The sequence below is a fragment of the Humulus lupulus genome, chromosome 8, assembly GCF_963169125.1.
Source record: "Humulus lupulus chromosome 8, drHumLupu1.1, whole genome shotgun sequence".
NCBI lineage: Eukaryota > Viridiplantae > Streptophyta > Magnoliopsida > Rosales > Cannabaceae > Humulus > Humulus lupulus.
The window spans coordinates 89,599,714-89,671,802 of NC_084800.1; the positions used below are offsets into that span (position 1 = coordinate 89,599,714).

Sequence of the window (72,089 nt, forward strand, 5' to 3'; positions counted from 1 at the left end):
ATTATCAATATACATAACATATTTTGACTACTCATGCATGAAATAATTATGGAAATTCTATACAGTTCTTGGTGTTATTCCAGAAATAGATAAACCCCTCGTTTTGTATTATGACAACAATGGGGCAATAGTCAATTCTAAAAAATATTGAAGCCATAAGAGAGGGAAACATATAGAGAGGAAGTACCACGTCATTAGAGAATATGTGGCAAGGAGAGATGTGAGGTCATGAAGATTACGTCTGGAGACAATCTTGCGGATCCCTTCACAAAGACACATGGGGAAACAACTTTTCTAAAGCATATAGATGGAATGGGTTTGAGAGAAATGTCGCATTTGTTAAAAGTGCAAGTAAGAGTTTGTTGGCTTTTATGCCCTTATAAAATTACATTTCTTATGTAATTTATTCATTATCAATAAAGTAGTAGAAATCATTTTGTTCAATCAAATTGTGTTGTTTACATGTTTTATTACATTATTAATACAAACGTTTATAATAATGAGTTCCTTATATCTTGGTTCAAGTGTTAAATGATAAAATCCTCCTTTTGTAATTAAATTTATGGAAATATCATTTACAAGGAATTTTCTGGGAGTTAAGGATAAAATACCAATGAGGGGTAAAACAATAATTTGCACCCATCTCATTAGTAGATCTTCTATAGAGGATTGAATGACGGTTATGGTTATAACAGTAGATAATGTAACGTCTCAATACTTCTAATAGAATTAAGTGCTTTGATTAGCGTGTTGGGAGGCACGCGGGGGTGATTATGTGTTAATTAATCGAATTATGTGATTATGTGATTATATGATTGAGTATGCATGATTATGTGTATTCAATGTGTTTAAAGACCTACTTTTGCTACAAAATGGGCATTTTCATAATTTCGACCCATTGAGGGTATAATTATAAATTTATATGCTATGTGCTTGAGACAACATTATTATGTGGATATATTTGTGATATTCTGCACGAGTTGATCCTTTTGAGAAATTTAGCGAAAAAGTCACAACAAGGATTTATACCCGGCTCGGGGGTGAGCCAAGGGGTATTTTGGTAATTTCATATGTCTTGGGAATTATTGGCTAATAAATTATTTTTTGGGAAAAATATTGGTGTTGGAAGATGTTGGAAAAACTTATACAAGATCTTAATTATTTTCATGTAAATCATATATTGAACGCATTAATATAAGACAACCTAGAACATGTTTCTATAATTGAATTTAAACATAGATAATGATAAGAACACTTACATTAAATACAGCGGAATGAATAAGTCATTCCTTCAGTTTCTCTAACTCTTGTATCCTTTTTGTGGCAGGGTATCACCAAGAAACTGAACCGATTATCAATTTTCTTCACAATCTTCCGAAGTATCCTTAGAATTACCTAGACTAGAGTGGGGCAATTCTCAACACATGAGATAGATACAAAGAGAAGAAAAATAGAAGAGAATATTGAGGCTTAGAAAATGACTTATGCTGTAGAGAGAATCTAAAACCTAGAGCATCAAGAATAAGTCTTATGATCTTCTGTCAGATTTTCTTTCTGTAATCTTTTTCAACTCTCACTTAGCATTCCTTCTATAGGCTCAATTAAGTCATTTATTTAATTAAAAAATCAATAAAAGAATAGATAATATCAGCCACTAGGTCGAAATTCTCATGCACTTTAGGCCCTTAAAATTTCTCATTTAATTATAAGCTCGTTGGACTTAAAATCAAGGCCCGTATTATTTTCTATTGATTAATTAATTAAATAATTATTTAAATCCTTCATCAAATTAATTATTTATAAATTGAACCTTGATTTAAACTTATTTATTAATTTAGACACCAATTTGTCTTAATTAATAAATCTGCCCTAAAATTTATTTTCTTCTCTAAATTGTATAACTCTGTGAAACTATCCAAAATTGACTTGATCAACTTTGATAATTCTAATTGATAATTAAATTAATTAATTGAGACTGTTATCAGGTAAATTAGCATTGGTGACGTGGCGAATAATTTCTTGATACGTGGCTGATACCTGGAAGCATCTGCTAGAGTATCGACCAGGAGACACACCAGAAGCATGACAAGCCTATCTTTGCCACGACCAGACTGGTCGGTGGTCCCACTGGCAAAGCAACATTTGTGAGAAGATCTTTGTGAATCCTGAATTTATCTCACGCAATCTTCTGAATATCCCACTATTCAGGGGATAATATCTGCAACAATATTCTGTAACCCTCCATGAGCCTATAAATAGCAAGATATAGCTCAAGGGGAGGGGACTTTTCTTTTGGCTAAAAAATCATAGAGAGAGATAGAATTTCTCCTAGAAAACTTGTATTGTTTTAAGTGAAGTGCTGAAACTCATTGAACCCAAGTTCTCTGATCACACTTCTGATTTCATATCAATATAATTCTAAGTGGACGTAGGTCATTACCAGATCCTGGGGCCGAACCACTATAGATTGCTGTGTTTTCTTTACTTTCGTCATTATATTATTCTCTTTATATTTGTCCATATCATTCATATTTTGACTCCGTGTCAGTTGGCCAAATCGTGGGTCAACATTCTGGTGCTTTCATTGAGAGGACAATTCATTGCTGTTAAGAAAACTGATGGCGAAAGCAGGAAAGAAAGCTGGCCAGACTGCTGCTGCTGCACCGTCGAATCCACCACCTCCTCCTCCACCCGCAAGCATGGCGGAAGATGAGCCGCAACTAGATTTTGAAGAGGAGGAAATGGACGATGCGACGCTGAAGAGCACCCTGGGCACGTTGCAAGAAGAATTGGCTAGTCTGAGGGCCAATCAAGAGACTGCCGCAGAAGCCATGGCAAGGCAGCAGCAGGAACTTGATCGTCAGCGGGCGGAGTTGAGCGAGAGACAAGCAGAGGTGGATCGCCGCCAGACTGAGGCCATGGCAGCCCTCGAAGCAGCCTTGCTGTTGACAAGAAATCAGGCCGCACCTGCCTCGCAGCCTAACCAACCTGAGAATGGGCCACCTCGGGAGGGTCCCAATCCTAGCCCACCAATCCATCCTTCAAGTCCGCAAAGGCCCGAGCAGCCTCAGATGCCCCATGACGACGTCCCACTGGACCCCAAGGCAAATCCACCATCCTAAGCTGCTCGAGGTAATCCCCCGCAGCAAAGGCAGAATAGGGCCGAGCGACAGCCTCGTAGTCCTAGACGTCGTGAGAATGATGGGCCACACCAAGCGAACAGAGGTCACTACCCTCCTGGTAACAGGAGGGACTCGGAGTTAGGCTCTGCGGTCCGTGGACCCCCACGGCATGATAATGCACGGGGACATCGCGACCAGCGCAGGCCACCCTCTAACGCTCGAGGCGTTTCTGCCAGAGACAGGAATAGAGGGAACAGCCAATCTAACCACAGCCAATCAAGGTTCAAAGATGGCCACGGATACAACGAGGCTGACTCAGGCAAGGGAAATGCTGATGGGAGGAACGGAAATAGAGGTAAAAGTAGGAGCCAAATACCTCAAGGTGACCAACCAAATAGACAAGACGCTGGGGGCAACCTAGGCAAAATAATGTCTTCAACCGGCTCGGAGGTAGCGAGCAACGGAGAAGGGAGGAAGACCTAAGGGACATACTCAATGATCGTCGAGAGAAGCATGGTGAGAACATCCCTACAGCAACAGAGACCGGAGCTATTCCTACTGCATTGCAAGCCCACATAGACGCACTGAATCAGGCTGTGCAACAGCTGGTCGGGGGAAGAACCTCTTACATCGACCACGATAGAAGAAAGGGCACTCCTTTTGTCCAAAGGATAGCCAACGCAGAGACTCCCAGCAAGTTCAAGATGCCTACGCTCCCGAACTTTGATGGATACGGGGATCCCGTCTCGCATGTGAATAAGTTTGAAATCCAAATGGACATTCAAAAAGTGTCCGAAGACACTCGGTGCAGGATCTTTCCTGCAACACTTTCTGAAGCCGCGCAGGAGTGGTTTTTTAAGTTCCCACCTGCAAGCATAGTTTCCTGGGAAATGTTCGTAAGGGATTTCTACGGACAGTTCTACGCGGGTCGTGTCCACCCAACCGAAGCAAACCAACTGGTCGAGATCCGCCAGCAGGACGGAGAGTCAGTGAAGGACTACGTCCAATGATTTATGAGGGCGGCGGCTGGAGCAAAAACAGTAGGAGACGAAGGCAAGATGATGGCCATTACCGCAGGGGTAAAGCGTTTCTCTCCCCTCTGGAAGAGTCTCTGAAAGGAAGGAGTTAAAACGACCCAAGAGTTCTTGGATCGAGCCGATCGTTACATAAAGCTCGAGGAAGCCATTGCTGACGATGGGAAACCCTCGAACAAGGGTAAAAAGGCCGCCGAACCTTCCAAAGCCGCCAATGGGTCCAAACCTGATAGCAATGGAAAAGGCCATAAAACGGCAACGGTAATGGCAAAAATGGTGGGAAACGGCCATATAACGAGCCTTCCACCTCCGACAATAAACGAGCAAAGGGTAATCGTTATGAACCTAGGTTCACTAACTACACTGCCCTCATCGAGTCTCGGGGAGAGGTTTACCAGGCCACAAGCTCTAGTGTGCCTTACAAGAAACCTGGGCCCATTCGAAAAGACATTTCGAAAAGAGACACCACCAAGTTCTGTCGTTACTATAACGACTACGGACATGACACTAATGAATGCAACCAGTTAAAAGACGAAATCGAGTTCCTTATAAGGCAAGGACACTTGAGAAGGTACGTACGGGCCTCGGGAACTTCCCAAAGAGAAGCTCTAGGTGGCAACGAGCAGACGTCCACACGCCAGCGCTCGCCACCATTACAGCCTGCCCCCGTAGCCGGAACGCTCTTAACCATCTGTGGAGGCCCGCACCTCGCGGGAAATAGCGGAAAGGCCAGAGAACGATATGCTCGAACTCTACGCCACGACCAGGACATCGAGATGATGACTGTGGAGGACCGCACGCCGAAAAAGGCTCGCTCAGAGGAGTACGGGATAACCTTCTCTGAGGGCGATGCCCAGCACGTCCGGTTCCCACATTCCGATCCGCTGGTCGTGGATATCCAGATGGCCAATATGATGGTAAAAAGAGTACTGGTCGATACAGGAAGTTCAGTAAACATCCTATATAAATCAACGCTGGAACGCATGAAGTTGTCCGTAAAGGACTTGGAGCCCTGCAATCAAACCATATACGGCTTCTCTGGAGAAGGACTCGCACTAGCCGGAATGATCAAACTCCCAATAACAACGGGTACATCGCCTGCCTCAAGGACACTACTCGCCACTTTTGTAGTGGTTGATTTTCCTTCAGCGTATAACGCCGTTATTGGAAGACCCATACTGGTTGAACTGAAGGCCATCATCTCCATGTGGCACCTAGCCATGAAGTTCCCAACGGACACAGGGGTAGGATGCGTTTTGGGAAACCAAAGGGAAGCCCGGGAGTGCTATAACGCCTCGATCACAAAGGCAAAAAGTGGAGCATCGAGGAGCGCTACCCCAGAACAATTGCAGATGACAGAAGACAGACAAACCCAATCAGGTGGTAAAGTCACCAAATAGGGTGTTGCCCAAAGTGAGGATATAGATTTGGATCCTCGCTTTGGGGATTTTGAAGAAAATATAGGACCCATCGAGGACCTGGAAGAGGTCCAACTCAATGAAAAAGACCTAACCAGAGTCGTAAGGGTTGGGAAGAATTTAGAACCCGCCACAAAACAAGCACTGGTGAGATTCTTGCAAGAGAACCAGGAAGTTTTCGCCTGGTCGCATAAAGACATGGTTGGGATAGACCCTACAGTAATCAGCCATGTCCTGAACATAAACAAAGCCTTTCCACTGGTGCAACAGAAAAGAAGGCTGCTCGATAAAGATAGATCAAAGGCCTTAAAAGAAGAAGTCGAAAGACTTAAAGAAAACGGGTTCATCAGAGTAGCGTTTTATCCGTCGTGGGTCTCAAATCCGGTGCTGGTCCCCAAGCCTAACGGCAAGTGGCGGACCTGTGTGGATTTTACAGACCTCAATAAAGCCTGCCCAAAAGATTGCTTCCCACTCCCGAGGATCGACCAGCTAGTCGATGCAACTGCAGGACATGAGATCCTCTCGTTCATGGATGCGTATTCGGGTTACAACCAAATCAGCATGCATCCCCCTGACGAGGATCACACCAGCTTTCGGACCGATACGGGATTGTATTGTTACAAAGTAATGCCCTTCGGACTGAAAAACGCAGGTGCGACTTACCAACGACTGGTCTACCACATGTTCAAAGAACTAATTGGGATAAGCATGGAGGTATATGTGGATGACATGCTCGTAAAGTCCAAAAGGGCAGAAGGACATGTGAGGGATTTGCATAAATGCTTTGACGTGTTGAACAAGTATCAGATGAAATTAAACCCCCTCAAATGTTCCTTTGGAGTCGGATCAGGGAAGTTTTTGGGGTTTATAGTAAATTCAAGAGGAATCGAGGCCAACCCCGACAAGATAAAAGCCCTGATCGACATGAAGTCGCCGAAGAAAATCAAGGATGTACAAAGCCTGACCGGAAGGATCGCTGCCCTGAGTAGATTCATCTCAAAATCAACTGACAAGTGCGTTCCATTCTTCAATCTACTCAGGGGAAATAAGAAGTTTGAATGGACGGAAGACTGCGAGCAAGCATTCCAGACCTTAAAGGCTCATATGTCGCAACCTCCCATCCTATCAAAACCAATTGAAGGAGAGACTTTGTATATTTATCTGGCGATTACCGAAGTTGCTGCTAGTGTGGTACTAATACGGGAGGAAGAAAGCGTACAGAAAGCTGTTTATTACGTCAGCAAAAGGCTCATCGGTGTAGAATTGAAATATCCACCGATCGAAAGATTAGCATACTGCCTGATTCTAGCCTCCAAAAAGTTGCGTCCATACTTCCAAGCCCATCCTATCACAGTTCTGACCGACCAGCCTCTTCGGCAAGTCCTCCAAAAACCTGAGGCGGCTGGACGACTGTTAAAATGGGCGGTCGAATTAGGACAGTTCGATGTAACTTATTCACCGCGAGCAGCAATAAAAGGGCAAGCCTTGGCCGATTTTATTGCGGAGTTCACCGAACTCCCCAACAGTGAGCTGCGCAAACAACCTGACGCGTCCATGCCTCAAGACGAGACTCCTTCGTGGAAGCTATTCACGGATGGATCATCCAATGAATCCCACGCTGGAGCGGGAGTGATATTGATAACGCCCGAAGGGCATCGATTTCACTGCGCAATCAGGTTTGACTTCGCAGCGTCAAGCAATGAAGCAGAGTACGAAGCGCTCCTCGCTGGACTGAGAATGGCCAGGGATATGAGTATAAAAGCGCTCGATATTTACAGCGACTCTCAGCTGGTCGTGAATCAGGTCCTGGGAGAATATCAAGCGCGAGGATTGAAGATGATGGCCTACCTTAACAAAACAAAAGATTTGCTAGCCCAGTTTACAAAGTACACCCTCCAGCAGATCCCGCGAGACCAAAATTCGAATGCAGACGCCTTGGCCAAACTTGCAAGTGCTAAAGATGCTGACACCTTGAACATAGTCCCAGTAGAAAGATTAAGTAAACCAAGCATTGATGTGGTCGAAGCCAACATGGAAATTCGTACAGAAGATACATGGATGGCTCCTTATCTAGAGTATCTGACAAATGGGACATTACCAGCAGATAGAAACAAGGCCAGAACTCTGCAAAGGCGGGCTGCTAGATACATAATGCTCGACGGTGTTATGTACCGAAGAGGATATTCAATGCCACTGCTCAGGTGCATTACATCAGAAAAAGCTAAAAAACTCATGAAAGAGGTGCATGAAGGCTTCTGCGGAGATCACGCTGGGGGGCAGAGCTTGGCGAAGAAAGTGCTTAGACAGGGCTATTTCTGGCCAACAATGAACGAGGATTCAATGGAGTACGTACGAAAATGTGATAAATGTCAAAGGTTCTCCAAAATCCCACGAGCAGCTCCAAACGAGCTAAAGCAGATGCAGAGCCCATGGCCTTTCGCAATATGGGGAATAGACTTGATTGGGTCACTTCCAACAGGAAAAGGAGGAGTAAAGTACGCAGTTGTAGCAGTCGATTACTTCACGAAATGGGTAGAAGCTGAACCACTCGCAACTATCACGACCAAGAAAGTTCTCGACTTTGTCATCAAGAACATTGTATGCCGGTATGGTTTGCCCAGAAAGATAGTATCAGACAACGGGACCCAATTTGACAGCGACCTGTTCATCGATTTCTGCGAGAGGCACGGAGTTATTAAGAGTTTTTCTTCAGTCGCGCACCCCCAAGCGAATGGGCAAGTCGAAGCTGTAAACAAAACCCTCAAGGACACCCTGAAGAAAAGGCTTGAAGAAGATAAGGGAGCGTGGCCAGAACAGCTACCTGAAGTCCTCTGGTCGTATAGAACATCTCATCGAACAGCGACGGGGCATACCCCATTTTCTCTAGCCTACGGATATGAGGCAATGTTACCTGTCGAGCTAGATCCCCCCTCACATCGGCGTTTGACTTACGACCAGGACGCGAACAGCCAGTTGATGATGGAGTCCTTAGACTCGATCGATGAGATAAGAGAAAAATCTCAACTCCGAGTTGCTGCTTACCAGCAAAAAGTCGTCCGGTACTTTAACTCCAAAGTTAAAGAAAGAAAATTCAACGTCAGAGATTTGGTGCTACGACGAGTTTTCTTAAATACCCGCGACCCCACTGCTGGCGTGCTCGGACCTAACTGGGAAGGACCGTACCAGATTGAAGAAGTCCTTCACCCAGGCACCTACAAACTTGCACGCTTAAACGGAGATCTCGTTCCGCGCTATTGGAATGGAGAACACCTGCGCAAGTATTATCAATAAACAGCCCTTCTTAAAGGACTAGCTTGTTTATATTTTTCTATTAATTTTTACAAGTTTTGCAAAGAGGGTTAGCCACGATGTATGGCTAACTGCTCGTATATGTAAGATTCTGTTTCAGAATCACTCGTAAAGACATGATAATCCATTTTTAATACGAGATTATAAGGGACTGTGCTCAGCCAGTCATTCTTGCCAACCTTTTGTGAATTTACATTTGCAAGTATTTGTTCATTACGTGTGTTGTTTTGCTGTATCACAAGTATCATTTTTTCCGCACGAACAGGAATGTTCGAACAGGCCATGGTCAAGGCAAGTGACCAAGGACCTAAAGCTCCTCGATCACTTGGGGGGCATGTAAGGCACATCGATAGCAAAGCATACTCTCAAGGTATGTAAACACATGAACAAAATGAGTGAAAGCATGCTACAGTACTTAGTGTATTTTTCAAAATTTGTGTTTGATAAATCATGGCAAAGTACTATGCTAAGTTCGGTCATACGAACAAATGTTATAATAAGTAAAAATATTATAGCACCAAGAGTTAAGCTTTTACACCGCAGGCATTGCTGCTTGGATGTAACTGTTCAAATAAAAAAGATTTACTGCCCGTGCAGCAAAGTTTAAAAAGAAACTAGTGTCTTTACATCACGACCCGTGGGTCGCATGTTCAAAAAGAAAGAAAAATAGTTAATAAAAGTTAAGAGGCCTGGGGGGCAGGAGGGTCTTGGGCAGCATCCTGGTCAGTCACTTCCTCGATGGTTTCTTCTTCCAAACCAACGACGCTTGGGGTTGCAGGAGTCGCAGCTCTTGCCTCCTCTTCAGCCAGTTGAGCAGCGCACCGGGCCAACTCCGCAGCTCTGACTTCCTCTAAAAGGTAGCTAAAGTCAGCACCCTGATTGTGTTTCCAGAAGTTATAGAAACATCGGAGTGTGGTCCTTTTGTACTTTTCCAGATTCTTGGAGTTGTCAAGCTCCAACTGCTGCACCTTGCCCTCAAGAGTGGCAATAGTATCATCCTTAGTCTTGACTACCCCCTCCAGATGCTTGATTTCGCGGAGATGAGCTTTGTTGTACGACCGGTACTCTTCCCTCAGCTTAACCGCTGCATATTTTGCAGCTTCGGCCGCAGACAGTTTGGTCACCGCTGCATCCCTCTCTCGGACCATCGCTTCCAACTCCGTAGCATGCCTGGCCTCAGCAGCCGAAAGCTCCTCGGCTGCCTTCACCTGATATTTCTCGATAGCTTTTGCCTCAACCTGCTCGACAAGAACCTGAGCTCGAGTACGAGCAGTAGTGGCAGAAAGCAGGGCCTGTGCACAAAGAAAAAGGAGTTAGGACTTATCACAAGGTTTAAAAACTACAAGACTTGAAGAATAAAGAAACACTTACGCTGGAGATCTCGTTCAGAGCCCTGTTCAGGATCTGGTCGACCGGTAACTCTTCAGCTTGGAGCATGGCGGTCCCAATTTGCTCGCCTTTGCCTAGGCGGTCAAGACGATCCTTGGCAGATCTGATGGCACGGCTCACGAGTCTAGCCCCATGGGCCTCTTCACGAGAAAGATGCTCCCTAGCAGGCGCAGCTGGAGGATTGAGCCGAACAGGAGTATTTTGCTGTTCAGAAGGAGCAGGAGGAGGAGTAGGAGTTCGCCCAGTTGGCGCAGGATTTTGCCCAGTTGGTGTGCCCTGAGGAGGGTCTTCTGGTCGACTCTTTTTGGCCGAAGGGCCCCGACTGGATTCACCAGCCCTCTTTCTCGATCTCCGAGAGAGTTGGGGGACTTCTTCTTCTTCCTCGGCCTGGTACATGTCGAAGATGTTGGGAGTCGACATATCTGCATGAAGGTAAACGCAAGGGGCAAATAAGGAAAGAGAAAGGTGAAAGTAAGTAATACAACAGAAAGAAGATAGCAAAGTAAATACCCGAGCTACAACTACTGGTCGTTACATTATTGACTCTATTAATCATAAACTCATTTTCTGGCATGAAGAAGTCTGGCCCTAAATTTGGAGCATATGTAAAGTTACCATCCCCGTCAAACATATGACAGGGAATTGGCAAACCATTTAAAAGCGAAATAAAGTTACCATTGTCATCAGAGGACTCTCCCAAGTCAACAACGGGCTCTGTGGCCTTTTCTTTCCCCTTGCCTTGGGGAGCAGAAGGCCTTTTGGCAGAAGGGCTACCCGTGGGTTCCCTGATCGAAACTCCTGTTGGCCTCCTCCTGGGAGAAGGCACAGGAGGTTGCTGCTCGGGAACCCCCTCGGCAGTGGCTTCGTCCACCACGGACCCTCTATTTTCATGGCGAGGAGCCAGGAGGCCAGACGACCTCAAGTTCTTTTCAATGATCAGGGCCTTGACGCTTTTCGCTGCGTCAGACATCCTGGCCAGAGCATTGGACCTCAACACCATGTCTGGTGTTGGAGTCGGACGTAACCAGGGGCCTGAAAAATAGGTCAAAGTTGAGAAAAAAATGAAAGAATATACTCTGGGGAAAAGTATCGACCAGCGAAAAGCAAGCTCTTACCTCCTCTCGCGAAGGCCAAGTTGTTACTGGCTATGTTCGGAGTAAAGAAATACTCCTTATTATAATGCCCCACGTTCGAGACATGAGTAGTACCACTCAGGAACGTCCGGCCGGTTTCCTGGTGACAAAAGTGAAAAAAGCCCGTCCCGTTGTGCTGAGGATTGGACTTGAGGTCGAAGAGGTATTTGACCTCATGAGGTGAAGGTTCTGGCCACTTGTTAAGTTTGTACAGGACATAGAGTGCAGCCAACATCCTATATCCGTTGGGGGTTATTTGGAAGGGGGCGACGCCGAAATAATTGGCCACCCCTACAAAGAAAGGATGAAGAGGGAGATAAGCCCCCGCTTCAATGTGATACCGGGACCAGGCGCTGTGCGCTCCTCCTGGACGGTTAGCCCTCTGGTCCGCAGTAGGACGTGTAATGGTTACCCCCGTAAGGGGGAATTTTCTGAAGCAGTTGGCGACCATCCGAGGGGTCATCGAACTGGCCGGGGGAGTGTACCACTCGACATCAGGCGGATTCCTATGATGAGGACGAGCCCTAGTTTGGATATTAGGGTCAGGAACAAAATTCTCTCGACCACTAGTCGAGGGAGCCCCCGCCTGCAAGCCAGGCTGGGCAGGAGAAGTAGGGTTACTCTCAGATTCGGGCCTTTTCTTGCCAGAAGACTTTGAACGGGCCATTGGAGGAGAAGGATGTGGTCTGGAAGAGGCTCATGAGAAAGGTATCTGGTGAATGCGATCGGTTGGTTGTTCTTCTCCCTCGAGCAGCTGGGCGAGAAGGTCGTCGTCGATGGGTCTCTCACCTCCCCATAAATCTGGCATTAAAATCTGCAAACAGAAGAATGGGGAGGTGAGGTCAGAAGAGTCTAGAAGGCTTTTAGAATAACGTTGGTCGAGTATAAAAGCTAAGCCTTTATACAACAGCATTCTAGCAAGAAACTAAGTCTTTCTGTGCAAACAGTTTAAAAAGCGGATCAGAGGGTGAAAGTGAAGGGTTTTCCTTAAAAGCTTTTTCGACTCCCCTTAGGGCAAGAAAAATTATTTTCAACTGGCTTAAAAATCAAAATGCTACTTCGATTTTACGTCCTAAAAAGCACTGATCTTGGGTTTTAAACCAACTCATAAGCCTACTCTGCCTACAAAAATATTCTATCTATGGGCGCTTAAAAAACCAGAGGCCAAGAGACTCAAACAGTACGCCATCAAAAAGCATGCACCACGAGAAATTAGAAGCATGAGTTTTCAAGAAACTTACCAGGGAAAATGGTCATGAAGGTGGAAGTGAGAGCTTCGGGAGTCAAGGAGCCCACCGTCTGAGCCTTGAAAGCGCAAGAGAACGTTCGCCGGAGAAGGTAAAGCTCTGGTTTTTAGGGTTTTCGGCAGAGTAGTGGCGTGCATGAAAAGGAAAGAAATGGCTCTGGTGATCTTATATAAGTTTGTCTCTGATATTCAAAAGGCGTGATCATTAATTTTCCCTTTTCGAAGTATGGGGAAATGTGATGGCCGTCAAAAGTGTTTCTGGGGAACTGAAAAGCCATGATTAGACAGGAGTGGTTTGCTTTTTTCAAGAACACACGAAGGGTCCTGACACGTCAGGAGGGGTTACCGAAGAGTCATACGTTCAAAGTTTATTCACTGTTCGTAGTAAATAAACTTTGGGGGGCAAATGTTATCAGGTAAATTAGCATTGGTGACGTGGCGAATAATTTCTTGATACGTGGCTGATACCTGGAAGCATCTGCTAGAGTATCGACCAGGAGACACACCAGAAGCATGACAAGCCTATCTTTGCCACGACCAGACTGGTCGGTGGTCCCACTGGCAAAGCAACATTTGTGAGAAGATCTTTGTGAATCCCGAATTTATCTCATGCAATCTTCTGAATATCCCACTATTCAGGGGATAATATCTGCAACAATATTCTGTAACCCTCCATGAGCCTATAAATAGCAAGATATAGCTCAAGGGGAGGGGACTTTTCTTTTGACTAAAAAATCATAGAGAGAGATAGAATTTCTCCTAGAAAACTTGTATTGTTTTAAGTGAAGTGCTGAAACTCATTGAACCCAAGTTCTCTGATCACACTTCTGATTTCATATCAATATAATTCTAAGTGGACGTAGGTCATTACCAGATCCTGGGGCCGAACCACTATAGATTGCTGTGTTTTCTTTACTTTTGTCATTATATTATTCTCTTTATATTTGTCCATATCATTCATATTTTGACTCCGTGTCAGTTGGCCAAATCGTGGGTCAACAGAGACTATCTAGATGATTTTATCCAAGGTATAGTGGGGACCTTGGGCTTATGAAATCAAGCTCTAATAAGTTATCATAAATTTACTAACTTATTAATTCATAGTGACTCCACTAAAGACTCAGAATTGCACTCTTGAATTCATAAAACACTCTATAACAAATATAGATACTTTATTAATTATACATTGTTACAATCATAATTTTCACTCAATCCTCTATAGACGATCTACAATGAGATGGGACTAAAATACCGTTTTACCCATCATTGTATTTTATTCATAAAACACTTAGTTCCTTGTAAATGATATTTTAGTAAACTAATATTAATTACTGAAATGAGATCTCTATCATTTAGCACCTTAAATCAAACTAAAAGGAACCCATCATTTTACTTCTTCATTAGAAGCTATAGATGTTCATATATATGATTAACATTCCCACTCAATTATACTACTGAGCTCCCAAGATGTATGTATGGCCTAGTCCGTAGGGTAAGCTGGTAATGAACAAGTCAAGGAACTCAAATAATACAATCAGTTAGAATACTAACCACTCAGAATTGATATTGAATTGACCTATGCTTAACTATATGATATGATTAGAATGGATAATAATGGTATGTTTACTTATCCTATCTACTTTCAATATCGGTCCAATCCAATGTAACAAATACATCTGATCTTATTTACTTTGTTAATGTTCTGGAAAGAACATAACACTACAATGTGTAAGTAGATCATATCGTAGATTGGCAAGTCAGGGTAAATCTTGTGCACTGACTAATCTTAGGACTAACTTATGTTTGCACATATAATCATATTCATATTCCACTGTGATTACGTCACTATAAATATGATTAGCTACATGGTTGAGATTTAATAGAAGTTTATATTAAACAAATAATCATGAAAATAAAACATGTGAGCAAACTGATTGACCAAGTCAAAAATTGATTTCTATTCTTTTATTGATAATAAAATGAGATTACAAAGAAATTGAGTTTTGATTAAAGCATAAAACCCCAACAAACTCCCACTTACACTAATTGAAACTAATGCCTTAATTCTACTAATCTTATTTCCTTGATATGCTTATCAAATGTAGTTTCTAGTAGTGTCTTTGTAAACGAATCTGCAAGATTGTCTTCAGATGCAATCTTCATAACCTTCACATCTCCCTTGGCCACATATTCTCGAATTATGTGATACTTCCTTTCTATATACTTACTACTCTTGTGACTTCGAGGTTCTTTCGAGTTGGCTATCGCTCTTATATTGTCACAAAACAACACAAGAGGTTTATCCATATCTGGAATAACACCAACATCTAAATAGAACTTCTTTAGCCAAACTATTTCCTTAGCTGCTTCAGACGTAGCAATGTACTCAGCCTCCATGGTGGAATCTAATATCGCAGACTGCTTTACGCTTCTCCATATCACAGCTCCACCCCCAAGAGTAAACACCATTCCAGAAGTAGACTTCCTGTCATCGACATCAGTCTGAAAATCTGAATCGGCGTAGCATACAGGGTTCAGAACACCACCCTTGTAGACTAACATATAATCCTTAGTCTGCCTTGAATACTTCGGAATATGATTAACTGCTATCCAATATTCCGGTCCTAGGTTTGACTGATACCTGCTCATTACTCCCACTGCATAGAAGATATCTGGTCTAGTACACAACATATCATACATTAGACTTCCAACTGCAAATGTGTAAGGAACTTTTCTCATTGCATCTTCCTCTTCAGGAGTCTGAGGAGACTGCTTCTTTGAAAGATGAATTCCATGGTAGGACGGTAGATGTCCTTTCTTGGAATTTTTCATTGAGAAACGTTAAAGCACTTTACCAATGTAAGCTGCTTGAGATAGAGCTAAGAGTCTATTCTTTCTATCCCTGATGATCTAGATACCTAGAACATAACTTGCTTCACCCAAATCCTTCATTTGGAATTGAGTGTTCAGCCAATTCTTCACATCTGACAATTTCTTAACATTGTTTCTAATGAGTAAGATATCATCTACATAAAGAACCAAGAATACCATTGTTTGATTTGCCTTTAGTTGGGAAACACAAGACTCATTAATATATTGTTCAAAGCCATAGGTTTTGATTATTTCATCAAACCTAATGTTCTAGGAACGAGAAGCTTGCTTAAGTCCATAAATGGACCCATTCAACTTGCAAACTTTTCCTTCTTGCCCAACTACTTTAAATCCTTCTGGCTGATCTATATAAATGACTTCGTCAAGCTTCCCATTAAGAAAAGTTGTCTTGATGTCCATTTGTCAGATCTCATAGTCGAGAGCGGCTGCTATGGATAGGAGGATGCGAATGGACTTGAGCATGGCTGTAATGCCCCAAATTTCCTAATAAGGTTTAGGACCTTGATTAGGAGGCCGGGAGGGCCATAATTGATTTAATATGTTATATAATGATTATATGCATGTTTACGTGAATTATATTATTATATGATGGTGAATGCATGCATATGGGTGTATTTATTATTATAAGGGAATTTTGGTAATTTGGCCTATTGGGTGCATATTGTAATATGTGAATGAGATTTCATTATTATGGAGATATATTCGAGCTATTCGACATGAGACGGTCATATATAATGGATTAGCGGTTTTTTCATAACGGGGTCAATTTTGGGGTAATAGAAATGTTTATTTGGTGATAGATTGGGAATATTTGAGATCAGGGTGAGATTCTGGAAGTTTTGACTATAGTGTCCCCGGAGGTGTTTTCGGGACCCCGAGCACTAGGTTTTATTTGAGGTTACTTAAGCTTGAAGTAGCCTGACAGATAAGAACGTACGTTAGAAACCTCTCGTTCTCTCTCAAAGACGGTCCGTTTTACCGTTTGAGCGTTTTCGAAGATGTCTTGAGTTCTAGGAGTTGGAATCAAGCGAGGGTCGAGGCATAGCGATCCTAGGAAAGAATAGAAGCTTCTTAGCCGAAGGATTTGACGGAAAACAACCCAATCAAAGGTAATTGAAGTTTAAGTTTTGAGTTATTTCGAGTTTCTAAGCTTTGAATTGATTTTGGTGAATCGTTGAGTTTTCGGTTTGTTTGAACCTTGGGTTTTGAGGGTTTTGAGGTATTGGGAAGCTTGGGAACTTTGTTTTGATGATTGGGGAATGTTTGGGTGTGTTTTTGGGGACTTTGAAGTGTTGGAAACACGTTGGAGAATGGTTCTGGGTTGGGCGCCGCGGCCCTGTTCTTGGGCGCCGCGGCCCTAGCTCGAGTTAGCAGGTGGCCCTTCTGTTTCGCTGGGCGCCGCGGCCCTTGTGTGGGGCGCCGCGGCGCTTGCCTCTGGAAATTCTGGGGCCCGCGGCCCAAGGTGCTAGGGCCGCAGCCCTTGCCCTGTTTTCACCCCGTTTGCTCGTTTTGACCCCGGGAACTTAGCTATGGGCCTCGGGAGTGTCCCTACTACTTGGATTAGTTTGGATTGATCTCTTGGGGGCTAGTTATTGGTGTGGAACCTTTGATTATCATGTTATTGATGGTGTTACATATTTGGTTATGATTAGGTGACCGCTAAGGGCTTAAAGGTTGATCGTTCTCAAGGGTCGTTCTTTTAATCGTTCTAGCTCGACATTGAGGTAAGAAAACTGCACCCGGTGTATATGAGACATGCGTGGTTATTATGATGCGTGTTGGTTGATTAATGAGTATGGCATGCATGGCTATTCTTGATGCATGTAGGCTGACTATTAAACGTGACATGCATGGCTGTTATTGGTGCATGTTGGATTGTTGAATATATTGCATATGATGCATAAGAAACATGTGATTAGGTTATGCTTGTATACTGGGTGTGATATCGTTAAGAGCTTGAGCCTCTGTGTTAATGCATAGTCCTAATTGTACTAATATCTGTTAAGTAAGCATGTTGAATACCTTGTTTATGGATATTGGACATGTGATATATGTTTGGTGGCATGGCTTACCTGTGTATGGCGCTGACTTATTAGTCAGAATCGACAATGGTGTCAGATCCGTCTGTGAAGCTGTGACTTATTAGTTAAGTTCACCACGGGCTGAGCACTGGTCGTGTTTTATCGACCTAAGGGTCAGAGGTGGCAGTGCGTTGTGAACGCCGGGCCAAATAAAGATTAGATCTAATCGAGGTCGGCATTGAATGACTCATATGGGGTATTAGTGCTGGACCGACCGGAAGGTCAATAAGAACTTATAAGCGCTTGCCTGGTCTACGACCAGATGACTATAGCCAAGGTATTGACCCCGGTGACCGTTTGTCACATGGCTAAGGGACGTTGTCCATAGTTTCGACTCCAGAGTCGTGAGGAAGGTTATGTTGGTGACTAATCACCTTGCACCTGTCCTAAACAAGCTTAAGTCGAGAATTACGCATTGAATGACTCATATGGGGTATTAATGCTAGACCGACCCAAAGGGTCGAAGAACTTATAAGCGCTTGCCTGGTCTACGACCAGATGACTATAGCCAAGGTATTGACCCCGGTGACCGTTTGTCACATGGCTAAGGGACGTTGTCCATAGCTTCGACTCTAGAGTCGTGAGGAAGGTTATGTTGGTGACTAATCACCTTGCACCTGTCCTAATCAAACTTATGAAAGGATCATGTGTCGGTTAAGCCCTGGTGACCCTATCGTCACATGGCTTGAAGGAGCGATGCTCATTATTGTGACTTTTGGCTATTGTCACCTATTTGCTTGGACTGATAGTCCTGAATGGTTATTATGATCGTTGTTGATATTATATCATGCTTTATTGTGTTTTCTTGCTGGGCTTCGGCTCACGGGTGCTACGTGGTGCAGGTAAAAGCAAGAGGAAGCTGGACCATCCTTGAGTTGGAGAGCTTAGGTGATGATGTGTACATATGCAGCTGCTCGTCCGCCACGGCCGAGGTTTAAAGTGGAACTAGGGTTGAACCCTGTTTTGCCGCTTAGAACGGCCTGTTGTAAATATTTTCTGTAATAGACTCTGAAATTATATTTTCGGGATCCCAATGTATATATTAAACGTTCTAGTGAAACGTTACATCTTAACCAAAAATGTTTAGACCCTAAACCGCTAATCATACTTAGTTACACGTTTTGGCCAAGTGACTCGATTAGCGAGTTTAGCACTGTTTACAAGGCACACCGTAACGGTCCCTGGAGTTTGGAGCGTTACAATGGCTACCGAACTAAAAGTTTCCTCATAGTCCACGCCTTCTCTTTGGGTATAACACTTTACCACTAATCAAGCTTTATAAGTTTCAACATTTCCATCAACGCCTCGTTTCTTCTTGTAGATCCACTTGCACCCAATGGCCCTAAAGTCACTAGGTGCTTCCACAAGATCCTAGACGAAATTTGAGTACATGGACTTCATTTCCTGTTTCTTGGCTTTGAGCCATAGTTCCTTTTCAGGGCCAGCCATTGCCTATTTGAAAGACAACAAATCATCATCACTAGTGTCACCAACAACCATATTGGTTTCACCATCCAAACCATAGCGAACTGGGTTCCTAGAAACCCTCCCACTACGACAAAGCTCTGTTACTGTTTGCTCAGGAACAGTGGTACTTTCTTCATTAAAATTGCCTTACGTTGGTTGGACACGAAGAGTGGGAATTTCATCATAAACTTGTGTTGATGACAATGGAACATTGGTTGGAGTCAATTCTTCAACCATCTCCTCTAAAACTACTTTGTTGCGTGGTTTGAAGTTTTGGACATAGTCATTTTCCAAAAGACTAGCATTTTTAGAAGTAAACACTTTCTTTTCTGAATGACTATAGAAAAATCCACCCGAGTGCCTTTAGGATAGCCAACAAATATGCAAACTTTAGTTCGCGGTTCTAGCTTTCCTTTCTTTTTCCTCAGGACGTGGGCGGGACACCCCAGATTCTAAAATGACGTAAGTTAGATTCATGACCATTCCAGCGTTCTAAAGGTGTTTTGGGAATTGATTTCGACGGTACGACATTTAGAATGTCGTTTGCAATTTCAATTGCATATCCCCAAAATGAAGTTGGCAGAGTTGATTAACTAAGCATGCATCTAACCATTTCTAATAAAGTTTTGTTCCGGCGTTTCGCTACACCATTTTGTTGCGGAGTACCCGAGGCAGTAAGTTGTGATAAAATCCCAATTTTAGTTAAATAATCTTGGAACTGCATATCCAAATATTCTCCACCCCTATCAGATCGCAAGATCTTTAACGTTTTACCTAATTGGTTCTGAGCCATAACTAGGAATTCCTGAAACTTTGAAAATATTTCTGATTTCTTATGCATTAGGTAAAGACATGAGTATTTAGAGTAATCGTCAATGAAAGTGACGAAATACTCAAAACCATCCATGGCTTGTACATTCAAAGGTCTACAAACATCTGAATGAACAAGTCCAAGAAGTTCCTTGGCCCTATCACCCTTTGTAGAGAATGGACGCTTGGTCAGTTTGCCTTCTAGACAAGATTCACAGACAGGTAATTCACTTAAGGTGAGTTCCCTCAAAGGGTCGTCATTTGTAAGTCTTTGAATTCTACCATAGCCAATGAGACCTAGTCTCAAGTGCCATAAATACATCATGTTATCGTTATCAGTCTTTTGACATTTATTAGTCCTAGGTTTAGCTACTTTGAATAAATCATTATTAAGAGCGAGGGGTTCGTTAGGTCACAAAATATAAAGCCTGTTTTCCAAACATGCAATACACAATTGTGTTCCATTGAAAGAAATAGATATATTAAAACTTGTGGAAGTCATAACAAATTGTTCTAATTGCAACAAGGAAACTGAAATTAAATTTCTACTAAAATCTGGAATAAAAAATATATCTTTCAAAATTAAATATTTATTTCCCAACTTCAGGCAAGCTCTCCCTCTAGCTTAGACCGTAACGAATGATCTGTTCCCAACTCTAAGCATTAAGCCGCCTTCATCCACTTCCTCCCACGATTCAAGAAGTTGTAAAGAGCTACAAACATGGTTAGTAGATCCAGAATCAATAATCCAGACAGATTTATCATTCTCTAAAACACATGTTTCTAAGATAAATTAACTATAATCATTACCTTTGTTTTTTGTTGCTAGAAACTTGGGGCAATCTTGTTTCCAATGCCCCTTTTCTTTGCAGTGAAAGCACTTACCTTTACCTTTCTTGTTTTTCTTTTTCTTCCCCTTAGGAGTCTGTGCACTCGTCTTTGCATCATTTGCAAGCTTGGGGTTGTTGTTTTGTCCATCTTTTCTCTTGTTTCCAGCTTTCGAAGACAAAGCTTGGTTAGCTTCAGCCTTAGCTAGATCAACAGTAACAACATTAGTCTTCTTTTATCCTCCCTTGCTTGGTCCACCCATGATAGTCTCGAAAGTCTAAAGGTTATTCATGAGTTGTGTCAGACCATAGTTGAGTTTATTCATCACATAGTTTGTGGTGAATGGCAGGAAAGTTGGAGAGAGGCTATTGAGGATTAAACTGACTTGAGTCTCCTCATCTATAATTGCTCCATGCAGTTCAACTTCTTGAAAGTAGTTGGTCATCTTGATCAGGTGATCACGAATGTGTTGAGACGGTGCTATCCGAGCATTAGCATATTTCTTGGTGGTCTCAAAACGAGTCTGCACAGACTTTGCACCGAACATGTCTTTGAGCTGATCCATGATTTCGTAGGCCGTCTCGACATTCTCCATCTTTGTCTTGAGAGTGTCGACTATACTAGTCAACATGTAGTATTGTGCCTTGTTATTAGCAGTCTGCCAACACTCATATTTGTCTCTTACAGACTTGGTAGCTCCTTCAGCTGGAACTTCTGGGAATTCCTCAGTCATGACAAACTTGGAGTTGTCACCAATCAACACTATGTTGATGTTCTGCTTCCACTTAAGGAAGTTTTCTCCAGTGAGTTTCTCCATCAAAAGCTGAGAAAGGATGGGAGTAGACACAGCCATACTTAAAACTACATATTATCAATAAAATAGAAATCATATTTGCTCAATAAAACTTCTATTCACTCTAATTTTCATGAAATAGCACAACATATACCACAAATATGTAAGATATGGAAAAATTACCAAAATAATCATATCTCTATTTCTTCAGGTTTTTAACTATTCTATGATATCATTGTCCCGGCTAGCGAGAGTCAAGAAAATATCATTAATTAAATAGAGTTGTAAACTCATTTAATAATGGACACCATTATTAACAACCTACTATTCGATCAAAATAAGATAACAAAATCTCTTTTCTTATGAGCTAGACCCACGATTTTGATAGTCAATAGATTTAGTCCTAGTAGTCACCGTAGGGGTAAGTCTAGTAGAATTTGACCTATAATTATCTATCTTTCGAAATCTAACATTGTCAAAATAACTAATGAACACCTTCCGTAGGGGGACGAATCAAAGCGTCTCGAGGCCCCATTAAGTTATTGACATTGTTAAACTAACGGTGGAGATCGAAGATAATTCTTAAAATAAGCTAATTATTAATTAAAAAATAGTATATTTTATTATTAATTCTCGAAAATTAAGGAATATGATTCTCCAAAAAATTGTAAAAATAAAATTTTAAAAACAAAGTCCTATAATTTTCTATTAATTCTAAATTGTCACATTGAAACAAATTCAATTAAATTAGAATTAATTTGTTGCTAATCAATATTTAGGTTTAACTATTACAACGAACCTATACAATTAAGTCAAACTCAGGCAAATGGGCCTTAACAATTGGGCTTGTATGGAGGAGGGTTGGGTCCAGTATGTCGTTCCTACTACTAAGGGTCCCATACTTCCATACAAGGTCCAAAAGACAGGAATTTAAACACTCATTTTATTAATTGTTATTAATTGATTAGGCTCACTATAGTCATGTAAAGCAAATGAGTCCTCACAAGTGGAACCACCCACAATAGAGGATTAAACTTTACATTTTCTAATGGGCCCAAATAAAACCTATCATTTTATGAATGCTTTATTTAGCAAGATCCATATATTATTCAAACATATGGGCCACTATATGCATCTAAGCCCAATTGCAAAAATACCACATTGGTGGAGTTAGGCTCGGGGTATTTTTTTTGGGTTTTGGGAGTTAGGTTTGGGGGACGATTCCACTACCCAGATTGGTGGAATTAGAGGTCCCAAGAGCTAGGGCTTAGTCTTTGAGCCATTATCTGATTTAGTTCCTAATAAGTGTACCACTTATGTTGTTTCTGCAAGGCTCGGAGAAGGGATCACACTTGGGGTCATTCCGTTGTCTACATATGACTTGAGGTAAGAAAATTAGCACATGCACCGAGACTTGGGCACCACCCCTAACTATGGAACACAATTATAACTGTGCCTTTAATACGTTTAGTGTTGAATGTTTTACTCTATAATTGCATAGGTTACATGAGTTGTTTGTAATTGTTTGTGATTGATCAGCTAAGGTCATTATAAACATGTGGCAATAAACATGTGGAATGTAGACCGTTATGGCAGGGCCACTATGGGGGTGCGATATGCACCTATTCGGCATAGGTCATTATACTTGTTGAAAAGTAAACTTGAATCTATTTATGATTGGTGAATTGTGTATATGATGTTAATGCTTATTTGAATACACGTTATATCTAGTTGGGTTTTCTGCATGGGTTTCGATTCATGGGTGCTTTGTGGTGCATGTAAGGGTAAGGGGAAATTGGACTAGTCATGAGTTGGAGAGCTCTATGGGTGGTGTGTACATACTCAGTCTACTCAGCTACCACGGTCAACATATATTTTGAGGAACTTAGGATGTTAGTCCAGCTTTGCCGCTTAGGTCGATTATTTTTGTAACTTTTGATATAACTGCATTTTTGTTTAAAACATTTGAGATCCCGTGTATATATTCAAATCTTTTAATGAAAAGTTGAAGTTCTATTGACCAAAAATTTTAGTACCTAAACCATATTTAATCTTAATTACACTTTTGAATCCAAATAACTCGCTTAATAGGTTAAACACTATTTTAAACACACAGTGTACAATCATGAATTAGTAGAGCATTATAGATAACATATTTACATTTAGTGTAAAGCATTTTATAAATTCAAAAGTATAATTATGAGTCTATAGTGGCGCGAGGAATTAATAAAATAGTAAAATTATTTAATTGTTATATTTTTAATTAATTAAATAAAATAAAAAATTTAAGTGCTGAGTGACTCAATTTTACCAAACACATACATTATTAGTCTTTAGACCGGTAATTATTTTATTATAAATATATATTATATTTGCTGTAAAAACATTTAATCCACAAAAGGCCGGCGGCATCTCTTCTCCTATGGCTTCTTTTCTATCTCATTGTCTCCTGCTCTGAAGATGGGTAAGGCGAATGGTCATGGCTTCTAGTGCTTCAACCATGAATGGAGTTATCTACTCCTTATCTTCCTCTCACTTACTTCCATCTCCACCGTTTCAATATCTCACTATACTCTCTTCTTCATCGTCATCTTCATATGCTCCGATGCGACGTCGTGTGTATCGTACTGGCTCTCCTCTCAAGCGGCTCACCTCCCGCATCGTCTACCTTACTCGCCGAAGACAACTTCACCAAGTAGGTCTTGTACTTACTGTCTTATAAATTTTCTATCTCAAACCATGCATTTTCATACGTAGCTAAGTCTTGACTTATTGTCTTTTATTGGGTGGTTGTTGTTGTTGTTGATGATGATGATAGATAATGGAAGAGGTAGATATAGCAAAACGACAATATGGGAAGCTGAACACCATAGCCATGAACGCAGTCTTGGAGGCATGCGTGTATTGTGGGGATGTCGAAGCTGCTCTTAAGATATTCGACGAAATGTCTAAGCCAGGGGGTTGTGGGGTCGACACTATTACCTATGGCACTCTTTTGAAGGTATCTAAATTTAGAGCTGGCATTGCTTTACTAATTTTTGGGATGCGACTGTGTACATGAAAAAGCCCTTAATGTATGGTTTACAAATTAGCATTTGTATTCGCCTCAGTTCAAGCCAGCAAGCAACGTTACTAATCCTTTTGTAGTGATACACTAGTGATGTTGCTAACTTGTTTATATGATAGTTTGGAGAAAATCCTGATCAGTGCAATTGGACTATTTGTTTAACAAAGGATCATTTAGTATTTGGTATGCTTTTGATTGAAGGGATTAGGTGAGGCACGAAGAGTTGATGATGCATTTCAGTTGCTTGAATCAATTGAACGAGGAATTGCTGTGGGGAGGCCCAAGTTATCAGCACCTCTTATATTTGGTTTGCTAAACGCTCTAGTTGAAGCAGGTCGGTGTTACCAATTCAGTTAAAAAGAACTAAACAGAAGTAATTATATATCTTTGTACATGTCTGGGTGTGTGTATATCCTCTTTAATGCTAAGGCAAAAAACTTGAGTAGCATGGATATTTATTTTTCCTGAGTTGATTAGTTTTCATCCTCATTGCATACTACGTTTTGATGACTCCAATATACACTCTCTAATATGCCTCCACTTACATTGTTTAGTGCAGGAGATTTACGTCGTGCTAATGCTCTTCTTTCTCGATATGGTTTTTTCCTACGTGAAGGAGGCAGTTTTTCTGTCACAGCATACAACTTACTAATGAAGGTTCTGCACTGCCTTATTGTTCTTTGAAAAATGACAAACTAAATTTTGGATTTTTACATGTCTTGTTTTGGGGGCGAGAATGCAAATCTTTTCATATCTGAGAATACAACTGAAGGATTTTCTTTTTCTCATTTCAGGGATACATAAAAACAGGTTCTCCTGAAAGCACCATTACCATGCACAGAGAAATACTACGTCTAGGATTAGTCCCTGATAGACACACCTATAATACTTTAATTTCTGCATGTGTCAAGACCAACAAGTTGGATACAGCGATGCATTTCTTAGAGGAAATGAAGGTCCCAAGCATGTATATCAAAGGCTAGTTTAGAGCCTGAAGTTATATCTAATTGTTCTACATAATTGCATTGATGAAGAAATTAGAATTTTGTTTTTCTCTCTTCAGGAGAAAGCACAGAAATTTAGTGACGGTGATCTTTTCCCAGATGTGGTCACCTACACCACATTACTCAAGGTATTTTCTACAATATGGACTAATAATATTAGAGATTTTTTTCCCTCCCCCTTTAAACAGGCAAATAGAACTCAATTTCATCCGAGGCCCTGGTATCTTTGTCTTTGCTTTTGACAGGGTTTTGGGCATTCAAAGGATCTCCCTGCTGTTCAGAAGATTGTATTGGAAATGAAAACATATGTTGATGGTTTTATAGATCGAACAGGATACACTGCAATAGTTGACGCATTGCTAAATTGTGGCTCAAATAAGGGTACGCCATAGTTCATGATTGGTTTTGATAGTGTGTTCAACGTATCTTTGTTGCCAATTTTTGGTGGATATGGCTCCAAATAAAGCTACTATAACACAAAGCTTAGCGGCCAGGATGCTAGCTATATTAGTTTGTAGTGATATTAGTTTGTAGTGAGGTTTCTTTCTTATTATATGAGATGCTTGTGTTTTTGTTGAAATATATGTATTTTATTAATGTGCAAATACTCTGAAATATCTTATTAGTTATTATATAAATTTGAATTTCCTTCTAGGAAGCTGTTAGATAGGTTCATTATTTCTAGGGTTAATTACTATTTTCTCTCTACTGAACTGAGTTCTAAATCTGCCTATAAATATGCTTGTATACGGCCATCAATAATCATTAGAGATTAATTATTCTAATCTCCTTTTCCATATGGTATTAGAGCATTTTTTCCTGACCCAAACGAGACCTAAACATTTTACTCTTCTTTCTCATTAATGGCCACAACTAGTGACCCAAACACAGGAGCTAATAGCTCCTCTTTTCTCTCATTCTTCAAGTATTTCTGAAACTGTTTCGGGACATTTATACTTTGATAATCCTTCTCTTCAAATCACCATTCACAAGCTAAATGGTCTCAATTTTCCACAATGGTCACGATCAGTGACCTTGTACCTCCACAGCAAAGGGCACCTAGGATACCTCACCGGCGAAATTAAAGCGCCTGTTTCCAGTGATGCAACTTTTTTCAAATGGGATTCTGAAAACTCAATGATCATTGCTTGGCTGTTAAATTCTATGGAAGCCGAGATTGGTTGTAGACCTTTTCTGACCTAGAAAATTCAGCTCAAGTTTTCGAGCTTAATTCTAGACTCAACCAAAAACAAGGCTCTCTGTGCGTAACTCAGTACTATAGTGTCTCGCATAATCTATGGGAAGAAATTGCTCTTTTCTATGATGTTGAGTGGAAGTGTTATGACGATTCTATTCGCTACAAGAAAATGTTGGATAGAGAATGTTTATTTCATTCTCTATGGTCTTAATCGGGACTTGGACGAGGTGTGTGGACGGATTTTAGGCAAGAAACCATTGCCTACAATCCATGAGGCCGTTGCTGAGGTATGTCCTGAAGAAAGTTGTAAGAGAGTGATGATGGGCACAGCTCCAAATTCAGAAATTGATCATTTTGCCCTTGCTGCCCGACAGTTTGAAAACAATTCTTATCAGCGTCTGCCTTGTTGTGAACGCCCTTGGTGTGAACATTGTAATAGGAGGTGCCACACCAAAGATGCATGTTGGAAATTACATGGAAAACCAGCTAACTGGAAGCCAAGAAATCAGCAAGAAACTCGATCTTCCAACTGCTTTTTCTGTTAATACTCTTCCCTGGATCGTTGACTCTACCCACTGATGCTTGTTTATCGGAAACATGTTTACCTTCTATTCCAGAAAATTCATCTTTAGAGCTGCCTATCATTACCCATTCTAATAAGAAGTCTCATGAGAACTTCATTGCAAAACCAAAACATAACAAGGAAAAAGAACTTCTAATATTCAAGAAGATGAGGAAAAATCAGGAATTATAGTCCCCTATTGAACTTGCACTCATGAAACTGAATTGAAGCTTTTTGGACATGTTCATTTAGAGTTTCCTTCTAATCGTGATGATTCTTGTTCCTTAGAACCAGATCTGCCCATTGCACAAAGGGAAAGAGAAGCTGCACTCAATTATCCAATCTCAAAGTACACGTGTTTCAGCAAGTTGACACCCAAATTCACAGCCTATACATCAAGCATTGAAGAGATTACTATTCCGAGAAGCATTAAAGAAGCCTTGTTAAAATCCAAATTGAGAAAGGCTGTTGATGATGAGATGAAGGTATTAGAAAAGAACCAAACCTGGGAAGTTGTCCACCAGCCAAAAAATCAGCATGTGGTAGGATGCAAATGGGTTTTTACTATGAAATATGAGGCAAATGGAGGGATTGGTCGATACAAAGTAAGGTTGGTAGCAAAGGGACTCACTCAAACTTGTGGAGTGGACTACATAGAGACATTTTCACCAGTAGGAAAACTCAGCACTATCAAAGTCTTACTATCAACTGCTGCAAACTTGGAGTGACCGTTGCAACAGTTGGATATTAAAAATGCGTTTTTGAATGGTAACTTGGAGGAAGAGGCGTATATTAGAATTACCCCTGGTATTGAAGAGAAGTATGGGAAGGGAAATGTGTGTACTTGAAGAAATCTCTCTTTGAACTTGAGCAATTTAGTGAAGTTATATAGAAGCATTGCTACATGCAAGGTTAGTCATATCATAGTTATCCTTCAACGCCCAAACATTAAGATTGCAATTCTCATTGTTCATGTTGATGATATGATCTTGACTGGCTCTAGATTTGAAGTAAAAGATCTGGGTCATTTAAGGTATTTTTTGTACTGGAAATTGCAAGAACAAAGCATGGAATCTCAGTTTCTCAACAGAAGTATACCATTGATTTACTCAGAAATAGGAATGCTTGGTTGTAAGCCAGCAACAACACCTATAGAACCCAAGGCTAAGTATAAGTGAAAGAGTGAGGATAAGTTAGTAGATAAAGGGAGATATCAGGAGCTGGTTGGGAGGTTAATTTATCTTTCTCACACACGACAAAACATCGCATTTGATGTGAGCTTGGTGGGTCAATATATGCACCAATCATTGGAGGCAGCATATAGAATTCTCAGGTATTTTAAGAAAACACCTAAGAAGGGACTTTTCTTTAAGAAGAATGAAGATCAAAGTATAGAAGCATTCACTGATGCAGATTGGGATGACTCAATTGAAGATAGAAGATCAACTACGGGCTATTGTACAAAGGTTTGGGGTAATTTGGTAATTTGGAGAAGTAAGAAACAGGCTGTGGTAGCTAGAAGTAGTGCAGAGGCAGAACTTCAAGCTCTTGCTCAAGAGGCATGTGAGCTGATTTGGATCAAGAGATTACTTAAGGAGCTGCAACTTCAAAGACTAAATCCAATGAAGTTATATTGCGATAATAAATCGGCTATTAGCATAGCTCATAATCCGGTTCATCATAATAGAATCAGTCATGTGGAGGTAGATTCAGTCATTAAGAAAAGATTCGAATCAGGGGAGTCGTGTTGTTTGTTTATGTACCAAGCTGTCAGCAAACTGCTGATATTCTCACTAAGGGCTTGTCTAATGATTGTTTGAAGGAATGATTCGCAAGCTGAGCATGTGGAACTTGTATGCTATTTGAATACTTGAAATATTTGATTAGTAATTATTTAAATTAAAACTCCTTATTCCAGGAAGCTGTTAGATAGGTTCCTTATTTCTAGGGTCTATTTTCTCTCTGTTGAACTGAGTTGTAAATCTGCCTATAAATAGGCTTGTGTACGGCAGTCAATAAATCATTAGTGATTAATTATTCTATTCTCCTGTTCCACAGATTTCTTTTTAAACCATTAATGTGCAATTATAATGAAAGTTTTAGACTTTTAACCACCTTACTTCGGTAAACTGCATGTGGAGTTTTTAATTTGTTTTTTTCAAATTATAAATCTCTATTATAATTTTGGCACTGATTTTCCTTCTGCAATAAGCTGCTTTGTCCTATTCACTTTACGTAGCTAGAATTCTAAGCTTCTATGCTACTTCTGATTTATTTAGTTTATTATGTCTTTTTATGGACAAAAAAATACACTGGTTCTCACATTCTGTTTCCAAAGACAAAGGTTTAATACATACCAAAAGAAACAAAATATAAGATAAAGATAATTATATTCCCCAAGCTAAACCGGAAATTAAAATAGTATAAATGATAATAAAGTACGTTTAATATAGTGTCTAAACAAAGTCTGCTTTACTACTTACATGAGTTTACTTTGTAATGGCACCTTAATAGATAAACTGTATCCATTATGCTGCAAATGCTAGACTAGTCAAACTTATTTCTCTTGGCATGCTACTTTGGACTTGGAGGGCTAGTAGAGTTTAATAGCTTTAGTACCTGAAAGTTTATCCTACAATCTTTATGTTTAACGGGAGCCTATGGTGGTTAGGTGCTTTATGCATATTTGGAGAAATGCTAAAGCTGGCTGGTTGGAATAAAGGCTGGCGACCGAAGCCTCACCTTTATCTTTCAATGATGCGCTCATTTGCTGTCAAAGGAGATTATGATATTGTGAGAAGTCTACATAAGCGCATTTGGCCAGATACTGCTGGAACCATTTATCCTACTCACCAGGAAGAAGCTGATCATCTTCTCATGGAAGCAGCTTTAAATTATGGCCAGGTAATTTTCCCTTTAGCTATTGTATTAAATTTTAGTTTTGGATAGGGACGAATTTTCTAAATTTCTACCATGCTGATTTCAACAATGTCGGTTAGTTTGGTGCAATAAATTGCTCTTTGCATGTGTGATGGAATTTAAATTAAAATTTGTTGGCCCAGCTCCTACATGTGTGATTTTGATGCATTTTTTCACCCTTCTCTTCCAGGTAGATCGGGCAATTAATTTGCTTTCAAATATAATTACAAAATGGAAAACAATATCATGGACAAGTAGAGGAGGCATGGTAAGTGGTCTCTTTACCTTTCTTTAATAAAAGAATATGTTTTTTTGTCAGCTAGGCAACATCTTTATTTCTTGTTTACGATTTTTTAAAGAGAAAGAACAATGGATTGTGGCCAAGTATCGAATGCATTATAAAAATTCCACCAATAGCCCCCCAAAGCATTTGGCTGCAATTTTGTTGAGTTCACAAAAAATGAATTTGATATTAGTAGTCAATGGTCATTTTTCGCTGATTGAACAAAAGTAGCACTTCAATTTGAAATTTTGTAATCTGCGCATCTTGATTGTAACCTTGTGCCTCTTTGGTAATGCAGATTGCATTGCGAATAGAAGCACTGTCGGTATCTACTAAATCTATGTTGAGTCCATATCTACTTCCTCAGGTATTTGTAGTGTCGACAAGGTTCGCAAATGTACTCATCGTGGGTGGTGTCACTGCTAGATTTGTAAAATCAGTGTGACTTTTTTTTTTCTGTTTAGGTAAGGCTGGAGGACCCGATCAGTACTTTCATGATACCATTTGAAGCAGCAAAACCACTTCATGAGACCCTGCACTTGAAGAAAGTTACCATGCGTTTCTTCAGGGATCCAATCGTACCTATCATTGATGACAGGGGTAGCTGCATTGGTCTGCTACACAGAGAGGACTGCACCAAGGTAATTTTCATTTTGCTTTCCCACCACTTAAGCTTTCTTTAGACTGTTTTGTGATATGAAAATGTGTTTATCCAATCCAACATTTCAAACCTATGTTCTCGTATATAACATTTTTTTTGGCTGTCATTATTTTTGCAGTTAGATGCACCACTTTGGACTATGATGAGAAGCCAACCACCGTTTGTTACAAGTGCGACATCAATAGGACGTGTCCTAGAGTTACTAATAGAGAAGGGTCATAAAATGGTTATTGTCGTAAACCCCAATGATTTGAACAGAGGCACCACCAATAACATCTCAAGTTTGAGGGCAGTAGGAGTTTTTGCATCTACCCAACTTAGTAACTTGATCACAACAGATTCTAGCTCTCCAATGGAAAAACCATCCATCTGTCGAAGATTGTAATATCACAGTGACTAAATTGTATATATGTTAATAATACATTGGGCCAAATCCAAAATATGAAAATTAGTAGTGTCTGCTCCGTGGTAGTTATTTTGTTTCTAGTTTGCTTATAGTTTTCTTGCTCCATAATTACCATCTTCTTTCCAACACTCCCTTTTAAACTTCCGAACTTCTCCTTACATCTCCTAATGTTCCATTTTACTTCACTGTTTTTTCCATGGTTTTCTATTCCGTCTTGACTTCATCACCACTCCATGGACAAAATATTTTGCTCCATGACCAACACACACTCTCAACCTTGTCGAAGTCTCCCTCAATAATGTTTTAGTTGCAAGAGTTCATTCCTCGTTAGGGTTGAGCATAAAATCCGAAAAATCGAAAAAATCGTATACACCAACCTTTCGAACACCGATAAAACTAAAACCGATTAAACCGAGCACCGAAAAAATCGCCAACGACGCAAACCGCCACTGTTTGATCGGTTTGAAAATTTTGTCCGGACCGACCGGCAGAACCGAAACCGACCGAACAATATAATATATAATAATATAATATTATATAATTATTAATTATTAAAATTATTAAATAAAAATAAAAATATATAAAATTATGTTCTATATATTTATGTGTTTAAAAATGTACAAAAATAGATTCCAACAATCTAAAAATTTTAGTTTTTTAACTAAAATTTTCAAAAAAAAAAAAATTAATTAAAAAAAATAAGAAATTCAGTTTGGTGGGTTTAACCGACCAAACCGCAGTCTAAAACGATCGGTTTTTTCATTTAACTGGTTGGTCGGTCGGTTTTTGGATTGCACCAATCCGAACCGAAAATCGAATTCTAAATTTTATGTTATGAAAAAACCGTCAAAACCGATCAATGCTCACCCCTACTTACTATGATCGATCTTATTCCCAGGTAGTGCAGGGACAAAGAAAGGATATTTTTTTTTAAAAAAAAAAACAGAGGATAAGGATTGGATATGACTTGAGGAACCTTGGCACTTTGCATTAAAAAATGTTATGATTATTTGTTCTACAAATGGACGATGGCCTGATCATTTTCATAAAAATTTAGTTCTGCACCTTGATCACTGCAATTCGGACCATAGAGCATAAAAAATCAACATTGTGCCACTCCAACAGGTCTCAGAGAACATAGGTCTCGATTTCGTTGTGAAGCTATTTGAAAAAAAGATCCAGAAAGCTCAAATATTGGGTGCCTCCAACCCAACTGCACAAATCACGTCCTTCATTTCTTGCTCGACCAGGTAGCAACTTCGGCATCTATCTCGTGGCCAGTCCCACAACACTTCCTCAACTCATTTTCAATTCCAAACTATGTGAAAAAAGAGACTTATTGGCGGTCCAGAAGTTCTTGGCTGAAATCGAGTGATTGAAACGGCTGCTGGTTCTTTTGTCACCTGGTGTTAACAGTAAACGCCAAAATAAAATTTGTATAGTTGCTGCCACTATTTAAATTTTACTTTGGTGTTCTATTCAACAGCAGTCACCTAGTTTTGAGAAGTGTTGAGCACCATTCCAACATCCATTTTTGCTGACATTTTTTAATTTTAATTTTCAAAGAATGACATATTGTTGGACATTTAGTTTCATGTGTTCTGATGGATCTCCTCAATGATGATGGTCACCCTTCCTCACACCTTGATGCCACCTCATCACCCTTCATGCTAAAGTCAAGCACCCAATTTCATGAACAAAAAGCTTCAAACCAATCAAAAATGCCTAACACAAAATGACAACACCCAATCTCTTTAATAGTAGGCTGAAATCTTCTCAATCGCTGGTTAGCACATATCAATCATCACAGATAAAGTATTGCCAATCTTTCTTGCACTCTTACTTGAGTGAGCAAGGTCCATTTCTAAGAACGGAGTTTCATTGAAAGTCATTTGAAAAAGGGATATGCAACCAAGCTATTCTTGAGAGCATCAATCATTACTCCCTCTTACTTGTATTTCATCAATGGCATTCACTGGTCACATCGTTCCGCAATGGGAATAAATCTTCAATCCTAAACATTCATAAATGTCCCTCCAAAGGCCTCTTTAAACTGATTGTTGACACTTGATTTAATAAGAAAAATGCCTTATGTTTTGATGAGGTATTCTAAAGATAAAGAAGGGCATCGATTAGAGTTGCTCTAAATATGCCCACGGCAATGATATCACTTTCTTTGGCTGATTAGACAACATTTACTTCATTTGTTTCCCCACAATAAAAGTAAGACATAGAATAAATTATGGTAGAAAATAAAGGATCTTCGATCCCATTTAGACAGAACTCCTCGAAGAAATACTAAAATTATTTCAAGAATAAAAAATGACAAAAATGCCAGAAGTAGAATCAAGCATTCAGAATGAGTAGGAGGTTATTTATCCATTCATAAAATAATCGGACAGATTTAAAGGTATCATCATCATGCTCGACTTTATTCAATACTAAAAAAATCAACAAAAAATACAAATAAAAAAAAAAGAATCATCAGAAAATAGGATGTTTATCATCACTGAAAAATCTCAGACGACCGTCGTGAGAATTGACATCCATAATCATCATTTGAAGTTCCATGGCATTTAGAGTTAATAGTAAACACAATTAATAAAAAAAATATAGTTAACAAGTTATCTGCACATCATCAGAATGGATTTTTGTTCTCATCCACAGCTTTGGCAAACTGTGTAGGAAGGTGTCCTAAGATTATTCCAAATTTCATCACATGATGGGTACTAAAACCCCTAGTAACATATTAGAATAACTAATCAATACCCACAACATAAATCAGAGTTACAAACACCAGATCTATATTGCAGATAAATATAAATAATTAAAACAAATACGTTTTGAAGATTCAGAAGCAAATCAAGTGACATCAGTCGATATCAAAGTATCTCAGATCAAGTGTTGGATAATTTACTTAGCTTCATCCTGATCAATCATAAACAAAATTCAACTTAAAAAGGAAAATCAAAAGGGAAAATAAAGGTTTACTCAGTGGTGGCAAGTATAATTATTGGTTCGATTCTGCCAGCGAGTTTCCTCAACCTTAATCAGAAGAGGGAGCTTAATATCCTCATCGAAACCACCATTTTCCCATATAGAAAAAAAATTAAAGCTCAAAAACAACAAAGATTAAAAAATTGAGAGAAACTAAAGAAATATATGTGAAAAATGGAGATAAAAAGAAATTGCTCAGTTCAGCGGGATTATCGACACGCAAAGTCATCTGAAAGAAGAGCCTGCATTCCGGTCTGTTGAGCTTGAATATTATGGAGTCATCACTGCAATATCTTTACTATCTTAATCATAATCAATCGAAAACAAAATTGAAAGGAAAATTCAAATGGGAAATAATGGGTTGACTCAGTGGTGGCAATTTAAATTATTGGTTCGATTCTGCCAGCGGGTTTCCTCAACCTTAATCAGAAGAGGGAGCTTAATATCCTCATTGCAACCAACATTTTCCCACTTGGAAAAATTAAAGCTCAAAGAAACAAAAATCTATATAAAAATTTGAAAGAACCTCAAAAAAAAACATATTGAAAAAAATGGAGATCGAAAGAGATCGCTCAGTTCAGCGGGATTATCGACACGCAAAGTCCTCTGAAAAGAGAAGCCTGCATTCCGGTCTGTTGAGCTTGAATATTATGGAGTCATCACCACGATCTCTTTCCCATCTTCCCTTTCTTTATTCTCCGATTCAAGAATAAGCGAAGAGAGAAGCCCCAACAATGGCAGAAAAGCGATAAAATTTAAAACACAAAACCCAATTTTGAAGACGACGAAGTGAGTATTGAGCCCTAGGGCTTTATCCCAAATTTATGGTAAATAAGGCATGCTAGGGTTTCTTTACAAAGAACAGGCAAGACGCGAAAACCCGCTACCCGACCCGAAAATAGTATATAGAAATGAATCGACTGGAGACCCGAAAATGAAATGAAATTTGGGGAGGCCTCAGAACAATTAGCTGATTACATTTATCAGAATAGATAATCAAACAATGTAGGCAATACATAAAATATATAACATCATAGGCCTTCACTAAATATAACAAGAACAAAAAATTAGGGCAAAAGTGGGTGAATGTGGCTAGGGTTGTGTGGTCGAGGCGTATATGTTCTGATGAAAAACCCTAACGATGGTGTTGTATATAAAGGGCGTTAGGATGGGAAAGGGTCCAAAAATAAGCTCCATTTGCTCAAATGAGTTTCAACCTTTTCACGCGCCCGATGTGGGATTTTTTTCTTTTCTTTTTTCCATATGAGCTTTTAGTTTTTATTTGATACAAAATTACGCTAGTTTTTCTCAACTTTTATGTTTGTAAAAATTTAAATATCTAAAAATTTATTTAACAGGATTGATAATCTAATTATATACAAGTTATATACTTATGTCTTGGGAGTGTTCAAATAATATATAATTTTATTGCTCCATACTTAATGATTATATTTGTAACCATTTATAAAAAATATTTACAATGAAAGTATCTAAATTAGGGGTGCATACGGGTCGGATTTTTGAGTTTCGGGTTCATCAGGTTCGGGTTTTGCGGGTTTTGGTTGGGAAAAATAGTACCGAAACCGATTCGAAATTTTTAGGTTTTTTCGGGTTCGAGTTGGCTGGGTCATTTGTGATTTTGGGCTGAAAAGCCCAAATTTACAAAAATGCCATTTTTTTTTTCAAAAATACCATCTTTTTCCAAAAATATTGTTATTTATTTGCTAAAAAAAACATTGTGAGTTATAATAGTGCATACTTTTATACACGATTAAAATTATTTAAGTTTATATTTTTTTTATTTAACATTTAAAAGTTGTGATTATTTTTTTAATTTGAGAGTTATATTAAATGCTTTATTTTTTTAGACAATGAATTGTATAAATGAATTTTTTTATGAAATATATTTTTTAGGGTAGGTAACCATTTGGTACCCTGTGTTTTTGCAAAGTATCATTTTGGTACCCTCTGTTTTCAATAATGCTCATATGGTACCCTGCATTTTAAAATCGTACACATTTGGTACCTTAAACTCAAATTTAATTAATAAAATTTTACCAATTTAATCAAACTGCTGTCAATTATGTAAGTTCCAAATTTAAATTTAATTACTTAATTACATATGACTGATGACAGTTTGATCATATTAACAAAAAATTATCTATCAAATATGAATCTAGGGTATCAAATATGTATAATTTTAAAATACAGGGTACCATATGAGCATTATTGAAAACAGAGGGTATAAAATGATACTTTGCAAAAACATAGGGTACCAAATGAGTAAATTCTCTATTTTTTATTAAAGGATAAGTGTGAATTTAAAAAAAAAACAAAGTCATAAAGAATTTAATTTATATTAAAAAAATAAGAAGAGAAAAAAAAGGTATAAAAAAGACATTTATTTATTATTAAGGCAAAGTCTTGATTATACATCATAGAAGCAATTTTGCAATTTTAGAAACCTATGTCTGTGTGGCAATAAGACATAATAGCTAAGCTTGGCAAGCATGAGTTATTTTTGTTTTGACTCTGTTTTACTTGGCAAAAGTCTAATTGCAGAGATTATTATAGCCATTCACCTTTGCCATGGACTGATCTAATCATAGCTTTTGCAACACAATCACAATTATATATAAAGTTTATAAGCATATGCATTTTAAACCAAACAAAAAACGATGCACTGCCGCAATGCTTGTTTATGTTCTCTTCTTTGAATAGCATCATCAACATGCTCTGTTTCAATCAGAAAAATAAGAAATCAGATCCTTTAGGCTCTTAATTCTATTGCAAATTTCATTGAACCAAAATCTCCATTATGATCAAGGCATAAACTTTCAAAACTGTAGCAAAATATTTACCTAGACTAGAAAAGCATTTCAAAGCCTTGAATTGAACTCTTACACATTTATTATGAACATATATTATATATATTAAGATTAATGTTTAAGATTAAAATTAAAATTTCTGAATATATATATAAATATATATTTATTAATGTTTAAGATTAATGTTTCTCAATATATATATATATATATTTCTGAATATATATTATATATAATCTTAAACTTAAGAATAAGATTAACAGTTAAATTAAAACTAACCGAAAGAAAATAACTTACCACCAGAACGGAGAGGCGATTTGTGGTGCGGGTGGTGGCTGGCTGGCCTAGCGACGGTGAGGCATGTCGCGTGAGTGAGGGAGAGGGAGGGAGGCGATCTGGTCTGGTTTGGTGGTGGTTGGCTGGCCGTGCGGGTGGTGGCTTGGCTCTGCTGGTCGGCGTCGTGCGTGAGTGTAAGGGGCTGGACTGAAAGGTTGAAAAAGAAGAAGACAAACAAAACAAATTTTTAGTGTTATCTTATCTGACTGAGTTTTTTAGAGTATATTTTTTTTTTTTTAAATATAGTTCGGGTTCATCGGGTTACACCCGACCTCCCTCTCCCTCACTCACGCGACACGCCGTGCGTGAGTGTAAGGGGTTGGACTGAAAGGTCAAAAAAGAAGACGACAAACAAAACAAATTTTTAGGGTTATCTTATCTGACTGAGTTTTTTAGAGCATATTTGTTTTTTTTTTTTTAAATATAGTTCGGGTTCATCGGGTTACACTCAAACCCGAATGTGGCAAATTTTTAAACCCGAACCTGTAACACCCCAAGTTGCTAATAAGGTTTAGGACCTTGATTAGCATGCATGGAGGGCAATAAGTGAATTAATATGATAATATATGAATTCAAATGAATATGTGATTACAATGCATGTTTAGGTGGTATAAATATGCATGTGGACCCTGTTTATATGTTAGGGGTAAATTGGTAATTTTAGCCCGCTGAGGGCATAGATGTGATAATTGTATTATGTAATTTGTACCACGTGAGTGTGGTGATATTAATGTGATGCACATGCCGAGACGGTCCTAGGGAGCTAGTTAATTTAAAAGTCACAACGAGATTTTATACCTAGCTCGGGAGGAGCCTAGGGGTACTTTGGGAATCTTGTAAATTTGAGAATTAGTGGGTAATGGTTATTGGTGTTTGAGTAACCTGGGTAACCATTAGTAACTGCTAAGAGTAACAAGTTTAGATGGAAAAAAAATGGTAGAATTGTAATATAGGTGAAAGGACAAGAGTGCCCTTGAGGTTTAGTTAGGAGAGAATTTCTAGGGAAGGGTAGAATGGTCAATTGGCTAAGGATAGATAAGGTTCAGCTGAGGGAAAAAGGATTCACATTCTACACTTTATCATTTTGGTTTATGCTGAATTTGGAAGAAAGGGCTAGAAAGAAAGGGAAGCAAGAAGGAGGGCTGGAACTTGAAATCTAGGAGGAAATTCAAAGGAGTTTGAGGCAACCAAAACCAGATTTAAGCTAGGATTGTTGAAATGTAAGAATTGTGCTCTATTTATGTTGAATTTAAGTCTGAATTTTCAGAGATTGAGTGTGGGAATTTAAAGGAGATATGGCTGGTTTTACTTGGAAACCCAGTTAGGTCAATCAAGAGGAAAGAGGTTGGAGGCTGAAATTGAGAAGAGTTCAAGCCAGATTCTTGATTGAGGTAAGAGTTCTAACATGTTTAAATTTCGTATCTGATGTGGTTTAAGGTTTTAGAGGCATGATTTATAATTTTCAAGCTCTGGTTTAAGTCTTGGAAGCCATGGTTTAAGTTTCAGGAATTTGAAACCCAAGATTGGATTTTGGGTGTGATTGTGTAATTGAGTTTGATTTTGATGTTTATAGGTTGTTAAAGGGTTCAATTGGGGTTTTAAATTGATTTTGGGGCTTAGGTACTTGTTTGGGTTGAATTGGAGTTGTTTTGGCTCGGGAAAAATGCAGGGGAAAACCCAGAAATCTAGGTTCGCGTAGGGGCGTCGCGGCCCTGTTCTTTGGTGACGCGGCACAGGCTTGCATCAGGATCAAGGGAGCCTTCTGGGCACCGCGGCCCTTGATGGGAGTGTCGCGGCCCTAGGCCGTTTTTGATAGCCAAATATTGTGTTTTTAGGGCTTTTGCCCGGGGACTTGGGGGATGGTTCCAATGCATTGTTTTAGGGAATTAGAGGTCCCGAGAGTACGGGATTGGTCCCAGGAAGTGGTTTTGGGATTGGTTAGTATTAAAAGTGTTTTATATGTGTTGTGACTAGGATTTTGGAGAGGCTCGTGATAGAGGACCATGCTTGTGACCTAGGTGCATCGGAAAGCTCGGGATACAGGTAAGAAAACTGTAGCACCCGTAGAGCAGGGCACGGGCCCATAGTATTGCTGCAGGGTGTGGCCCTAAGTTGTATTATTGCTAGGATGTAGCTCTAAATGAATTATTATATGTTTGATTGATGTTTGCGAATGCTATATGTGGTTATAGCTGAATGAACGGCAAAGTAGCCGGGAACGGCGAAGGGCCGAGAACGGCAGTGGGGCCGGGAATACCACTTAGCACATGGAGTGCTTGTGGTTAAGGTGAGACCCCAATGGATACATGGGATATCCTTACGGTGTAGACCGGGATCCCAGACTTTGGTAACGCTTCTGGGACGGCATGGCCGTGTATGTGTGTTTAAATCTTATGGACTGTTTAACTAGATATGAGCTATCTGCTATAATGATTGCATGATATGCATATGTTATGTGTTGTATGAGTTTTCTTGCTGGGCTTTGGCTCACGCGTGCTCTGTGTTGCAGGTAAGGGCAAAGAGAAAGTCAACCAGCCATGAGTACGGAGAGCGTGGGGGCGGCACGTACATGTTTGGCCTGCCCGACTGCTTTGGTTGGGGGCATTTTGAGAAATGGTTGTATTAAACTATGTTTTTGATAATTAGTCAACTGTAAACCTATTTTGAATTGTAAATATTTTACAAATCTCGTTTTGGGATCCCGAATGTTAAACTTTTGAATTTTAATGAAATTGAATACTTTTAAAGATTACAGCCTTGACTTCTTGTTTAGTCACACTTTTGTTCTAAAAACCTCACTTAGCGAGTTAATTGCACTTTATAAACTCACTTAGTAACGGCTCTAAGGTAGTAGGGCGTTACAGAACCCGACCTGATATGTTTTGGTTTCGGGTTCGGGTCGGGTTAAACCCGAAATTGACGGGTTTTTCAAAAAATCGGGTTCTCGGGGTTCGGGTCGGGCGGGTTTTGCGGGTTTTCGGGTTTTGCGGGTCCCGTGTGCACCCCTAATCTAAATTATTATATATGTGATTCAATTAAGTATTTAAGTTATTTTTTAGTAGTGAAAGTACCTTCGATTGATGTTTCGATGTAATTTATTGTAGTCCTCTTCTCACCATTGAGTCCATCTACTGGTGTCAAATTTTCTTATAACTTAGGTATTTTCGCTACAAATATTCCTTTTATTAGGTATTTTTTCTGCAAATATTCATTTTATTCAGTATTTTTATCTTCATGTCGCAGATAGACTTAACGGTGGGAAATGACGGTTGCACCAAAAGATAGAAGGAATGTTGTAACGCCCTAAACTCCAGGGACCGTTACGGTGTGCCTTATAAACAGTGCTAAACTCGCTAATCGAGTCATTTGGCCAAAATCGTGTAACTAAGTATGATTAGTGGTTTAGGGATTAAAAATTTTGGTTAAGATGTAACGTTTCATTAGAACATTTATTATATACATTGGGATCCCAAAAATATAATTTAAAGGTCTATTACAAGAAAATATTTACAACCAGCCGATCTAAGCGGCAAAATAGGGTTTAACCCTAGTTCCTCTTTCAACCCTCGGCCGTGGCGGTCGAGCAACCGCATATGTACACATCGTCACCTAAGCTCTCCAACTCAAGGATAGTCCAGCTTTCTTTTGCCTTTACCTGCACCACATAGCACCCGTGAGCCGAAGCCCAGCAAGAAAACTCAATATGCTCAGGAACAGCAATAACATGTCATCAAATCATAAGGCACATGCCTAGCAAATATAGCCTTATTCAAGCAGGCAAATAAGTTCACGTAACGATGGGTATCCAGGATAAGGAATCCTGCCCTCCTGAGTGGATGACTATCAAGTCAATCCTAATCAGATAAGTGATTTAACACTGGTGGTTCTGATAACCATACTAGGCTTATAGTCCTGAGTAGAAGAGTGACAGTTGTACAAGTCACTAAGGTGGGTTCCGTTCCCTTTATAAATAAGTGATCCTTTCACTAGCTTATCAAGATAGGTGTTCGATGAACTAGTCACCAATATAACCTATCGCATGACCATAGAGTCACAACCATGGGATTCCGCTCCCTAGCCATGTGACAAACAGTCACCTAGGCCTTTGTCCCTGGCTATGAGTAACTAGCCTAGACTAGTCAAGCGCTTATAATTTTCATCGACCTTAGGGTCGGTCCAGCATCAATGCTCCCAGAGTCATTCAATGTTGATATCGATTAGATCTAATCTTTTATCGGCTCTGCGTTCAAGACGCTTATGCCGTTTCTGGCTCTTAGGTCAGTAATACGCAACCAGTGCCGACCCTGACTAGTCAGTGCCATACACAAGTAAGCAATGCTATCAAACATATATCATATGTCAAATATCCGAATATAGGGCATTCAGCATGCTTACTTAACAATTGCTAGCATAACTAGGATCATGCATAAACACAGAGACTCAAGCTCTGAACAATCTCATATTCAATAATCATGGCATGCCCTATTCATATGTTTCTCGTGCATCACATGCATCACATTTAATCACTTGGCATGCCTTAATAATAGCCATATACAAGTAAGAAAGATTGCTAAGCATTCAAAATGATATCATTGTCCACATTTAAACATCCAACATGCATCAAGAATAACCATGCATGTCATATACATAGGGTGCAGTTTTCTTACCTCAGGTTTGAGCAAGAATTAATAAAAGAACGACCCTTAAGAACGATCAATCCTTTGATCATTTAGCGGTCACCTAGTCATAACCAAATATGGAATCCCATCAATAAAATAAATTATAAAAAGGTTTACAATCTAAAACCTCACTTCCGGGATCCTTCCCGCACTCTCGAGACTCTTAATCTACCCAAACGGGGTAAAGGAACCAACCCCCCGAGCCTTAAAAGTTATCCCGATCCCCAAAAATATGTTGCTGGAAAATGCACTAGCGCTGGGGCGCTACCCCAAAGTCAGAGAAGCCCAGAAGCTGCCCTGCCTAGCGCTGGGGCGCCATCAGTAAACCAGAGAAAATTTTGGTCTTCTCCCCTACGATTTCCCTTAAAAACCAAACCTCCAAACCAATCCCAAACTTCACCCAAACATCAAATTCAATCCCTAAACTTCATCTAAACATCACACCCTCATCAAAACCCAAGCAATCTTACACAAAACTTTCATGAATTCTCACAACTAACACCTTAAATACCTTTGACTGGAAACCATAAGAAAAACAAGGTAAAGCTTAAGTTCATGGATGAAATCTTACCTCAAGTTGGATTTGAGTCCTCTTCAATGGATGAACTAAGTTTCTAAGCTCCCACCTTTGATCTCCTAGCTTGTTTCTTCAAGTTGGCTTTCAAAAATCAAAAGGAAGAAGGAGAGAAGAATAGGTGCGGGAGGGAGAGATGAGGATGATAATGATGCTCTGTTTTACAATTCCACAGCCTTCTAATGGCTTATATCAATCCTAGGGGTGAAAAGACTAAAATACCCCTAGGTCAAATAAAGGTTTCTAAAGACTACCAAGGGTAAAATCGTCATTTCCTGCCTATCTCGTTAATTATAATTAACATCCTCCAATTCCCGTTATTCTCAATATTCTTAAATGTCAATAATTCATATCCTGTTACCCTCTAATTCCCGGCAACGTTCTAATCACCAAATTACCCCGAGACTCACTCCGAGCTCCGAACTTAATCTCGTTATGACTAGACCGAAAACTTGCATTCCATGATCGTCTCATGCCGAATGGCTCGAACAAATCCACATATAACGTGGTATTATTTATAATTCACCCACATGCATGAAAATACACCATCACGCCCTCAACGGGCCAAATTACCAAAATGCTCTTATAATTAAATGTGGACCCATATGCATGTATTTATCCTCATATAATAATATAATTCACATAAACATGCATATAATCATTTAATAACATAATAAATTAATTATGGCCCTCCCGGGCTCCTAATCAATGTCTTAAACCTTATTAAGAAATTTGGGGCATTACAAATGTGCTTTCTCTACCAAATAAAATAAATTTGGTACTTAAGTTTTACAAACATAATAACTAAGATATTTTTGTTACAAAATGATATATTAACAATTAATTATATGAAACGGGAAGGAAAAATAAATAAAGTTGCCAATAACCACCAATTAATGATTGCATAAATAAACCATTTATTATTATACAACATATAATCACATTAACTATGTCAATTTATTGTTTTTTTTTGTTGAGAAATTTACATAAAATACCATTTTTGGGCTTACTATTACAATTTTTCTCTCAGGGGGAATATTACTTTTATATTGTTTGGTTTTATCTTTTATACGATTTTATTGATTTTTTATTTTCAAATTTATGATTTTCTCACATAAGCTACCCACGATCCCTTTCAACACATTTTCATCATTGTTTTTATTTTTATTTTTTTTTTAATTTTCTCTCTTGCGCGAGTATTTATCACTCCATTTCTCAACTATTCATCTTCTCCATCATTCAATCTTTTTTTAGTGCAAAAATACTTCTCATTTCTCACCATTTTTTATTCTATTTTCATTTTTTTTGTAGCCTTAATTGCTCTAGCAACCCACGATCTCCCCCTAAACTGCTCTTTCATATATATATATATAGTATTTTACCCACATTTTTAACCATTATGGTTAGTACTTGTTCGAGTTTGGGTTCACCCGGTCTATTTCCTTTAAAAAAAAGTAATAATAATAAGCTCCATAATTATTAGTCTAAAAATCCTCATACCTCAAATTAGAAAGTTAAGTTTGAAATTATTGAGAAATAAAATTCAATGGAGGAAAAAGCTATTGCCAAATATGCCAAAAGTTGCTCACCCAAGAAGTGGGCAGCTCAAGTGTTGTTGAAGAAAAAAAAAACAAGAAGCTCAAGGCCAAATCGATAACCCAAATCAACCTAAAAGTTCTCACTCGAAGAAATTTTCAAGGTTTGTATTGTGATTGTTTGGTTTATTTTTTATGTTGTTTTTCTTATTTAGTTTAATTTTGTTATATTGTTTTAGAGTTTCTTTAATGTAGCTATATTTTGTGCATGCAATGTGGTTGTTGTTGTTATATGTTATATTTTCTATTTTTGGTAGTGATTTTTAAGTTGTGTTATGTTTTCCTCTATTTGATCATGCATGACATGTGTTCGGTATATGCTTAAGTGATATTGCATAGTTAGGATGGTTGATGTTTTTTTTTATGCATGTGGGTATTTGTCCTATCTATCAAGTTTTTTTTTTTGTTTGTAATTTTGATATATATTGGTTCTGTTTGTGTGGGCAGCTTTTAGGTTTCATATACTAATCATTATGCTATTTTGTCATTATTTCATTTTAGGATTGGGATTGTAACTTCCATGAAGATTTATTTTGCTCAAGGCTTTTTCTACTTATTCTCATGAGGTTATTGAGAACAATAACTCTTATTTGAATGATAAGTAAAAAGTATTAATTTTGAAGACTTGTTTCGATCATTTTTTAGGAATGCCTAATTCAATGTTTCAACCTCATTTGTGTCGTAGTTTGTTGTAAGGGGAGGGTCAATAACCTTGTGATTATGAGTTTTGGACAAATACTGTTAGTGTCAGATTACGTTTTAGTATAGAGGAGTTTGATCTGATTTTTAGGGTCAAATTGTCAAGATGAGTGTAACAAGTTGAATGTTAAATGGTAAAATAATAGTTTGGTTGAAAAATTACTTTTCCAAGAGTTAGACAGATTTTTAAAAAAAATTATTGATGATTGTTTCAAGGGAAATAGATGGTGTGATAATGATGATGATGTTTTTAAATCGATAGGTTTGTATTTAGTGCATTGTTTTTCATTGAGTTTTCCTGAAGAAAAACAAGTTTCAATGGAGGATTTATACATTATTGATAATGGTCGATTTAATGAATATACTTGGGGAATGAGCTATTTGTTTATACCATTGTATCCATTAAGGGGAAGATAGATTGTAGGTTAGAGAAGAAAAATATATATGAAGGGTTTTATAGGCTTCTTGGATTTTCCCATGCATTTCAATCTTGGTTTTATGAATGTTGATTTTAATTTTTTATATCCTTCGTAAAAAAAGGTATATGTATAGTAGTTTTATAGTTGTCATTTTGTTGATTTGTATTTATATTATGCACTTTTTTAATTTCTTCTTATATCCTTACTGTTTTCTTTTGCTTTTTTTTTATGCTTTATTTGATTTATGCAGTTGAAGTTGAAGAATATTACTCCAAGTGATGAGTTAGCTCAGCTAAATTTGAAAGACTTTTTTTAAAAAAATAAATTAAGTGATGCTCATGTTAAAAAGAATTTTGTTGTTGAATCTTTACTAGATTTTGGCAATGATGATTTTACAACTCCTCCTTCTAGTGTTAGATGTTCTTCTAAAGAGGCTCGAAAATGGTGGCACCTTTGTTGCATAAGATTTTAGCAAACAATTTTTTTGTTGGCTTCTCGGTTGCAAGTGTTGGCTGCAAATATGTGTTTTTTGAAGGGGTTTATGTTGTGACAAAATTTGAAGTCGTGTTATCTACTACGATTGAAATGCAGAAGAAGTTTAATTCTATGTTTGTTGATTATGATAGAAATGTAATTCAAATGTTCATTTATTGTAGTATTGTTGAGGGTAAGTGATTTTTACAACAAATAGTTGAGAACTCAAGTTTTGAATCAATAACAAAGGAGAAACACAAATTTAAAACACAAACACAAATAAGAAAAAGATAATCACAATAGGCTTACAAAGATTAGTTAATCTTTGTCCAAAACCTTCATTCCAAACCACTATAAAAGAAACTTGAGGTTTCTGCACTTGGAATAAGGAGTGAAATATAACAAAGTCTTTGACTTGCAAGCTTTTTTTTTTTTTTTTTGATCAAGAAGAAAGTAAGAACTTCATTAATCAAACATCCAAGATTACAAAACAAACAGTTCAAAACCGGCTAACAGAGCAAGCCTCAACAGTCAAATAAACCAACAGCTACAGCCAAATCAACCTAGAGAAAACATAACAAAATACAAACAAATTACATAGTAAATTGAGCAATTAAACACTTTCCCTGAATAGATAACTTCTTCTTACTAATACTACTAATTCTGTTCTGCAGTAAGAGTCTAACTTCAGCAGCTATACTGGATGCAGTCTGAGAGTAGAGATAAAAAATGCAGCAATTTCGGTTCCTCCAAATGCAGTATACAACAGCAGCAAACAACATGTTATAAATGTGAGATAGTAACCCATTGTTCTTGCTTGAAAGCCAATCTCTCCATCTGTCAAATTCAACCGGCCATAATCTGATATTCAGCCAATCAGCTAATAACTCCAGAATCTTACCAGATAAAGAACAAGTAAAGAATAAGTGAGAATGGCTCTCTTCACTAACACCACAAACTGGGCACATGACAGACTCAAGAGGCACTTTGATCCTCAGCAGGTTGTCAAAAGTCAGTAACTGAGAGTTAATGACTTTCCAAAGCAAGAATCTATGCTTAGGAAAGGATAATCTACACCATACAGCTTTGTAGTATCCTACCTGAGCATGATTCAAGGACTGCATATAAAGATTGGCAGAGTTAAACTTCCCATTTAAACCAGCAGAAATGATATCCTCCCTACTGAATTTACCTCTGATATTGCATAACTTCCTCCAATACCAGCTGGTATCCTGAGGTAAACTATAGGACTAGAAATCAGTGCCTTTCAGATAAACTGAGTTGATCCACTTTACCCACAACACATCATGCTTTTCAGAGATAGCCCAAACATACTTAGCTAATATAGCATGATTCCAACGCTGGCCATTTCTGAACCCGAGCCCCCCAAAAGCCTTAGGCAAGCAAACTATGTCCCAAGAAGCCATATGAATCTTACACCTATTACCATTGAGACCCCAAAGAAAGCCACGACACAACCTCTCAATTTCCTTGATAACACTTTGAGGGAGAACAAATATACTCATCCAATAATTCCTCAGACCAAATAAAACAGAATGAATAAGTTGCATTCTGCCTGCAAATGATAGATGTCTACTAGCCCATGTGTGTAATCTCATTTTTATTTTTTGAATGATGACATCACAATCTTCATGCTTCCATTTTGTAAGTCTCATAGGGACTCCTAAATAATTCAAGGGAAACACCCCCTCAGAAAGATTCAACTCAGCTGACATCAGCTCACGGTCAGAAGCTGAAATTCCCCCATAAAATACCTGAGATTTACTCTCATTAATCTGCAGACCAGTCACAGAACTAAACTCCCCCAACACACTCTTGATGATTTTAACTGAAGACAACACCCCTTTACAAAAAATTAATAAGTCATCAGCAAAACAAAGGCTAATGAGCTTAAGATTCTTACATAAAGGATGGAATCTGAAGGCTGAGTTCTGCGCAGCTAAATGAAGACTACGAGTAAGATACTCCATAACTAAGACAAATAAAAGAGGGGAAATAGGATCCCCCTATCTCAACCCCTTCGCCCCTTTGAATTTGCCCTGAATCCTTCCATTCATAATTAAGGAATATGAAGTTTTGGAAATACAAGTCATTATCCAGCCAATGAATCTAAAAGGAAAGCATAACGCCTTAAGGAGATCCTCAATAAATCTCCAATCTATTGTATCATAGGCTTTGCTTATGTCAACTTTAATTGCACACCGTGGTGAAATGGATGACCTTCTGTAATTCTTGATGATATCTTGACAAATGAGAACGTTATGGGCTATTGATCTACCTTGAATAAACGCTCCCTGATTAGAGTGAACTAAAACAGGGAGGACTTTGGATAACCGAGAGCAAAGTAGCTTTGAAACACATTTATACAAGGTTGAGCAACATGCAATAGGTCTAAAATCCACAGCCCAATTAGGAGTATCAACTTTAGGGACCAAAGATAATGAAGTATTCAGCAATTCTTCAGGAATAAAACTTGTCTCAAAAAATTGGAGAATCGCTCTACAAACCTCATCCCCTATGTCCGGCCACATCACCTTATAAAACGCTGACCCAAAACCATCAGGACCAGGCGACTTTATGCTAGAAATACTAAACATAGCATCACGAATTTCCTTATGCGTGAACGGTTTCAATAACAAAAGTTGCTGGTCTAGGTTCAGTTTAGTTCCCATATCCACAATCTTACTGTTAAGGCCCTTGGAAACCAAACTGGGACTTCCCATAATACCCTGAAAATGGTTCAGAAAATGAGAAACAACTTCCGAGTAGTTGTCCACCACCCTACCTTGCTCATTGATGAACGTGGCTATTCTATTATCCTCTTTGCGTTTCTTCATATAGGCGAAAAAAAACGCAGTATTCATGTCCCCTTGATTCAGCCACCTAATCTTACTCCTTTGAGTTAAAAAACTGTTATAGTTTTTTTCATGAACTCTGAACTTGGCAGCTGCTGCTTTAACTTCTTCTTGGCAGATCATATTATTTGGATAAAGTTGAGCATAGTACAAAACATTCTGAAATTCATCTTTAGCTTTCTGAAATTGAACCCCTATATCTCCAATTTGGTCCATGTTAAACCTTTTAAGTTTATGCTTAAGCCTCATTGTCTTCAAGTATATGGATTTCAGACCAGATCCCTTCATCGGCTGCTTCCAATACTCCAAAACCAGCTGCTTAAAATGAGCATGCTCAGTCCAAAAGTTATAGAATCTAAAAGGTTTAATCCCTAAGTTCTCAATTGGAAGAACAGAAATGGTGCATGAACAGTGATCAGAGCTAGTTTCCCATTTAAATACAGCAGTAGTATTAGGGAAGTCCACAGCCCAAACCTCATTAATAAACACATGGTCTATTTTAGAATAAATTCTGGACACTCCCTCTTGATTGTTAGTCCAAGTAAAGAAAGACCCTATACTTTTAAGAACTTCCAAATGGTTCGAGGCATACCAAATAGCAGAATCATCCATTTCCAACTGAGAAATTGGCTTACCCCCACTCCTATCCTTCGCTGTGAAAACAGCATTAAAATCGCCTAAAATCATCCAAGAATGAACCGGCTGAACAAGCTTAGCAATGCCTTGCCATAAACACTTCCTTTCCTCCAAAGTGTTCCTCCCATACACAAAAGTGATGTAAAAAGCTTGTTTATGACCTGCCATTTTAACCAAACAGTGAACAAATTGAGAATCCTCTTTTATCAAGCTAACTTTGACAAAACATTTCCTCCAAATTAACAAAATTCTTCCTTCAGTCACTGAACTAGAAAAATAGTCCCAGTTTCTGAACTTATTCCTCATTAAGTCCTGAACTTTTTCTCCCTTCATTTTTGTTTCTAAGATAGCACCAATCCGTATTTTATTTCTGCTACAAATATCTAACATAGCAACATGCTTTTTCGGGCTATTCAAGCCTCTTATGTTCCAACTAAGTATATTACAATTATCCATTAGATGATTGTAAAATACCCCTGTCTCCAACACTCCCCTCTGCCTGATCCTGCAGGACCCTAAATCCATTTATCAATTTTTTCCTTTGGACCCCTCCTGTGTGCCCAATCTTGCTAGTACTTCCTCTCTGTCCATGCTTATTTTGAGATCTTAACTTCTTAGGAGTCTGCCAATTAGTCTTTGCTGTCAACCCCCCATCATGAGTTACCTCCACCTGCTTCTCCTTTACACCTGAAGACTGGCCCTATCTAGCATCAGCATCCACCAGCTTCTCCTTATCCATTCCAGAATCTGATGATATTCCTTGCTTGCCTTTACCCCTGTCATTTTCTTCAGAAAGTTGAGGAAGAGAAACTTTCGGCCCCAGTGGTTGCCTCTGTTCCTTACGGCATTCAGACATTGAATGACCATATCCCTCACAATTTTTGCACTTGATTGGTAGCCACTCATAATCAACTCCTTGCTCCACTAGTTGACCTTGTTCATTCAAATAATGAATAACCCAAGGAGGATTATCTGAGAGTTCAACCTCCACCAATATCCTAGCAAACTGAACTTGAGATCTCTCCCGAGTGAATTTGTCAACCATAATCAGTTTTCCTATAGTGCTCACTAAAGCACTAAGGCATTTTCTTCCCCAGTATTGAAGGCCAAGATCATTCAAATGAATCCACAAAGGAACTGAACGAATTAACCTAATTGCATTCAAATCCGTAGTCCATGGACGAACAATCAAAGGCTTTCTGTCAAAGTGAATACAACCAGTCTCCAGTACATGATTTTTAGTAGCCTCATCGTTAAACTTGACCATTATTAGCCCCATAGTCATCCTAGCAATTTGAGCAATTCCTAGATGACCCCAGACTCTCTTGATAAACCCTTCAAACACAGCCATTGGAGGGTTAGCTCCAAGAACCATACAGATGACTGCTGTGTTCCAATTAGCTGCCTGGATTCTCACTTCCTCCTCATCTATTAGGGCTATCCTTTTACCATCCTTAGTTAATGGTTCAGTAAACTCTAAACTCTGTTCGCAGAAGGAGATATTACCCGAATTAAATTGATTCCAATGTTGTTGGGCTGAAGATTGAAAATCTCCAGTCTCCACCTTGTCCGCCCAGCTAGTAGCAGCAGCCCCATCTCCGTTTAGAACTTCGTCCTGAACACCATCAGCAGCAATCTCCCCTACATCGGACTCAGATAGAAGCTTTCCCCGTGTCTGTACATTATCCTCATCACAATCCTCTTCGCAAACAACCTCACACCCAACATTTTGGATTGAAGGCAAACCTTGAACCTCTGATCTAGTCACTGGTTTCCTGACCGACTTCTTCTTCTTCGCCATGGAAGAAGGAAAAACCGAGAGAGGACTTGCAAGCTTTTATTGATGAAGATTTTAGAGAAAACTTTGAATCTTGGAAAGCTAGAGAAAAAGAGTTTAGAGAGAGTATATGAGAGTGAACAAGTCTAAAATACTCTAAAAAAAATCGGTAATCACGTTAAGCACCGCATTAAGTCCAATCAATAGGATTAGAGCTTTAAACCACATCATTTGGAGCTAAAAGACACATTTTGAGTATATTCATGCCTAGGGTGTTGCAAAATTAATTAGTGTATGCAAGTGTACATAATCGCTAGCAAGTAATATACTAGTAAGTATTTTTATATCATATCCTTAGGGATTACCTAACCTAAAATTTGCAATAATCAAAACTACACAATTCATGATGAAAATAAAGTAAGGAAAAATTGATTGAACTAAAGATTACTAAGAAGATAAAAGAAAATAAAAACAGCAGCAAAGACTCAACAAAATTAAAGCAACTAGAGTCACTAATCCCCCTAATTTGCAATTCTGAGCAAAATGCTACAGAGAAATGTTATAGCTAAAGTGACTTTGTCAACTAGGAATTCAATTAGTTCATAAGCTTTTTTTCAAAGCTCTTATGATTTGATTCTCTAAATTAATTAATATATTTTTATGCCTAATTAATTTTAAGAATACCCAATTAAGCTTAATGCATTTTTTTGTCATGCAAGGTGGCTATATATTCCTATATTATCACAATTCAAACTCGAAAAAGATTAAAACATGCATTATCCAAATCATATGTCCAATGATATCAAACTTTCCAGAATTAATACCAAATCAATCACTCACATTTGATGGTCAAACAAAAGCAAGTATAAGCAATATAACCATTTGGATAAACAAATTTTAGATTAGTAATAACATTCTTTGCACAATTACCCACAACAAGTTTAGCTCTTGATTAGAAACAATAAAATAGTTGTTAGGAGTTCAACCATGGTTCAACACAGTGTAAAATATCCAAAGTTCAAATACAAGAAAAGAGAGAATGTTCGAGAAATCAAGTCAAATGATGTCTCTATGGGGGCGTTTGGTATGGGGTAATCTTAAGGTGGGAATGGGAAAGTGGAGACAAACCCATGTTTGGTATGTCATTTTTGATATTTTTAGCTGAGGGTTTTACTTTTCTGTGGGATTCACGTGACCTTATTTGGGGGTAATATCATTACTTAAAAATACTTGAGTTTTATTTTACTGCAAGCTTAACCTCTTCTCTTCTTCATTTGTGAAGCCCTTTCTTCTTTATTTCGTGAAGCCCTAGAGCTGCCTCTTCTCTTCATCTCCTTCACTGAACCAAGTATGTAATCTCTCTCTCTCTCTCTGATTTTGATTTTTTGTCTTTGATTTGTACTAGCTGAACTTTGTGTTTTCTTGGTCTGTTTTCCATGGGAAGTTATTGATGATGGTAGAGTTGAAATCTAGAGATGGGTTTAGGTTTTTAAGGTCAGATGGTAAGAATGATATGGAGGCTCTGTTTGGCTATTTTGTTTATGTGTCTTTTGCCTTTAATGATCTTGATTTTTTTTTCCTGTGTAATAAGAAGATCATGAACTGTGTTCCTCCATCTACCATGTGATTTTTTTTTCTTCCTTCAAAAACATTTTTACTTAAAAATTTCAAACCGTTTTCTGTTAAGCTCTAGGATAGGATAGGATATATATATATTGATAACTAGGCAAAATACTCTCTTTCAAAATCCTAAAGAAATCTCCAAAAGCTTAAACTTCAAAGCCTCATCAATTCCGAGCAGTCTGTGACCATAGGGTCCCGCACAAGCACAACCACCTCGAGCTTGGATACCGAAGAGGTCATTGAGGAGGGCTGCAACAAAAGCTCCATGAAGAGGCTTATCTCTATTGTTGTCAGTCTCTCCCCACATGAAAAGCCCTTCTTCTCTGCCCTCTCTGCTGTCATTGCCACACCCATTTTTAAGGTCTGTTGGTGAGCAAGAATTTGTTGTGGAATAAATGAGGAACAACAATATGGCTTGTCGTTTGTCACTTGTATTTCCTAAAACATGTATGTTTTTATTTGGGAGAAGCCTCTTTAGTGCTTTTTCTGCATAGATATGCTCATATCTTTCAATCACTTCATGTAGTAATATTACTTTAATTAGTTACTTTTATTTGACATAGCTTGTAGCAAGAAAAAAAAACGCTAAATATCACAAGTAAAAGTAATGATGATTACTAGATTTTCAACATATTAAATATTTGATTTGATAGAAATGGTTGCTATATTTTTACATATTGTATCTCATGACATTAAGAATAGAATTGTGAGACGACAATTTGCACGTTCAGGTGAAACATTTAGTAGACAATTTAATGCGGTTTTAATTGCTGTGTTGCGCCTTCATGAGTTATTGTTAAGAAAACCTGAACCAATTCTTGGTAGTTCAACTGATGAGAGATGGAAGTGGTTTAAGAATTGTTTGGGAGCACTAGATGGTACATACATTAAAGTCAATGTGTCTGCCTTAGATAGGCCTAGGTACCGGACTAGAAAGAGCGAAATTGCTACTAATGTATTAGGTGTAGTTTCACAAGATATGCAATTTATTTATGTCTTACCTGGATGGGAAGGATCAGCTGCCGACTCTAGAGTGTTACGAGATGCCATATCTAGGACAAATGGGTTGAAAGTTCCACAAGGTATATATTTCTCTCATATGTAGTATCATACATATACAAGTTAATTTCATAATAGGTTTACAATATTGTTAATTAATTTACAGGACATTACTACTTATGTGATGCTGGATATCCCAATGGTGAAGGCTTCTTAGCACCATATAGAGGACAACAATATCACTTGAATGATTGGGATATCCCACCTAATACACCTGCTGAATTTTTCAATATGAAACATTCTTCAGCTCAAAATGTAGTAGAGAGAGCATTTGGACTATTGAAGGGGCAATGGGCAATTCTTAGAGGTAGATCATACTATCCTATCAAAATTCAATGTCGAATTATTTTGGCATGCTGCCTTCTTCACAACTTGATTAGAAGAGAAATGCCTATCGATCCTCTAGAACAAGCAATAGGGGAAAGTGAGGAGGACAATTGTGATGAAGATGAAAGTGTAGGCAATGATCATTATACACATATTGAAATATCTAACGCTTGGACTTCTTGGAGAGACAACTTAGCTAGAGAGATGTTTGACCAATGGCGCAACAAGAGGCAAACATAAATTATATTTCTTTGCATTATTTGTGTTTGATTTTGTTTGAAACAATTTTATCATTATGTGTTGGATGTCTCCAAATAATATGGATTTTATTTGATTTGGTTTGTAAATGCTTGGAATTTTTATGGAAATTTATAATGTTGGCAGTTTATGCTATCAATTTTATATCTATGTTCTTAGTTCAATTTTATACCCATGGCAATGCTATCATATTATATCGATGTTCTTAGTTCAATTTTATATGTTAATATATTATTGCTATACTTTTGTTATAAGTAGATGTGAGATACATGTATGCTTAGAAAAATGGATGCTCTGGAGCAATCAACATCAATTCCTGGAAAAAAAGCATCAGTGGACTTCAATTGAGGATTCAAAGTTGGTTGAGTGTTTGTTGGAGTTGGTAAATAGTGGAAAATGGAAAGCAGACAATGGGACCTTCAAACCTGGCTATTTACAGCAATTGGAAAAATGGATATGTGAGAAAATTCCTCATTGTGGATTGAAAGCACAACCCCACATTGATTCTCGTATCAAGATGCTAAAGAAACAATTTCATGCAATTTCTGAAATGTTGGGACCTTCAACAAGTGGTTTTGGTTGGAATGAGGAACTAAAGTGTGTTGTTGCTGAAAAAAGTGTGTTTGATGAATGGAGTAAAGTAAGTGTCACCTTATTGTTGAATTTAATTTAGAACTTAATCACATATTAATTCTTTCTCTATTACTTTTAACTATTACAGAGCCATCCGAATGCAAAAGGCTTAAGGAATAGACCATTTCCTCATTATGAAGACTTAGCTACTGTATTTGGGAAGGATTGTGCAAATGGGCAAGGAGCTATGGGATTTTCTGAAACGGTTGATGAGATTGATAAAGAGGTAGACAATGATGCAAATTCTGAGTTTGATCATTTATCTCCAATAGATGATCTTATTGGTAGTGCAACCAATAGTCATACAAACACGGCGACAACTTCAGCACAGTCAAGTAAGAAAAGTAGAAAGAGATCTAGGAATGAAGATCCATTGGTTGAGGTATTGACTGACACAGTGAAAAAATTTGGTGACATACAAGCTGTTGTTGGTGATAGTATTCGAAGAATTGCTGATTCTTTCCAGTTTGAGACAGAAGGTGCTACCAGAAGGATGAAAGTGTTTGATGAACTGAAGCAAATTGATGGGCTGACAAACGAACAACGAGTCAAAGCTGGAAAACTTCTTGTCCAAAACCAAGCTTACATAGATTTTTTATTCACATTGGATGATGAATTCAAGTTGGGATTCATACTTAGGCTCTTTGAATGAGGTGAGATCTAATATTTGATAGTATTTTGGAAAATAGTACTGGTGAGATGGCTTTGAGAAATGTATGTGTTTTCACTTTTAGATGAAACTTTTGGAAAAATAGTATGTCACATTTTGGTTGAAACTTTTGGCAAGGTAATATGCCACCTTTTGGATGAAACTTTTTGTAAGATAATATTTCATCTTTTGGATGAAACTTTTGGCAATATAATATGCCATTTTTGGATTATGTTTTGAGAACTTATGTTTGTATTTTACTCATTGGAATGAAACTTTGACAAATATAATTTGAAAATATGCTATTATGTTATATTTTATTTTTATTTTTTATTGTTTTTATACATACAACATTGATAATAAAAATAGTTACAAAAATATTTTTAATATTTGGAAAAAAAAATTAAAGACAAACTAATTCATTTGTATTTTACAAAATAATTTAATTATTCCAAAAAAAGATGAATAATTTGAAAATATGCTATTATGTTATATTTTATTTTTATTTTTTATTATTTAATAATATAAATTTTTTTTATTTTTTTATACATACAACATTGATAATAAAAATAGTTACAAAAATATTTTTAATATTTGGAAAAAAAATTAAAGAAAAACGGATTTATTTGTATTTTACAAAAAAATTTAATTATTAAAAAAAAGATAAATAAATCACATTACATTCCTATGTGCAACCAAACAAGGTAATATCAATATTCCTTGGAATCATAATAATATTCCCAAGGGCAACCAAACATAGCAATGTTGTTTTCCAATGGTTTAACATCCCCTTCTTCAATTTCCAAAGAATCTTGAACCTATTCCCATCAAGTCAAACTCATGTACCAAACGCCCCCTACGTGGTTCTCTCCTCTTTTCTTATTCTCCTTTGTGTTGTAAGCTTTTCTCCTCCAAAATGGATGTCAAAAGATGGTCAAGTAAATGCCCAGGTGCCAGCCTCATTTCCTCTTTAGGTTTGAAAGTCTTTAAGTATCAATGAATAAGGTGGCCTCCTTCTTGTGTTAGCTAATTAGGGTAAAGACCCCTTCTTATCCATTCTTCTTTGCCTGTGACCCCCTGTTACAAAATGGATAGATTAATTCATCAGCTCCACCTCAGCCTTGACTCCACATCAATAAAAATTTAAAATCCTCCACATCATGTTTGACTTTTGCACCTAATGCAGTTTTGCTAAGTGATAACTCTTGAATAAATAGTTATTTTTATATTTTTAAGCTTATAAATATAAAATTTAGGAGAGTGATGAGTACCTTTATGTTATTATTTTTAGTTAATTTATTGTCATTTTTGTATTGTTGTGAGTTTATTGTGTCTTTTGAGTTTTAAGAGCTGAAAGTATAAAAATAATGAATTTATACATGAATTATCCAAGGAGAAAGAGGAAAAGCAAATTGGGTTCTAATTTGTTTTGTTTGTGCTTAAATTTCAGATTTTGTTGCAATAAAGAAAATTTTGCTGGAGCATTTCCATCAAGATTCAAGAGGAGAATTTGAGCATATGAAAAAGAGACACTTGGCATGTCATTAATTGAGTTGGCAATGAGTGATGAGGTGACAAAAAACAGAGGCAATGAACTGCATTTTGGAGCATATTCTAGAAGAGAAAAAATAGAGAAAAAGAGTGTGCCAAAAATAGAGACAAATGTTGTGGGTCTTCTTATTAGGGAAATGATTGGTACCCTAGCATTATTAAAATAAAGAAGTCACCATTTAAGGGGGAGAATCATAGAGTTGCCATTGTAGATAGAGTAAGAAGAGAAATGAAGAAGAAGAAGAAGAAATTCCAAGATTGAAAAGAAGAATCCAAAGAAGAAAGGGAAGAGGAGGAAGACAAGATTATTGATTCATCATCTTTGGTTTGTTTTCTCCTCTTTAATCTCATTTAAGTTTGTAATTTCCTTAGCTTTTTTTATTTAAATACCTATGGGCTGTTTTGATTTTGGATTTGTGCTCTTAAATTTAGCCATGAACTAAATCTATGTTTAGTGTTTAAATTTATAGCACTTTATTTTAGCAAAAATACTCATTGTTCATTCAAGTATGCTTAATGATTAATTCTTGTTGTTGTTTGGCCATCAATGATGACATATTGAGTTATATTTGTGCTGGGAAGTTTGAATATAATGGATGAACTTGAATGACACAAGTAGATAATCTTGTTAGATTATGTTTTGTGAATAACATAGGAATGTTTTATTTGTCTTGTGTAACAATTGTGAATTAAAGCTTAAAACTGACTTCTTAAACTTGATTGGCATAGGAATTTGTTTAACTAGGTGAAAGAATTAATACCATAGGATTTGGGAAAGTTTTATGAACTTATTTTGAATTCTTGTTAACTTTGGGAATTTTGCTGAGATTTTGTTGCAACAAATGTTATAGGTTACTTGACATAGAATAATTTAATAGTTCAAGCACATTTCACCAAATTGAATTTATCTTGCTTATATATTGTCATCTTAATTTATTTCAAGCATTTTCAATTTATTTTTCATCGCTCTTAAATTGTTTGGTAATTGATTTGAGCATAATTATTTGCTAAGTCAATCCGTGTGGAGACGATACTCGACTTATCATTATATTACTTATTTTGTGATTGTGTACACTTGCACATGATTGATCAAATTATATCACAACACGAAATAAAATATGCTATAGCAAAAGCTGGAATTCTTGTTACAAAAGATTCACACTAAATGAGATGCTACTTCCAACAAAAGATTATATCCTAAGCATACAAAAACTTTTTTTTTTCTAACATTCTTAAAGTATTTCCAATCATTTTCAGCAGCAAAGAACACAAAAACAACAAGAACAATTATACATTATATATAATACCACACAACTTGAACTACCACAATTATCACATAAATCACTCTTATTTATTTCAATTTTTATAGTTCAAAAGCATATTAGATAACTCTATATCCTAAAGTTATCACAAGGCTAGGCAACATGTTGCATGTCCACTGTTTTAGAATGGGTCAGGCGACATGTTTCCCAATAACAAAAGACATGTCGCCCAATAACAGACGACATGTCGCTTGTCCACTACTTTAGAATGATTTTTAAGCCTAATGGCGACATGTCGCCATGTTGGTTGTGACATGTCACCTCCTCACTTTCTAGTGTTGAGATTGGTTGAATATAATGATTAAGTAGTCTTACACAAGGCGATGTAAAACACTTAACAATTTTACTTAAGTTGAAATGAAAATATGAGTTTTTGTTGTAGGCATATATTAATGACTTTTTTGGGTCTAAAGTGATACAATGAGGTATACAAGCATCCCTTAAAAGTTTTTAGTCATTTGGAGGTATTTAAGGGTGTTCTTTGACACCTTAGGTAGTGGGATGGCGACATGTTGCTTGTAGTCATTAAATCATAAATGGCTATAACAGGCGACATGTTGCTTAACACTAAGAAATTAACGTGCGTTTTGGCTAAAAAATGCGTGTTTAAAAGAAGTTATTTTATTGGTTGGTCCTAATGATGGTGCCTACACTATAAAAAGGGTCATTTAGAATTGTAAAACCTTGATCACACTTTTCAACTCTCTCTTTAGCTCTCTAAGAACACTCATTTTTTTCAAGAATTGCTTGACTTGTGTGAGTTTCAAAAGCTTGTTTACTCCCGCTTTTCATTCCATCTTGGTAAAGCTTCGAGCAACTTTGGGAAGACTTTGAATAGAGATTTTGGCCAACGATACTCTTCATGTATAAGTCTTTTGATGTTCCACCATGTTTGAAGACCCAATTGTTTAAATTCAAAGATTGTATCTCTCTAAAACTCTAACTATTTAGATAGACTATTTTGATTTTGTTTTTGAGTTTCCTATTATAATTTGTGTTTTTATCTTTGATAATTCTATTATATTTTATGTAAGGATTCTATTTATTTAAGAGGTCTGTGTAACTTCACTATCCATTTTACATAATTTTCTAAATGTTGCTTTAATCTTTAAATTTTCAATATTTGCCTTCATACTATGCATGTAGTTCTTGATTAGTCTCTAGAGTTTGTATTACTGGATTTATTTAAGGGTGATTAGCCCAATGTTGGTAACTAGTTTACCATATGCGCAGCGGAAAACACAAGGTGGTGGGCCCAGAGATTTCTAAAAAATAATAATATTTAAACAATCTTTAAATAAAAAATCCATTAATATGCAAAACATTAATCACAGAGAAAGAAAATATGAGGATTTACCAGTTGTAGAACAATCAAGAATCCTTGTTATCTTTTGATACCTCCAACGAACATCCAATCCAAATAAGTTTTTTAAATATTCAGACCAAGATCTTCCAAGATATATCTCTATACCTCAAGACATGTGTGGGCACGTAGAATAATGGTGGAAAAATTTATGAGATTCACAAGATTTACTCAACTCATGAGATCTTGAAATATTAGGTCTGAGACAGTTTTCAGAGACATAGAAAAATAATACGATATATATTTTCTCTGTGTGAAAAAAACTTAGAATTCTTTAGAATATTGTAGAAACTAAGAAAGATTTATAAAAGAATGAATTAAATTCAAAATTCAAATTATAAACTAATTATTAAATAAATAAAAGAAATATTCAAGACGCAGTCTTGGACCTTGTCATAGCACTGTGATTGGCGTGTAGCATATCCAAAATTCAATGATATGTGTATTAACCACTTTTATTTAATTATTATTTAATAATCATTTATTCAAAAATATCTAAACCTGATAACTTATCTTATCAGATTAATTAAAAAATAAATATTATTTTAAATTCAAATCCAATTTGAATTATTAGAAATATTTTTCACATTATTTAAATAAATAAAACTAATTAATTCAAAATTAATTATCTTAATTATTTAAATGTTATTTTCGAAAATGCCATTTTATTTAAAAAATTATATTAATTAATTTATTAATTTTGAAAATTAATATATTAATTAATCAATTTGTCTCAATTATATATTTGACCCTCAAGAACAAATTTATTCCAAATATGTCATTTTCCTGATTTTTCCCAATTTCACCTCTTATCTTGAATAGTATTGATAGAGTCATCTCGAGGACCTATGGACTTATAATTTCAAGCTCCAATAAATTTAGATTATTAATTAAAACTCTCTAATTTAATAACATTAATTTATTAATCTCAATATTATTCCACTAAAAATATGAGACTGCATTTTTGTAATTATAGACATTTATTTATTGAGTATTTTTAAAACATAAAAGTGTTCATCGATTTATTCATTACATGCAATTCAATCATCTATTAATGATTCATAATTAAAGTAGGAATTAATTACAGTTTAACCTGTTTAATTATATCTTGTTACTTAACTACCATTAACTTTACTAGTTAAGGTTAATTCATAAACTGATTTATGAATTTGAGCTCAATAACCTTTCAGTTCCAAAAGTCCACCCTTAAGAGAACTATTATTCAATTCCTCTCGAAAAGGTATAGATTCCATATATGTATATTATGTCTCCAACCATTTACATCAATGAGTTCCCAAAACAAAAGTTTTCAGCCTGATCATTTTGACAAACCATAGCGAGTGAATCAAAGAACTCATATGACATAAATATGAGTTCATAATAACTTCATTACTGATATGTTTAATTAATACTTAAAAAGTAAACAATATTTGTAACACCCTACTTCCTTAGATTTTTTACTTTGTGAGTTAAAAATGTGTCGTTAGCTCGTTAATCGAGGTTTTAGGTTAAAAGCGAGACTAAACTGAGACAAAACTCGTTTATTGGCTTTAATTATAAAAATTTGGACATTCATTGAAATCATAAAAAGTTATACAGTTGGGATCCCAAAATATTGTTTAGAAAATATATTACAACTCAAAATTATAATTATGGTTGACCTAAGTGATAAAGCAGTTCATTACAGTACTTTCCCCAAAATAACCCTGGTCGTGATAGCCAGGTAGGCCGAACATGTACCCGTCGCTCCACGCTCTCTGTACTCATGGTTGGTCGACATTTCCTTTGCCCTTACCTAAACCATAGAGCACCCATGAGCCGAAGCCCATCAAGAAAACTCAACATATAACATATCACATAACAATCCACATTATACATCAAAACAGCCAATGGGCTAAACACATAGCGGCCTACGCCATCCCAAGCGCTTTACCAGGCCCTGGGTTCGCGGTTGATGATCCCAAAAGAGGGTGTTTTGATATTTAAACTCGCAAGTGCACGAATCGTTTCGGAATATAATGTTCATGTAAGTACGAGGTCGAACCCATGGGAGTTGACTAACATCAAAAGAAACTATTTCAAACAAAGGAAGAATATTCTAACCTAGTTCCAAATATTTGATGAGATTTTGTTTTAGAAAAATAAAAGACAAGTAATAAAAAGATTTAAGATAAAATAGAAAAATGGTTTTCAAATGAGATATGTAAAATAAGATTATTAAGATATTAGAATCCACAAAATGCAAGTTCAATAGTATTTATAAGTATATTGATTCCCAATTTTTGATATAGTTGAAATAAATCACACTATATATTTTTTTTCAAAATATATTTTCTATTCAAGCACAAGTTACTCTTTAAAAAATGTAGGATTTTTCTTCACTTATATAAGATATAATTTCTAAGCATTAGTTGTGTTACAACCTAATGAAACTACAAAAAATCAAAGAGATTATGTTTAGGCAAAATATGATACTTATGCTCTAAGAATTAGATGTGAACAATTTAATGAAAAACATTTAATCAAAGAATATCATATTTTTGCATAATGAAGAACTAAGTGTAATATGCTTTAACAATCAACATTAGATGAAAAATACATATCTTTGATAGAAAAATCCATAAACAATGTTGTACAAATGGGAAATCAACATACAACAAAAAAAATACTATCTAGTTACATTTTGCTTCATCATCATCTTAATAACCTTTGAAAAAGATTAGAAGCTCATAACTAGATTGAAATAAAAATGACAAAATAACATACTTGACATGCTCTTCAAAAGATGAAAATGGTAGAGAAAATAGTGAAAAGAAGAGAGAAAAATATGTGTAGAAGATGTTGAAAAGATGAAGAAGAAGAGCTCCCCAAAATGGTCTTACAAGACTCTATTTATAGGAAAAATATGGAGATTAAATTAATCAAATTAAAATAAATAAATTGATTAATTTAATTGTGTTGGGAAGTGGTAGGATAAATAGAGTAAGTGTAAGAGTATTGGAAAGATGAAATGTTTGGTTGGGTAAAAGATTAGTGAAAAGATAGGGTAAAAAAAATGAATTAGGAATGTTTATTTAGGTAAGAAAAATAGGGAAGAGTGAATTGATATTTGAGTGAAAAATATTGGGAAGGAAAAATGTGACTTTTTGGGTCTTTTTGTGGCTGTTTGGTGCTGAAGGAGATAGCTGGCGTGGTGGGCCTGATTGTGGCGTTGGGCCTGAAGAGGCAGCCGGCCCAAATGGAGCAGCTGGTGTAGGGGCCTGGGCTGGGCTTCGGTGGAAGCAGGCTGAAGAGGCCCATGCTGGCTGAATGAAGGTTGAAGCTTGGTGTGATGTTGCTGTGTATATGGACGTTGATGGCTGATGAGGAAGTAAGTGGTTGAGACAGGTGGCAGCAGGAGAGTGATTGTTGGAGGCAATGGGCAGCCAGGCGTGGAGATGAAGGCTTGGGCAGGTGCTTGGGCAGGAGTTGACAAATGCCACTTTTCAAGCTATTTTCTTTCAAATTTGCCACTCTTTCTTTTCCTTCTTTTCTTTTCAAAGCCAAAAAAAATACAACTTACTCCCTACAAAATAAGTAAATAATAAGTTAGAATCAAATATTTTCAATTATAAAATCACTCAAATTAAGTCCATGAAAATACTAATTGAATTTTAATTTACTTTGGGAATTAAGTTCAATAAAATCACATTTTTTTAACTTATAATCTATCAACACAAATTTCAAATAATTAAAGTACAACATATTATAATAAAATATCTATAAAACATATAAAAATCTAGAAAACAACAATAAGACTAATAAATTAAAAATTACATAAAAACTTAATGAGTTAATTAAAAACTCAAGAACTAAGCAACAATTAGCATATAAAAAGTGGTAAAATAACTCTATTTTGTAGAGTTATCAGCGGTCTTCACCAAGTGGGTTTATACACCACCCTAGGAGGGTCTCGCCCTAGCGGCCTGCACTCAGTGTGCCCAATGCTGACCTCGGCCCCTTGCCATACCCTACTTCTTGCCATTCTAGGCTTTCGTCGTTCCCGACCTTCGTCGTTCACTCACAAACATGCAGAACATAGCATAATAATCACAGATATCCACACATATATTAAGCATAAACAATAGGGTCGCGCCTTGAAATACAAACAATAGGGTCGTGCCCTACTTTATGGGTACAACAATTTTCTTAACTATGTCCCGAGCTGTCTGAGTACCGCGATCCGGAGCACAGTCCTCTAACCCGAGCCTCGTTGAAAACCTAGTCACAATACATTCATAATAACCATCCATCAAGCCTTAAACCACTAAATAACTTTGGAATATTAATCTAGCTTTCGAGACCTTGGATTCTACCAAACCAAGTAGTAGAATCATTCACGAGCCTTAATATTCGAATTCCCGAGCTTAAAACCTCAATTTCCCTTTTTTTTCCATTTGGGTCACGGTGCGCCTACAGGTCAGAGAGCAGAACTCTCTTTGCTGAAGGATGCGGGCCGCGGCGTGCCTCACCCACGCTGCGGCGCTTGGGCAAACTCAGAGGCTCCTCCAGCCTCTTCGAACACGTGGGCTGCGGTGCCTGAAAAACAAGGTCACAGCTTGGGTCCCAGAAACCCATAAATCCACCATTTTCCTGCGTTTTTCCCTGAGCCTAAACCACTAATTCATACCCCAAACATCAATTACACCCAAAATTAAGCTCATATACCTTATCCATACAACCTAAACATCCTAACAAACCCATAAATGATTCCATAATCCTCACCAACACCCAAAATCAAACTTAACGCTTAACTCTCATGCAACTTCCAATCCATGGCAGAATTCAACATAAAAGATTGAGTTTAGGAACTTACCTCTGAGATGTGCTCAACTTTGAGCTAATTCCTAAGCACAACAAGTCCAATCCTTCAATCTTCTAGCCTAGAATCCTCAAAGTTCCTCAAGCCCTCAAACACCAAAAGGAGAGAAGAACAGAAGGAGAAAGAGAGACTTGGAGTTGAAGTTCTGTTTTTTTTTTTTTACTTAATTCTAGTGTTTTGTCAAAGCCACTCAGCTGCCTAAGTCCATTCTAGCTGCCCAATAACCAAAATGCCCCTATATCCATCCTCAATCCTTTAATGCCACCAAGGGCATTCCCGTAATTGCCACGTCCCGCTAAATCCTCGAGTGTTCCTATAAATACCATTTAGTCCCGACATACTCAAATAATCATTAAATTACTACCTGCTACCCGGTAAATCCTGAACACCAACTATGTTCCCAAAATACCCCTAGGCTCCTCCCGAGCCGAGTATTCGACCTTATTGTGACTATTTAGCTAAACTGCTCCCTAGGACCATCTCAGATCGTCCATCACAAATATATCACCACACCCTCGTGGTATCAATCATAATACACACATATATCACATTTATGCCATCAACGGGCCAGAATTACAAATATGCCCCTAATAACCAGATGGGGCCCACATGCATATTTAACTCACCTAAACATGCATTTCTAGTCACATAATCATTTAATTCACATATTAGCATAATTAAATAAAGTATTGCCCTCCCAATACGCTAATCAAGGCCCTAAGCCTTATTGGTAAATTTGGGATGCTACAACTATCCCCTCCTTACATAAATTTCATCCTTGAAATTACCTGAATAACTCGGGATACTGATCCCGCATATCAGTCTCAAGTTCCCAAGTCGCTTCTTCCATTATGTTGTTCCTCCACAATACTTTCACTAAGGCAATGGTCTTGCTCCACAAGACTTTATCTTTTCGGTCTAGAATCTGAATCGAATTCTCTTCATACGATAAATCTTGATCCAGCTTCATGTTCTCAAAACTCAGCACGTGCGTAGAATCTGACACATACTTCCGAAGCATGAATACGTGAAACACATTGTGAACCCCTGATAGAACTGGAGGCATCGCCAATCTATAGACTACCTCTCCAACCAGTTCTAGAATCTCAAAGGGGCCAGCAAACCTAGGGCTCAACTTGCCCCTTACTCCAAACCATTTCACCTCTCTCATGGGAGAAACTTTAAGAAACACGTGATCAGCGACTTAAAACTCTATGCTCCTACGTCTCAAGTCTGAATAACTATTCTGCTGAATCTGGGAGGCGAGCATTCGAGCTCTAATCTTCTCAATCGCCTCATTGGCCCTATGAACAACCTCAGGACCTAGATACCTCCTCTCACCTATCTCATCCCAATGGATGGGTGATATGCACTTCCTCCCATATAACATATCATACGGAGCCACTCCGATAGTCGCCTAATAAATATTATTGTACGAAAACTCAATGAAAAGGAGATACTTACTCCAAGATCCCCCAAAATCTAGTACGCAGGCTCGTAACATATCCTCCAGTATCTGAATCGTCCTCTCAGACTGTCCATCTGTCTGAGGATGATAAGCTGTCATGAACTGCAACTGTGTGCCCATAGCCTTTTGCAGGCTCTCCCAAAACTTGGAGGTGAAGGTGGGGTCCCTGTCGGATACTATTGACCTCGGAGCCCCATGTAGTTGCACAATTTCCTTCACATACAGTTCAACATATTAGCCCACTGTATAAGTTGTCCTAGTATGCAAAAAGTGGGCTGACTTGGTGTACCTATCCACAATCACCCACCCTGAATCATGTTGTCCCACAGTCTTTGGTAATCCAACCACAAAGTCCACGGTGATATCCTCCCATTTCCACTCCGAAATCCCTAGAGGCTGCAGCAATCCCACTGGCCTATGATGTTTAGCCTTTACCTACTGACAAGTCAAACACTTGGCCACATAATCCACCACATCCCTCTTCAGTCCCGACCACCTATACAAAGTTTTCAAATCATAGTACATCTTCATCATACATGGATGTAAAGAATAGGGAGTGGTATGAAACTAATCTAAAATCTCTCACCGGATACTAGAATCCATCAGAACACAAATCCGACCTTTGTACCTTAGCAAACCCATCTCTGAAATAGAAAAGTCCTTAGCCGCTCTGGCTAAGACACCCTCTATGTGTTCCCTCAACTGGGGATCCTCCCCATGTGCCTCCTTGATCCTCTCAAGGAGCGTGGACTAAAGAGTGATGTTGGCTAGCTGTCCAACTACCAACTCAATACCTACTTTAGTCATCTCTTCAGCTAACCTATATGATATCTGTCTTGAAATGAATAACTGTCTTGGGCCCTTCCGACTCAGTGCGTCAGCCACCACATTGGTCTTCCCAGGATGGTATAAAATGTCGCAGTCGTAATCCTTAACCAATTCCAACCAATGCCTCTGGCGCATATTCAGATCCTTCTAAGTAAAGAAGTACTTCAAACTCTTATGGTCGGTGTATATTTCACACTTCTCGCCATACAAATAATGTCTCTAAACCTTCAGTGCAAATACTGCTGCTGCAAATTCCAGATCATGTGTGGGATAGCCCTGCTCATACTCCTTCAATTGTCTTGACGCGTAAGTTATTACCTTTCCAGCTTGCATTAACACACACCCCAAACCTTGCCTGGAAGCATCACAGTAGACTACAAACTTCTCATTGTCTGACGGTAGACTCAATACTGGAGCGGTGATTAGTCGCCGCTTCAGCTCCTTGAAACTGTACTCACACTTGTCTGTCCACACATACTTAGTCTTCTTACGCATCAATTCAATCAATGGTGTGGCTATTAAGGAGAATCCCTCAACGAACCATCGATAGTACCTTGCCAATCCCAAAAAGCTCCTAACCTCTGGTACACTGCTCGGCCTGGGCCAATCTCTCACTGCCTCAATCTTACTTGGGTCCATCAGAATCCCCTCCTTAGTGACAATATGGCCCAGAAATGTTACTTGGGGTAGCCAAAACTCACACTTTCTGAACTTAGCATATAACTTGTGCTCTCTCAATCATTGTAATACCAAGTGTAGATGCTACTCGTGTTTTGTCTTTGACTGGGAGTACACCAGTATGTCGTCAATGAATACGATCACAAACTTGTCTAGATAATCCATAAAGACCTTATTCATCAAGTCCATAAAGGCTGCTAGGTCCTTGGTTAATCCAAATGACATAACTAGGAATTCATAATGTCCATACCACATGCAGAATGCGGTCTTTGGTATGTACTACTCTTTAATCCTTAACTGGTGGCAGCCTAACCGAAGGTCAATCTTAGAGAACACTGTCTTCCCCTATAGTTAGTCAAACAAGTTTTCGATCCTAGGCAGTGGGTACTTATTCTTGATGGTCAAATTGTTCAACTCTCTGTAGTCAATACACATCCTTAAGGACCCATCTTTCTTCTTGATGAACAACTATGGAGCACCCCATGGCGAAAAACTCAGTCTGATGAACCCCAAATCCACTAACTCCTGCAACTGAATCTTCAGTTCCTTCAACTCTGCTGGAGCCATTCTATAAGGTCTCCTAGATACTGGCTTCGCCCCTGGCGCCAATTTTATGATGAACACGAGCGCTCGGTGTAATGCCCTATTAATTAGGGTCTGTTACCATGCGTGTTTAAAATTAGTGCTGAACTCGCTAAACAAGTCATTTGGACTAAACATGTGATTAAGCCACTAAAGGTTTAGGTATTTAAATTTTTGGTCAAGTTGTAAACTTTTTCATTAAACAAAAACTTTGGTCATTACATGGGATCCCAAAATACAAGTTTAAAAGTCGGTTACAATTTAAAGGTTACAAGATAAGCTGACCTAGGCGGCAAAACTGGGTCCAACCTTAGCTTCCTTGAGCTTCTCGGCAGTGGTGGCCAAGCGGACTGCGTATGTACACATCACTGCTATCGCTCTCCAACTCATGGCTGGCCAAGCTTCTCCTTACCCTTACCTACACCACAAAGCACTTGTGAGCCAAAAGACTCAACAAGAAAACATATTCAACAATTCACGAAGTAATACAACCGACTTAGCAGTAATAACTAGAACTAAGCATAAACATAACACAGATCAGCAACCATGGAGCTGCATAAGTGCATGTTGCACTTCCTTTTTTATTTATTTGGCATCTGAGCTAGTCAAGTGCTTGGTGCACCCCGAAGGTGGCCCAGCCACAACAGCCTGCGTTCAACGCGCGTAATGTCGGCCTCAGCTCATAAGTCGAGTCTTGCAGATCCTCGACTTATAAGCCGAGCCTCAAAGACCCTCGACTAGTAAGTCGATCCTTAACCAAATACAACAATAGGCCATCGGCTTATAAACCAAGCTTTCTTGCCACAGTAGACAATCACATAATATGTTTATCACACATACAGATACAATGCATTACAATACGTTTAAACAGATATACACAAGCATAATCATAATCATGCGCATTTACAGGGCCAATGCCCAAATCAAGATTATGTTCAGCATTCAGGCCAAGCCCTAATCATGTACATCATATTATGGGTGTCATTTGCTTACCTTCAGTCCAAATGCAAGCTACCAATGAACGACTCTTTAGTACGATCCTTGATCCGAGCCCCTAGCGTTGACCTAGTCACAACCATGATAAAGAATCCCGTCAACAACGAGTGAATAAAGGCTTTCGGACTGAGTCCTAGCATCCGGGACATCGAATTCCACTAAACATGGTAGTAGGATCGATCCCGAGCCATTAAGGTTGAGTTCCCGCACTCAAAACCCTCTCGGGGTCCAAAAATCCCTTAAGTGCTGCGGCCCCATGCCCTTACACCACGACCCGCCCCAAGTCAGAGGCTCAGCCTCCCATTTTACTAAACACGAGCCGCGGTGCGCCCTCACGACAGAGCCTTCCTTGGCTCCCTGGGTTCAAGAGTGCCGCGACACCCCAAGAACAGGGCCACAACCTAACCCCTTCGAACCCATAACTCCTGGGTTTTTTCCGTTAGCCAAACCCAATTAAAATCAACCCAATCACATTTAAAACTTCAATTCAATCACCATAATCAATTTAACACTTTTCCAACAACAAAACCTAGCTAAATACTTGATTGAAAGCTCATCAAAAATCCAAAATTCTCTCTTCAAACCCCCTCACATGCACACTCTAAACTTAACAGAATTGACACAATTAAATTCAAGTTCAGACCCTTACCTTTGAGATAATTTCACCATTAAGCTAATCCCCAAGTTCCATAAGTTTAACTCTTCAATTTCCTAAGCTTTCTCCCTTCAATCTTCTCAAAATTTCCAAGCTACCAAGGAGAGAAAGAGAGCTACGGGTGAGAGAGAGAGTTTTCCTTCTTTCTTTCTTTCTGGATAGTTCTAAGGTCTCAGCTGCCTAAACCAAACACTTCCCTTTTACCAAAAAGTCCAAAATACCCTTATAACTAACTTAAATCCTATAGTGACCTCAAGGGCAATTCCATCAATTGCCACTTCCTGTAGATCCTCAAGTGTTCCTCTAAATCCCCAACTACCTCAAAATAATAATCATTTAATCTCCCATTACCCGATAAGTCTTGGTAATATACTAAATTACCAAAATACCCTTAGGCTCACCCCGAGCCAGGTATTGACCCCCGTTATGACTTTCCGCTAACTTGCTCACCAGGATCGCCTCGCGTCGAGTAACCCAAATATATCCACATAATAATGTGGTCTCAATCACACACACATATTTACAATTATACCCTTAACGAGTCAAATAATTTAAATACCCTTCTTATAAGAAACGAGCCCACACACATATTTAATTTTTCTAAACATGCAAGCATAGTTATATTATAATATAATTCACATAATGACATGCTCATACCATATTAGCACATAATTAAAACAATTATTGCCTCCCGGCCCCCTAATCCGAGCACTAAGACAAATCAGGGAATTTGGGATGTTACACTCGGTGTGGTGGCAACCCTGGCAAATCTGCTGGAAACACATTAGGAAACTCGCATACTAATTTGGTCTCATCCGGTCCAACCGAAACAACTCTAGAAGTATCCACAATGTTTGCTAGGAATCCTATGTAACCCTCTTGCATTAGGTTTCTAGCCTTCAGTGCCGAAATCATAGGTACTCGCGGTCCACTCACTGTCCCCACAAATACAAAGGGTACCTCCCTTTCTGGTTCAAAGGTCACCATCTTGCGCTTGCTGTCAATCGTCGCCCCGTACTTTGACAACCAATCCATCCCTAGGATCATATCAAAGTCATCCATTGCTAACTCAATCAAATCCACAGAAAAATCTCTATTGTCTATCTCTACTAGTAATGCTCTAACTCATCTTCTAGAGACTACTAGTTCCACAGTCGGCAACAGAGTCTGAAATCCCCTAGCATACAAATCACTAGGTCTACACAACTGATCTACCATTCTAGTAGATACAAATGAATGAGTAGCCCCTGAGTCAATCAATGCAGTAAAAGAAGAACCAACACTAGAAATCTGACCTGTCACAACCGAGGGGCTAGCCTCAGCCTCAGTCTGGGTCAAGGTAAATACTCTGGCAGGAATGAGGGTGCGCTCTATTTCAGTTCTTCTTTCCTGGCTTGTGGGCAGTCCTTCCTCATGTGACTAATGCTCCCATAAGTAAAGTAGGCCATGATCCTGCACTCTCCTTGATGTCGTCGTCTGCACCGAGGACACACTTGGAAACTCCTCCAGTTGTCTCCCCCGCCCTGACGACCACTGAAAGCACCCCGTGCCCTCCTATCTGAGCCAGGAGGAACAAAAGAATTTGGGGCCTTTCTCTTCTGTTCATTGGGGCCACTACCCTAGCTAGATCCAGTAAAAGGAGGCACCATCCTCCGAGCATTGCGCCTAGCGGCGCCCCCTCACCAAATCTGATCCCCGGCCCCCTCAGTTGTAAGGGTCTTTTCCAC

General features: G+C 38.1%; 2 protein-coding genes and 9 non-coding genes across 11 annotated transcripts; 2 read left to right on the forward strand and 9 right to left on the reverse strand.

Annotated features, from left to right (window-relative positions):
- Positions 1–23,927: 23,927 nt before the first annotated feature.
- Positions 23,928–31,673, forward strand: LOC133798071 (pentatricopeptide repeat-containing protein At5g10690). The gene is made up of 12 exons (XM_062236256.1): positions 23,928–24,217; positions 24,341–24,523; positions 24,791–24,923; positions 25,149–25,246; positions 25,384–25,545; positions 25,653–25,721; positions 25,839–25,974; positions 30,025–30,257; positions 30,463–30,540; positions 30,854–30,922; positions 31,020–31,196; positions 31,335–31,673. The coding sequence occupies exons 1-12, from the start codon at positions 23,996–23,998 to the stop codon at positions 31,599–31,601; spliced, it is 1,827 nt and encodes a 608-aa protein (XP_062092240.1). The 5' UTR covers positions 23,928–23,995; the 3' UTR covers positions 31,602–31,673.
- Positions 31,674–33,976: 2,303 nt separating this feature from the next.
- LOC133799164 (small nucleolar RNA Z105) lies at positions 33,977–34,050 on the reverse strand. Its single transcript, XR_009876360.1, has one exon. It is a non-coding gene; the product is annotated as a small nucleolar RNA Z105 (small nucleolar RNA).
- A 51-nt stretch (positions 34,051–34,101) lies between these two features.
- Positions 34,102–34,188, reverse strand: LOC133799174 (small nucleolar RNA Z161/Z228). Its single transcript, XR_009876369.1, has one exon. It is a non-coding gene; the product is annotated as a small nucleolar RNA Z161/Z228 (small nucleolar RNA).
- Positions 34,189–34,253: 65 nt separating this feature from the next.
- On the reverse strand, positions 34,254–34,349 carry LOC133799179 (small nucleolar RNA snoR31/Z110/Z27). Its single transcript, XR_009876373.1, has one exon. It is a non-coding gene; the product is annotated as a small nucleolar RNA snoR31/Z110/Z27 (small nucleolar RNA).
- Positions 34,350–34,467: 118 nt separating this feature from the next.
- LOC133799189 (small nucleolar RNA snoR31) lies at positions 34,468–34,558 on the reverse strand. Its single transcript, XR_009876383.1, has one exon. It is a non-coding gene; the product is annotated as a small nucleolar RNA snoR31 (small nucleolar RNA).
- Positions 34,559–34,609: 51 nt separating this feature from the next.
- LOC133798784 (small nucleolar RNA R30/Z108) lies at positions 34,610–34,709 on the reverse strand. The gene has a single exon (XR_009876004.1). It is a non-coding gene; the product is annotated as a small nucleolar RNA R30/Z108 (small nucleolar RNA).
- Positions 34,710–34,808: 99 nt separating this feature from the next.
- LOC133799181 (small nucleolar RNA Z107/R87) lies at positions 34,809–34,911 on the reverse strand. Its single transcript, XR_009876375.1, has one exon. It is a non-coding gene; the product is annotated as a small nucleolar RNA Z107/R87 (small nucleolar RNA).
- A 70-nt stretch (positions 34,912–34,981) lies between these two features.
- Positions 34,982–35,081, reverse strand: LOC133798786 (small nucleolar RNA R30/Z108). The gene has a single exon (XR_009876005.1). It is a non-coding gene; the product is annotated as a small nucleolar RNA R30/Z108 (small nucleolar RNA).
- Positions 35,082–35,185: 104 nt separating this feature from the next.
- Positions 35,186–35,289, reverse strand: LOC133799180 (small nucleolar RNA Z107/R87). Its single transcript, XR_009876374.1, has one exon. It is a non-coding gene; the product is annotated as a small nucleolar RNA Z107/R87 (small nucleolar RNA).
- A 280-nt stretch (positions 35,290–35,569) lies between these two features.
- Positions 35,570–35,662, reverse strand: LOC133799165 (small nucleolar RNA SNORD34). Its single transcript, XR_009876361.1, has one exon. It is a non-coding gene; the product is annotated as a small nucleolar RNA SNORD34 (small nucleolar RNA).
- An 18,125-nt stretch (positions 35,663–53,787) lies between these two features.
- On the forward strand, positions 53,788–56,061 carry LOC133795798 (uncharacterized). Its single transcript, XM_062233258.1, has 4 exons — positions 53,788–54,214; positions 54,298–54,748; positions 55,035–55,416; positions 55,498–56,061. The coding sequence occupies exons 1-4, from the start codon at positions 53,788–53,790 to the stop codon at positions 56,059–56,061; spliced, it is 1,824 nt and encodes a 607-aa protein (XP_062089242.1).
- Positions 56,062–72,089: the final 16,028 nt, after the last annotated feature.

What these genes read in the sequence shown, in the direction of transcription:
- LOC133795798 (XM_062233258.1), top strand. Translation starts at nt 53,788, where the DNA reads ATGGTTGCTATATTTTTACATATTGTATCTCATGACATTAAGAATAGA. An exon ending in GACCAATGGCGCAACAAGAG is followed by an intron (nt 54,749 to 55,034) that starts GCAAACATAAAT and finishes TGTTATAAGTAG; the next exon opens with ATGTGAGATACATGTATGCT. An exon ending in TGTTTGATGAATGGAGTAAA is followed by an intron (nt 55,417 to 55,497) that starts GTAAGTGTCACC and finishes TAACTATTACAG; the next exon opens with AGCCATCCGAATGCAAAAGG.
- LOC133798071 (XM_062236256.1), top strand. Translation starts at nt 23,996, where the DNA reads ATGGTCATGGCTTCTAGTGCTTCAACCATGAATGGAGTTATCTACTCC. An exon ending in CCTATGGCACTCTTTTGAAG is followed by an intron (nt 24,524 to 24,790) that starts GTATCTAAATTT and finishes TTTTGATTGAAG; the next exon opens with GGATTAGGTGAGGCACGAAG. An exon ending in GGACAAGTAGAGGAGGCATG is followed by an intron (nt 30,541 to 30,853) that starts GTAAGTGGTCTC and finishes TTGGTAATGCAG; the next exon opens with ATTGCATTGCGAATAGAAGC.